The 72,089-nt window shown below is 45.0% G+C and overlaps 1 protein-coding gene across 3 annotated transcripts; it reads left to right on the top strand.

Moving 5' to 3' along the window:
- The first annotated feature begins 18,017 nt into the window (after positions 1-18,017).
- LOC144097417 (uncharacterized) lies at positions 18,018-67,493 on the top strand. 3 transcript variants are annotated; one of them, XM_077630144.1, is made up of 5 exons: positions 18,018-18,424; positions 18,497-18,586; positions 55,789-55,877; positions 63,023-63,106; positions 64,291-64,527. In XM_077630144.1, the coding sequence occupies exons 1-5, from the start codon at positions 18,409-18,411 to the stop codon at positions 64,303-64,305; spliced, it is 294 nt and encodes a 97-aa protein (XP_077486270.1). In that variant the 5' UTR covers positions 18,018-18,408; the 3' UTR covers positions 64,306-64,527. The 3 variants fall into 3 exon arrangements, 2 of the variants coding, with proteins under 2 accessions (XP_077486270.1, XP_077486269.1); XM_077630143.1 differs by lacking the exon at positions 64,291-64,527 and adding an exon at positions 67,351-67,493 and having other exon boundaries at positions 18,021-18,424; XR_013307010.1 differs by lacking the exons at positions 18,018-18,424; positions 18,497-18,586; positions 64,291-64,527 and adding exons at positions 53,869-53,952; positions 67,351-67,493.
- The last annotated feature ends 4,596 nt before the right edge of the window (positions 67,494-72,089 follow it).

The raw sequence follows: 72,089 nt of genomic DNA, 5'->3' as shown, positions 1-72,089 counted from the left end.
GCTCGTGTAAGAATTGATTCCGTAGTAGGCACTGCTGTGTTGTCTGCACCGCTTCTTTACCTCAACAAGATGCAGACTGAGAGGGTTACGTGTTTATTTCATTGTCCTCGTCAACCCCAAAAACGTCGAAAACTTCTTTGCGGACCGATTTACAAAGGCATCTTCTTGCTTAAGCTGACCAATATTTTAAAAACACGGAGTTTCGTAGGTCAGTGTATCCAAATCACTGCTGTTGAGAGTCATATGGCCTTGTCTAAAATATTGTTTTCCGTTCTCTGAACTCCGTTGTTTATTTAATAGAAGCTATGTAGAATCTGTTTTAAACAATGTATTTGGGAAAGCAGTATTAATTCAAAAGTTGTGGATCATCTTGACAACCAACAGACCGAAATGTTTACATCAGGAGCAATTTAGTTTGTTTTTCTGTGCCGACGTAGAAGCAAAACCACCAACGGACTAGCAGTTAATGACGCATACATTATTGCCACTACGAGCGGTAAGCTGCGTCGCGTACAGCGCTCCAGGTAACGGCGGAGTGTGTAGAGCGCTGAAGGAGCGCCGTCATAAAAGGCGCTCTTCTAAAAAGAGGGTCGTTTTAAGCCCACTCAGAACATCTACGTGAACGGTACCTTGACAACATTTTAGTCTGCTGGGTCGATACACGACCGAAAGTTTGCAAATTGAAGCTTTTTTGAAAACAAACTATTAATTAGCCTTCATTAAAAAGCTAACGATACAGAAAGGAGAAGCAGTTGTTAATTGAGGCTTAGGCTCGGTAAATGAATCGGCGACAGCCGTGATGGCTGCACATCCCCTACTCCTTTATTTCTTCTTTCTCTCTTCGATTTCTTCCTCTGCTTCACTCTTTTTGGCTTAACTTGCTTGTGTCTTCTTCGCTTCTTGGTCTACACTGTTATTATTTTTTAATGCGACAGTGCTAAAGGGGCTCTGAAAGGGCTCTCAATAATGCTGCGGTAAGCCCAGCATGTTCAAGGAAGCCGCTTCACAAATATTCACCAGCTATAATTTTTTAATCCGTTTTTTGGGAGCCGAGATGTATGTGCCCAAAATTTGAATTTCCGCGTTTTTCTGTCTTTTCCTCTCCTCTCGTCACTCTGCACGCTGAAATGCTGGCACTCCTCCGCCGGCCCCACTCACTCGGCCCCTCCGTCGGCTATGGAAGTGCGCTGGAATCCCCCGTGGGGCAGAGTTGGCGCAGTAAACCAATGAGGAGCAGTCCGCTGCTGACGTGTTGTAGATTTATCAGTAAAGAGCTGCGGGACAATTACGCACCGCCTTCAAGGACGTCAATGGGTCCCGTCACAGGCTCCCCTTGGCCACGCAGACACTGACACTGTTTCTTTATTATACGAAATAGCATACTACATATATGTACAGTCCGCTTTATCCAAGGCGTACGAGAGTAACTGCATTGCCTAGAAGCAGAGTGCGTGATTGCAGCCGAAAGGTATGGGATTCGATTCCCGACTGATTAACGCCGCTGCTGTTTCTTCCCCTGCAATTTATTTGCTTTAAACACCTACATGCAATCACGTTTGAGTCATACTGTAAACATTTATACGCTAATTTTCTAATCCTCAATCACAATTTAAATTCGCCGCTTCGCATGTGACCTAACTACATTTTTGATCACGCCCCATTTTTTGCTCGCAATAACCACAACGAACACCGTCGAATTTTCTGAGAAACTTGACCCTTAGTGCTCTGGCTTACAGCGCATGATGGGCTAAAGGTACCACTGTTACTTCATATTTTAATATCCGTTCTACAGGCAGGGATAAACGAGTACAGAGCACCCGACCTTGTGGCGAAGCGGACCGGTTGCGCGCCGGTGGCAATTCTGAACACTAGAGCATGCCCCACCTCAAGCACGACGGTGCATGCGCTAAAATGTTCGCAAACTCAGACTTCAGAATAGTGCCTCTAATTCGAAACGCGGAATAGGCACCAATTAGCAGTTTGGCGCCCATAGCTGCCACATCGCTTCGAAAGCGGAGCACACGAAATGTTTACAACAGCCACAAATGTGCGATGGGGTTCCATTGCCGCGGACTTGCGTGTTCCCTTACAAACAACATTTACCTCTACATTCTACATATCACACACGAGGTTGTTCGATTTGACGGTCGCATTTAAGCAGCGCAAATATTTTTCCTCCGAAATGTCACTGAGCAACGAGTTAGAGAACTTAACGTCTTTCGCACGACAACTATGGCAGCGCTCTTTTTACGCAACTGGTAATGGTCAGTGTTGTAAAAGAATTACAACCGACTGGTATTTTCGCTGATCTGAAACTCTAATACGATGCTTCGTAGTAGTTTATGTCATGTTGTTCAATTCAGACGCTAACAGATGTGCTGCTTTTGTACCTGCTGTTAAGCTGCTAATACCCCATATTGAAAAACCATCAGGGATGACGAATTTTATTGCACGGAAAGCTGGAAATGTAGCCCCTGCTTCATCAACCATCAGTATTTCTCCTTCATGAAGTTTCGGCCAAGAAGCAATCTGGTGCTGTCTACACCAAGTCAAATGTCATTCCTTTAACCGCATCAGGCGTGTTTTGCAGCTCTGAGCAACAAAGCAGTGAAAGCTTATACTTGAAAATGAAATGAATCACTGTTGACTTTCTTCTGCACACCGAGCTTTGATAACCATCGAGACAACATTGAGATTCAGCAATTAAACGCCGACAGAGCGTTTTAGAACACCAACCACAAATCAGCAATTCCTGGTCTGCTGTGCGATATACAATGCAGATGACTGCGGTACTCCGTGGATGGCCTGAGCTCCGACACAGGTGCGCCTTTCAGCCTGCGGCAATAACTTTCCTCTCTGGAGCATCCAGCATCTCTAAGTCGTTACAGAGCAGTGCAATGCGGCGCAGAAGCCTATGGACGCTGTGCAGGCACGTTTACGCTCTATGTGCTGCGTGTTCCCCGTCTGAAATGCCATCGATTTGCTCTTCATTTGCAGTGCATAAGCCTCTTTGGACGACTCTATGCTGCGTCGATATCGGTGCCCTGACAATTAACGGTAGTGTATTTTGGGGTAAAGGCATCGCCTCACCTTAATGCGAGGAGGGAAGGAATTTGAGGGGCGCACGTAGCAGCAGCACATACGCAGCAATTACATTCTCGTGCTACAGTATACAGCGTTATATGGGCTTGCAACAAAGCTGAGAGCCGTCCTTTAAACAGACAAACTGCCCTAAACACCGGATAGCACAGCCATTTCGCAATGAGTTCATCACTGCGTGTCATCATACCAGATGTTTCAGGAAAGACGTTCAGAAATTTTCAAATGATTTTTGGGACAAAAATTAGTCTTTTGCGGCATGGCACTGTCAATGTTGCCGGACACCAGAAAACCGGTTGATCGTCTTATGTAGTAGGCTGATTAACTAATTTTTCATAATTACCTTTTTCACAACTAGAGTTAGGTGCCTTGATGTAATTATACATTTGTATCCGGTCCTTAGTAATAGGCATATGGGTTTCCTGAATTTCGGAAACGCGATTACTCTTGGCGCTATGGCTCGACAAAATTTGGATTTTTTGTCTAGTTACATGCGTTGGAAAGGCTACTTTGCCTGCGTGCTTTTATAGAGCGCGTGTATTATGGCACCACGTAGCCAAATTTTGTTCAGCTGCAGCGCTCAGGATAATCGCGTTTTCGAAATTCTTAAATCTGATATGACTATTAGTAACGGCCGGCTACAAATCTCTAATTACAGCTAGGCGCCTAGCTCTACTAGTTAAAAAGTTAACAAGCTTACTACTTAATGCAGTCCACTGGCTTTCCGATGTCCTCAAAGCTCATAATAGGTTGCCGCAAAAGCATTATTTTTACCGTAAGAAGTATTTTTTAAATTTGCAATGCTTACCTGAAACACCTATTACAATATGGGGCGCCACATGCTCGCTGTTTGTGATAAACTTGCAGAAAGAGGTCGGTGCTGTAGCAGGGCGATTGCATTAATTACGAGCTAGTCAACCCTTGCAATGAACTGAGTTGTTTCTATTATTAATGGCACTGGGCGTACTGAGACCTCCTAAAACTTTACGCAACTTACAAGCAATGTCAGAACTATATCTCCGCCACTGGTGCTGATCACGACCCGCCCTACATCACAGGAGCGTACTCTTTCAGCGGCTGCGGTCATCACAACAGCTCCAGAAAGCAGTGAAAGTCGCTGCCCGTCACATCTTCCGTTCTTCGCGAATGAACATTTCTGCCAGTTTGTGGCATGACCTGATTGCTATGCGGGGCGAGGGAGCACTCTGCAGTGTGGATCACGCTTCTCGCGGTCCGTCCATGGCGGCGCGGAAAGTCCATAGACCTTTGGTTCGAGGAAGAGTGAGGCGTGGCACGTCGCGCTACCAAAGCACTAAAGGTGTACACACACTCGCGCGCGGATTCCTTGGTAGACAATTCCATAATATCCATTGCTTATGCGCACCTCCCCATCTGCGTTCATCACACATCCTGGCAAGCATCGCACCGCGCCTCAACCGTAACGTACAATCATTTTGCTTGTACAGCACTTATGTCTCTTCTTGCCATACCTTGTCCTCTTCCCCATGTACTGTATATATGCCCTCTTCCCCATGTACTGTCTATGCATTGCATACTAACTATATATAATGTATGCATACTATATTTGCATACTGTATGCATTGCAGCGGTCAAATTTCGATGGAGGCGAAATTCTAGAGGCCCGTATGCTCTGCGATATCAGTGCGCGTAAAAGAACCCCAGGTGGTCGAAATTTCCGGAGCCCTTCACTACGGCGTCCCTCATAGCCTGAGTCACTTTGGGACGTTAAACCCCCATAAACTATAAACCATCTCAACTCGAGTAACTCGTATCTGCTTTAATTCCCAATTCGTTTATTTCGCAGGCTGCAAAGAATTTCCGAAACCCTGTGGCCATTTTTGCTTCAAGCGACGACGCGGATTTGGAGTGCCTCAGCGCAAGGCTCACACATATCAACGAAGAGACCCAAACCATGACTTATGTGTGGATAGTGAAGGGTCACCGCGGAGGCAAGAAGTTAGTGTCTCCACACGGAAATCCCTGCTTTTAGGTCAATGGCCTTTGAAAGAACAATGTGCATAATGCAACAACTGGAGGGGAAATAATTATGCTGGGGTAGCCAGCGTTCTCTTTTATCCAATTTCTCACAATCAGGTTTTCACTGCGCAGCATCCTCTATACTTTGAATTTGAGAGTGAATTTCAGAATTGGCTACATTTAATTTTATCGAGGATGGAATAGTACTTTGTTCCTCTGCTTGGGTGCATGTCAGCTTGGAGTACCTTCCAAAATATACCGAAAAGCTATCTGCATCTTCTTCCTCTGTAATGCCTTTTAGTTGTACTTTTACACTTTTGGGCTTTTGTACTATGGGGCGCGCAGCTGTAATGCGCATGCACAGAGTAACGTCGCTTATCAGACGTCGCTTATTATTTTATTTTGATGTTTTAGGAGACATGTACGCTTCGACATCAAGGCGGGAAAACAACCCAACGAAATGGTGTTCAGGATGAAAGGTACTGAAATTATTCAGTTCCACCTGCGTGGGTAGAACTGCTTCCTGAACACTTTTATTCTAGACAAGTGCTCTCAGATGCAATTAGCACGCTCATCATAACGTATTTTGGCGGTTGTACAGCGTTGTTTGTTTCCAGTGTGTTAGAAATTGCTCGTACGAGTGGTATGTCGTTCTCCGAAACAGAAGTGCAATAAAACGGCTCCAGTATTTCGTACTCTGCTGTGCCATACGTAAACGCAGTACATTTAGCTTCACAGGATACTTGCTCTACATTGCGCTATATTGTAAATAACGATAACACGCTGTACATTGATAACAAGGTGCAGGGTTGTAGTCGTCGTCAAAATCAGCTTATTTTAAATGCGCGTCATATACTATATACTAATGAAGAATTCGGCAAATTGGTATTGAAACTTTAGTGCGTAATTTTGTCATAACCCTTTAAGAAGACATAATCGTCTACTATTGCGAAAAATTGTAAAACATTTTCCTTATTAAGAACCTCCTTTTTTTTTTACACAACACGAGTGGCAAAACACTTCACGTATTGACGCACGCACGCTTCCACAGGAGAACACCAGCCTCAATCGAGTATCGAACACATTCATGGCACAATTACTTGTGTTATTGTCTGAAGCTATTCGTACCGGAAACTCGGCACACAATGTTCTTTAGCAAAACATTTCATCCCGTCAGTGAAAAAAAGAATAGAACTCGAATTCCGCGACCAGGTCAGAAATATATACGGCGTCAGTCTGTGTAGTTTTATGACAGTAGCTATTTTCAAGAGGCCCAGTGGCCCTGCCATTCTGTCGAGGAGGAATCTGAAATATAGCCATCGTAATTGAACTGATAATGCTGTGCTAAACGCTCTGAAAAAAAATATTTGTGAAGTCAGGTGTCCAATCATTGAAAATCATGATAAGAAATACCCGTTCCAGAGATTTTATTTCAAGTCCTTTTAACATGGCCGGATTTTTAAACACAATTATCCGCAAGATTAGAAAACATTCCCTCAGATTATCTAGGTTCAGCTATATGCGTCTTTGCTGCGCTAGCAGCTTTGGCTGTTTTTTCCCCTTTATTTTCTTTTATCTCGCTAAAACCTTGGAAATTCGAGTTGCATCTCAATAGGATAGAACGTTGAGCCAATTGGTGTAGCGACATGTTCAAAAACTTCACACAGAATAACACAGAAACAATACTCCGCCTTAAGATGCAGAAAGGGCGCAAGCGTACAAATTCCAGAGCATCACGTGTGGGGAAAAAAAAGAGCGCACACATAGGTATAGCAAAAATTGCATCAAGGATAGGCGCAAGCAGAATCATATGAGAACTTTGCGGAATAGAATAACAACAGCGGGCTATCTATTGCGGAGAAAAGGAAGTTCTTTTTGAGAAGGGCCAACGATGCCTTACTCACGCAGACTTTCGTGGTACTATTTTTAGGGCCTCTACAATTTCCCTCTACAATTCTACAATTGCCAGCCTATCGGAAGCTCGCCCGATAACGACTCTAGAACGAAGGAGAGGACGGCACTGCTGTTTCTTCTTATTCCTGTCAGTATAGTGTTCGCATTTGAGGCAATGCAAAAACTGGTTCGCGCCACCACTTGCGCCCAGGAAATTGGCATACTCTCTGAGCCTGTCATTGAGACAGCGCCCTGTGTGGCCTTTGTACACATACCCGCAGCTGAGCGGAATCTTATACACCACACCAACAGTGAAAGGCACGAACTTAGTAAGGTGTGTGGTAACACATTTGTTTTTTGCCCGTTTGCCTTGGCATCTGCTGGTCATGGCGCACAGGAGGGACAATTTCAAGGGGGCTGTATAAAACGACATCAACTCCGATCTTATTAGCCGCCCTCTTGACATTGGCAGAATTCTTTAATTCATAGCAGCTTTTTCGCTTGTGAGATACGTAGGGCTTCTGCGCTAAAAAGTATCATAATGCCGCGAATATTTGCAGTTTGTTCGTTTTTCAAATCTGCCGCCACATCACTTTATCGCTTTGTTTGCTACGCAAGACGCGACTAGATTTATCTCGATTGATCGCAGCCAGGCAGAGCTGATTCTACGTTGTTCCGGAATGTTCTAGTAACATTGCGCTCTTTATCTCGAAAGTTCGCTATCAGCTTTAAATTGAGCACGGCCGACAGCGGCCGGCATTCTGTTCGACGACCGCCGAGCACGCTTGTCGCTTCGCCTCCGCCGAGTGATTCAGTCCATTTTGGGTGCAAGTCAGCCCAATAAACAGTTCTTTTAGAACACCCTTTCGTCCGTCTTCATCGCTGCTTCGACTGCCGTCACCACTACGTGACATCTGGTGGAGGTGCTGGGTTGCCTTCCATGTTCCGGACGCCCCCTTCAAGTCGTGAAGCCAGCCCTGAGTGCTTCGCACCCGAGGACGAGCCAGCAGGTCAGCGAGCCAGCCGACGTCTCCAGGGAGAGGAGCCTGAGTTCGGGAAACTGCCGGACCGCACAAGACAGCGAAAAGACGCGGCTACGAGCACCGCAACTTCGCCGAAGATGTCGACACCGATCATACTGCAGCAGCCGCGGGTGCCGCCAACTTTCAATGGATCCCTAGGCGGAGACCCTGAAGAATGGTTGGATCAATTTGAGCGCGTGGCGTCATTCAACAAGTGGGATGATGCGGCAAAAATTGGACACGAGTTCTTCTCATTGCATGGCTCCGCACGCACGTGGTACGAAAACTACGAGTCAAGAGAGAACTATATAAGGTATTCACCAGTGTCGTGAGGAAAGAAAGAGCCGAACGACTCCTCGAGTCCAGGATCCAGCTTCCGAATGAGCCCGTCCGCGGTTACGTCGAGGAGATGAAGCGCCTATTTCGCCGCGCCGACCCCGGGATGACCGAGGAAAAGAAAGTTCAGTTTTTAATGCACGGCGTAAAAGAACAACTCTTTGCAAGCCTCGTCCTCCAGCCGCCAAAAACAGTCGAGGAATTCATGCAAGAAGCCTGCACGATTGAGCTCGGCAGTACAATCGTCCTTCCTCTGCCTGTGCAATCCATTCAGACACGCCGGCTTCAACCAGCGACAGCTTGCAGGAAGTTATCCGCGAAATCGTCCGAAAGGAGCTACGCCGATTACTGCCATCCTCCCCACAGCCACAAGCAGCGACTCTGATGGACGTGGTACGGGAAGAAGTGCGACACACACTTGGCACCCCGACGGCCACAGAACCCCAGGCCATGACCTACGCCGCTGCAGTAAGGACTGCCCAGCCCCAACGACAAGCCCCACGTCCTCCCCGAGATGAGCCACTTATTCCACAACGCCGCCTCCCAGCCCCCGCCCTCCCAGCCTATGTCCGCCACTCAAGCCCCAGGAAATGCGACGCCTGGAGGACTTCCGACAACCGGCCATTTGGCTTCCATTGTGGCGAGGCCGGCCATATTTTTCGTCACTGCCCGTACCGACGTATCGGTCTTCGAGGATTTGCCATTAACGCCCCACGACCACGCTTCGGGCAACGTCCGCAGGAAATCGACGAGTACCTGCGTCGAGAAGAGTACACGCCGAACAGCTTTTCGCGCTCACCATCACCATCGACCTCGCGCTTTGCGTCGCCACGCCCCAGCTACGCAGCCGCGGTACGAGGAAGGTCTCCCAGCCCCCGTAGGGGAAACTGAAGGAAGCAACCTCTGGAGGTGAGGTTGCTCAAGAGCGAAACGCCGAAGATCCTCCACCGACCACGCCCCATGAAGACGCGGCACCTGCGACGCCGCATGAAGAACCGGCACTCGCTGCACCGACGCCGCACACAATGAGAACCCCGACCACGACACAGGCCGCCTTGAAAACGACGCCGCCACCCAAAAGAGCTTCGACCAGACGCTCCACCCGCGACTCGCTTGCGCGACGAACCCGTGACCCGATGCCAAGAGTGGCGTGCAATGCAAGAGCCAGGACCTCTGACTTAGAAGTGACTATCGACGGCCGGAAAGTTACCGCTCTAGTCGACACAAGAGCCGATTACTCGGTGATGAATGGAACATTCGCTGCGCAGTTGAGAAAAGTCACAACGGCTTGAAACGGCCCACAAATTCGCACCGCAGGGGGCTACCTCATTACGCCATCAGGACGATGCACAGCGCGAGTGACTGTCAAAGGACATACCTATCCTGCGACCTTTGTTGTGCTACCGCAATGCTCCCGCGAAGTGATCTTGGGTATGGATTTCCTTAATGAGCATCAGGCGATCATCGACCTGCGATTCAAGCTGATCACGCCTTCGACGGACGAAGCCATCGCTTCGATGAAAACTCGGGAAAATCACGTTGCCATAAGTGTCCTGGAGGAAGAAGTGAGCGTCCCACCCCGATCAAGCGTTATCCTGACCGTAGGCGCCACGAAAGCCATTAACGCTGAAGCCATCATCGGGGGCAACATGCAGCTCCTCCTAGACCGAGGAATCAGCATCGCAGGAGGCATCGCACATTTGCGCAATGGCCAGGCCGAAGTACTGCTGACTAACTTCAGCGAAGAATACCGCCACATTAACAGAGGAACGACGATTGCTTTCTTCGACAAAATATCTGACGTACGAGACACCTTCGCCCTCTCCGACCCCTGCGCAGAAGTTTCGCCTGACCAAGAGAACTAGCCCACTTTCGACATCAACCCAGCCCTGCACCCGAACAGACAAGACCAGATCCGCAATCTGCTTCAAAGCTACAGTGAGTGTTTTTCGACATCTCCGAAGGTGCGACAGACGCCAACTGCCCAGCATCGCATTATAACGGATCAACACGTCCGACCTCTCCGTGAAAGCCCCTACTGTGTGTCACCGCGAGAACGACAAGCCATCCGGGACCAAGTCGAAGAAATGCTTCGCGACGACGTCATCCAGCTTTCAAACAGCCCATCGGCGGCACCGGTTGTTCTAGTGAGAAAGAAAGACGGCGCACTTCGATTCTATGTGGATTACCGCCGCTTGAACAACATAACAAAGAAGGACATCTACCCCCTCCCCCGCATCGACGACACACTGGACCGCCTCTGCAACGCCAAATATTTCTCATCGATGGACCTCAAGAGCGGCTACTGGCAAATTGAGGTCGACGAATAAGATCGCGAGAAGACAACATTCATCACTCCGGATGGGCTGTTTGAGTTCAAGGTGATGCCATTTGGTCTCTGTTCCGCACCAGCGACGTTTCAGCGAGTAATGGATACAGTGCTGGCAGGCCTGAAGTGGCAAATTTGTCTGGTATATTTAGATGACGTCGTTGTCTTCGCCTCGAACTTTGAAGAGCACCTCAAAAGACTTCGAACAGTACTAGACGCAATCAAGTCGTATTGCCTAACCTTTAAAGCAGAGAAATGCCACTTTGCCTAGGAAGAGCTGCTGTTTCTAGGCCACATCGTTAGCAAGGAAGGAGTACGCCCAGACCCGCAGGAAACAGCTGCTATTGTACAGTTTCAACCGCCGGCCGATAGGAAAGCAGTGCGCAGATTTCTCGGACTATGCGCATATTACCGACGATTTGTGAAAACTTTTCGCGCATCGCCGAGCCCCTGACCCAACTGACGAAGGCAGACGTGCTGTTTAAATGGGAAGCGCCGCAAGCAGAAGCCTTCAAGGAACTTCAGCGTCGTTTACAGTCTCCACCGATCCTTGCGCATTTTGATGAAAACGCCGATACTGAAGTTCATACCGACGCAAGCAGCGTGGGACTACGCGCCGTCCTCGTTCAAAAAAGTGACAGGCTGGAGAAAGTCATCGCATACGCTAGCCGTTCCTTCTCCACGGCCGAGGCTAACTATTCGACAACTGAGAAGAAGTGCCTTGCCATCATCTGGGCTACGTCGAAATTCCGCCCCTACCTTTACGGACGACCGTTCAAAGTGGTCAGCGACCACCACGCGCTCTGCTGGCTTGCCAATTTGAAGGACCCCTCTGGCCGACTCGCTCGATGGAGTCTGCGTCTCCGGGAGTTTGACGTCACCGTCGTTTACAAGTCCGGACGCAAGCACTCTGACGCCGATTGCCTCTCACGAGCCCCTGTAGATGCACCGCCGCCGGACGACGATAAGGACGCGTTCCTGGGACCCATCAGCCCCAGCTCTTTTGCTCAGCAGCAGCGCTCGGACCCCAACCTAAAAGGCCTCATCGAGTACCTGGAAGGCAAGGTTTCTTCACCCCCCGCTTCATTCAAGCGAGGACTGTCTTCCTTCTGTGTGCAGAATGAGGTCGTTGTGAAGAAGAACTTTACAGCGAACAAAACAGCCTACCGCCTTGTTGTACCTACTTGTCTCCGCGAAGAAGTTCTACAGGCTTCACACGACGAGCCGACAGCTGGACATCTTGGGTTTACTCGCACCCTCCGCCGCATTCAAGGCAAGTATTACTGGCCCCGACTGTCTGCCGATGTCGCACACTATGTGAAAACATTCCGAGATTGTCATCGACGAAAGACTCCTCCCACACGACCAGCAGGATTTCTGAGCCCCATTGAACCTCCCTTAAGGCCCTTTCAGCAGGTTGGCATGGACTTGCTTGGCCCTTTTCCAACGTCAACATCTGGAAATAAGTGGATCATAGCGACCGACTACCTGACCCGCTACGCCGAGGCGAAAGCCCTACCGAACGGAACAGCAGCAGAAGTCGCCAAATTTTTCGTGGAGTGCATTGTTCGTCGACACGGCACCCCCGATGTGCTCATCACGGACAGAGGAACAGCATAACAGCATTCACGGCGGAACTAACGCAAGCCATCCTGCGCTACAGCCAAACCAGCCACCGGAGGACAACTGCATACCATCCGCAGACCAACGGACTGACCGAGCGCCTGAACAAAACCATCGCCGATATGCTCGCTATGTCGATGCTTCTTTGAGAGGGGAGTAATGCCGCGAATATTTGCAGTGTGTTCGTTTTTCAAATCTTTCGCCACATCACTTTATCGCTTTGTTTGTTACGCAAGACGCGACTAGATTTATCTCGATTGATCGCAGCCAGGCAGAGCTGATTCTACGTTGTTCCGGAATGTTCTAGTAACTTTGCGCTCTTTATCTCGAAAGTTCACTATCAGCTTTAAATTGAGCATGGCCGACAGCGGCCGGCATTCTGTTCGACAACCGCCGAGCACGCTTGTCGCTTCGCCACCGCCGAGTGATTCAGTCCATTTTGGGTGCAAGTCAACCCAATAAACAGTTCTTTTAGAAGACCCTTTCGTCCGTCTTCATCGCTGCTTCGACTGCCGTCACCACTATCTGACAATATTATTAACCGCCGCCGGTAGCTATCAGCAAAGCTACTTTCATTTTCTAGAACAATAATACTGGCGAATAAACGCTACCACGGTAGACTGCAAGAAACTGCACGCAGTACGGAGGGAAACGATGTTGCAGCACTACTCAGCATTTTATCAATGCCAAATTCCCGACCTTCTTTCTGAACTCACGCTCTCAGGAGGAGCTGGTTTATTAGTATGAATGAATTGTATTGACCTGAACTCAGAAAATCCGGCGTTCCGTGCACAGATACAGACCACAAACCCACGGAACTTCATGACGTCATCGGCAGTGCGTATATCATCAGGAAAAAATAAAAGTAAATGTCTTGAATAAATTTTTTTTGAAGTGGCTTTAGAACCAAGGCCAGCGCGAACAGATAGCTTCGCTGCCGACTTCATTAAGGCACCGCGCCATCAGACATTTCTTTTATTGTATGGAAATTGTAACTAAAAGAACGCGCCACCACCAGCAGCAGCTGATCCGCACCACGTGGCTGGTCACGTGACCAACCACGTTACGAACCACGTGATCAGCCACGGCTCCGCGCCCCCGGCAGCTGCTGCGTACCACGTGACCAACCGCGTGAGAGGGTGGCGGCGCAGCCATGGGGTGGCGGCGCCGCCACGCTGAAGGCTCGAAATGCTACCGTAATGTAGCTATCGCTACAAAGCCAATACCGCAGGGTGTGATGTCTCTCGCGCTTTGTTTCGGTAGCGTCGTCTTCACCTTCCATTCTGGCGGCGCGAACAGATCAGCTTCGCTGGCCAGTGCATTGGAGTACTACACCATCGCACCAGCCGAATACTCCGCGTGCATGCTTTCGCATTCAGAGCACGTAAGCAGTCCTGACTGCCCTCCGTAATTTTACGTATTGCGGGTTTACGTAAGTAGGTTTGTTCTATCGGAGCGCGCTTCAGAAGGCTAACACCACCTAGGCTGTGGAATAGTCAGGTGTCCATTTTTAAACTTCTCTTGCTTTGCTTCAAATTCCAAACTGGAAGCACGGTAAGCTACTTTACAAATAAAAAATAAAACTCAAATAGACTCCTGTCAACATGCTCAGCCAATTCTTACCGAACATTTTGCGCTACACTTATTCAGAACAGTGAGATTATTCGTATTTGTAGGCTAGCAAATCAGGAGCCGTTAACTGCACGGTGTTCCTTTCTAAACTTTCGCGTTCGTCTGGTCCACATCATTGGTCATTCAGATATACCCGCGGTTTTCCAGCGTCTGTGGAAAGCGAGTCGGCCATTGGGTGGTTGGCGACCGCCACTCACGATTGGTTGGCATTGACTGCGCTATGCAGTGACTGGTGAGGTGCATCGCAGTGGTCTGTCAACAGCAGGCGACCGGACTTCCCCACTGGCTGCAATTGGCTGCGATATGCATCCAACAGTGAGGAGTGCTCGCCTTCTACCCAATAGCCGGTTCGGTCTCCATAAACGCTTCAAAGCCGCGGGTATACCTGAGTGACCAATGACAGGGAACCAGACGGACGTGAAATGGCAATGTTAAAATGAACCGCTTATGGAATACGGCCCCTGGTGTCCGGTTCGAGACCGGCGCGCTGTCGCACAGCCAGCGTCTCTACCCTGCTGCTAGCTGGCCGGCCAGACAGCTGACTCCGTTGACCGCTTCTGTCTTGGGACACGCCGCGACCGCACCACGCGCTTCGCCTGCACACACAAAGATTGCCACGGAGCTCGTTATGCTGGCTCTCGGAAGCGATGCAGGCCCGCGCAGGACGGATACCTTATTATGCGAAGCATATTAAAGTATGTTTCGGGCCTTCGCGCGATGCCCAGCGGTGGCCACCATTGACCCTGAAGTGGGGTCACGTGACATGACGTCACGTGATGACGTCACACAGGCTGCAGATGGGGCCTCATATCGCGCCGTCGGTCGCCTCCCGGCGGTGGCCACCATTGACCGTCAAGTAGGTCACGTGACATGACGTCACGTGATGACGTCACATCGGCTGCAGATGGGGCCTCATATCGCGCCGTCGGTCGCCTCCCGGCGGTGGCCACCATTGACCCTGAAGTGAGATCACATGATGTGACGTCACGTGATGACGTCACACCGGCTGCAGATGGGGCCTCATATCGCGCCGTCGGACGTCGCCCGGCGGAGGCCTCCACGCTTCGGTCGCGGCGGCGGCGCCACCATCGCTGCATCACGTGATATGTGACGTCACGCCAAGGATGAAGCGGCGCGCGCCCGCCGTCGCGTCAGTCTCTGTGCCCGCAACCGCGCCAGCGTCTTTGCGCCGGGCGTGTATGCGGCAGCTGCTTAACATGCTTCGCATCCACTGGGCTTAACCTTGATAAGCCTCCAATTTTTATTTTCTTTGACCGCGTGTAACGCCCACTCAATAGAGTGCAGACGATGCGGGCAGGCCACTTTTATTCATATTTATTTATTGCCAACTATAACGTCTGAAAAGTGAGCAAGGTGAGGTTCGCATGTTAATTATACAGACATTTTTTGCTTGAAAGAAAATTACGAAACTTTTTATTCGGCACACTTTTATCGGTTTTATTTGGTTTAAACCAAACGTCGGGTTATAAAACAGCTACAGCTCTATAAATTTGTGGTACGAATGTCAGCACGTCTGAGCTGGTATTGCGAGAGGTAACTTGCGACATAAATGATCATTTGCCCCTGTTTTGAGTTACCACTCCGTGTGCACGTAGAAAACCCCTGAAGTAACCAGTACCAAACAGTAGATGACAAATCGTTCAAGACTTTCATCTTTGGCGAATGCTCTAACCTGGACCAATGTCCACGATCCCCAGTATTACCACGACCTAATGGCGCCTACGAAAGCTTTTTCAACAAGTTGGAAGTGTGCGAGGATGATCCGTTTTCTTCATAACGTGCTCTAACTTATAGAAAAATAAATTTTCACAAGCGCGGAATAAAGCCCTGTTCCAGAGAATAACAGGAAAGAACAATAAGATTTATCTTACTCTCATTTCTACAAGTCATGTAAACCAGTTCAAGGGTCCTTAAACCGTGCGAAATAAGCCTCATTCAGACATAATGAAAACAGCACCCTGCATTCAACACCTGTGCTACGACCGTCATGCCAACACAAAAAGCACGGTGGGCAGTAAATCGAATAATGAACAAAAAATGTAGGCCTAGTAAATTTTGATATATCTAAATATCAAATCCAAAGCGGGACAGTGGTCGGCCAACACAACAACAAAAAAAAATTTATACAGTCAGTGAAGGCACCTAAACTTAGCAATGGAATCAATAAATGACAAAAAACATTGCTTCCTTTCCGAGTGTCTTCATTTTATGTTATGCATCACCGCAACAGATAGAGAATGTAACTAGTACAATGAAGGATGATGTTGACAAAGGTTATTTGAAATTCCTGAGTAAAGTATCCAATTTATTTGTAGAGGCTCTTGAGCATATTAGTAATCTATTTTGCATAGCGATCACACCGGCCATCTAAATATACCACGTTTATTTACGACTTCAAAATCAGGAGACAAACTCTTAAAAACGGTTGAAAATATTAAAATATATTTCATCCAAACATTCCGGGTGGTGTATTAATATTTTTTTATAAAGTTCTCCGAGAAATATAACGCTATAACTGGCTCACACTTAGAATTTTAAAACGTGAACTTACAGGAAAAGCACTGCTTTATGTAAATTAGAAAGCATTCTAAGCGATTGAAAAGAACGATTATAAATATGGCGGAAGGGGGGGGGGGGCTGCCTTTTGGACTGCAAAAAGCATTTGCCTGGGTTAGGCATAGTTTTCTAGTTGCTAACTTGCAATGCTATGAAATATAAGCCATAATTTGAGAATTAATAAAAGGCTATCTTATATTCGCGGTTTTATACATAAACGATTCCGTACAGGAGTTCATAATAGAAGAGGTTCTTCGACGGCTTAAGTTGTCGCAGGGTCTCAGATGAAGTAGCAGCGGGAGCTCAACAGCGCGCTGAGACTATTAACTCTGATAATATCAAACAAATCAAATTCTGCAAACTTTACCGTGCGAGCCAGCAGGTGGTTCAAAACACATGCGCTCACATACAGGCGAAAATCTATTTCAATATAGGTTCTCACAGTTTTAATAACTGTTTAAATCGTGAGGTGGTAATTCCAGAAGACACAAGCATAAGCTGCTGAAATCATTTATAAGCAGTGGTAAAATATCTGGAGCATCTTCATGCGTCGTGGGCGCAGCTTTCACGAATGTGTAAATGCTAGATTCTCCTTGCGGGACACGTCAGATCACTTCGTGACATGGCTGCTGTACGCATGCAGACTCAGTGGCGGCCGGCTCTGCAGTCCGGCAGTGAGAGATTGAGTATTTTTCAATAAAATAGTACTTTTCGGCAATCTGTGCGAGTTTATTTTCGGTGATCTTTATACCACAAGCTATTTAAGAACTCGAGCAGGAGATTCTGCCTAATTTGTGCATATAATTGGGCTGAAAAGTTTGTCTGCCAATTTAACATCGTGGTCACACTCGTAGTAGAAGGGGTACGCCACACTGAATACCACTTATCTGCGAAGGGCGCCAATATTGTTTTATTATTCCTTCAGTCCTCTCTGCAGTAGAGATCACTCTTATGTTGTAAATAATAAATTGTGAGGCTGAACATCCCGAAACGGCACAAGGGCTAAGACGAAACGAAATAGCATAGGACTCCCGATTAATTGAGACAACCTGATGCTCTTGAACGTGCATTGTCACCAAAGAAAACATGGCCTTTTTTTTATCTCACCTTGGTACGATATTCCAGACGCTAAAGTCCCTGGCCACAATGGAGGCGGGTTCGCCAACATTTCAGTTCAAGTTGCCTACAAGCCGGCTAGTCAATTCGCCTAAGCGAAAGGAACAAAACAGATACACCTTAATAACACATGTTCCTTTGATTCGTGGCGGCTGTTTGGTGATGTGCTAGACGCATGTGCTCCTTTTGTACAGCAGAAACTAAAATGCTTGGCTAAAAGAGGCCTTGTGCACAAAACCTGCCCATACATTTGTATGCGGATAACGTCTTTGTATAGGTCCTGTAAAAACAAAGAAAAAGGGCGTTATTATGTCATCGCTAACCTGCCAGAATAGGCTAATGTGTTCCATAACATGCCACCTTGCCTCTTTACAAGCGTACAATAGTCCCATTTAGTTATTCGCAAATCAATTGTCGAGCTGTTCCGTAGGATCTACCCTAAATCATGCTACTTCAGAAGCGCACAAGGAGGAAAATTGAGACATCAGCTTAACCTTTGCGTTGTGCGTTGATATTTTTACTCAAGGTCTTCCGCAATTTACACCACCTTCTTCAGTCCTGTACGCTTCATTTAGAGATTCTGAATACATGCGGGCGGCACCAACCTGGCATAAATTCACGTCCCACAGAGTACTGCAGCCCCTCTTGGGATAAATAATAGACCGCAGTGTTAGCTACAGGAAAGTTGAGGCTGCAGGCAATGCTTTTAGACGACGTCATAAAGCTGCTTACAAACTGATGTGGGGCAAACGACTGCTCTGCTACACCTGGTAGCGAAATTCGATGTCACCGTCTTTGGGTAAGCTTGCATATTTTCACTGGTTCTAGATTTGCCTAGTGAATGGCATGTAATTGTATTCTTTCCTAGCAGGCTCCGAGGAATGGTACACTGGCTCCCTTGAATACACAGACAACAAGGACTGCTTCATTACAGTTTTCTCTAGTCGTTTCTACGGAGGACGTAAAATACGTTTCTATCATTTCCTGGAGGCATTTGCGACCTGTGCTGAGAGCCATTGCAGTGCGGTTAAGTTAGAAAGCTATCAATTTATGGGCTGCAGATCCACCCTTCAGTGTGTTTTTTTAAAACAGGATTTCGGTCACATCTTAATGTCAAGAGTTTGCTAGTAGCTACTGAAGCTTGCCCAACTCTAATCCACGCACGCACCGATGTGCTTCGTACTCCAGGACAATCACACTGCATCTTCTTTAGAACGGCGTCTTCTTTAGAACGTGTTTGTGAAGTGCTTCCACTCTGCTCCACGTTCCTATCTGTCAGAGACACCGCCTAATAATGGCTCATCCTTCCGCTTGTGACTGGCAATTGGTAATGACGAGGTTTCAAACAAGTTCATAAAATTTCTGAAGGTTGGATCAATTGTTCTTCGCGAGACGACGCTGTTTGCTGTGCTTCATCGTCTGCCATTGCTCTTATTATTATATTTTTATTTGATTATTAATTTACTTGTTTATTTATTTGATCTACATTTATTTCTGTTATTTTAGGTGATTTGACTCAAATATAGCGCACCAATTTGAGGTCTGTCCACATAGCACCTAGGGCTACAAATTCACAATTCCGGTAGCGCCAAGAAAGCTATGCACAAAGCAACTGCTCTAAAATTTCTGCCTTTGAACTGACCGCAAAACGAAACCACTGCATTCATTTGCATGTTCTGTTCGTGGAAGGAGTCGAGTTATGGCCAACTGTGCGACTAATATGAATTATTGTAGCGTTTATTATAGCCTGCAATTTGCCTCATAAACCTGACGTGGTAAACTGAAGGAAATACTAAGCCTTCTCAGCAAGTAGTAATTTGTAGAGATAAAAAAAATACATCATTTTGAAAAGTTGGACTACCTAAGTTCATGGCTCCATAAGTCATTCTGCTGTTGAGGGGCTGAGGTTTTTAGGTTTACTTTAGCATATCGTCAACTGCTCTCGCTGAGTGCATATTTCCCACACACCTGCTATTACGGCCCAAAAACGCCAGTACTTTCTTATAATCTCGAAATTATTATTATAAGTAACGACTGCCTTTTAGTTCGTGGGCCTTAAATGAGTAAAGACACTAACTTTTTGGTGCGTGTTTTTTTGTTTTTAATTATGGGAAAGGCATTATTATACATGGATTACCACGTGTTTTTCTCCTACAACCGCCAAATAATTTATAATCGAATTCCTTTCTCGTGCTGTTTCGGTTTCCGTTTCAACAGCCAAATGAGGACTGTGACATGAATGTGTGGCTATAGGTCACGTGAGGCATGAAAAAACTGCAATACAATCACTGGTTCTACATTCGTTGGCATGCCGACTTTTGCGGAAGGCTGGCTTCAGCACTGTAGGGAATTACAACGATCGAACATTGGTTATATCGACGTTTTTTCATGTCTCATGTGACATATAACCACACTTTCACGTCACAGCCAACGTTCGGCTGCTGAAACTAAAACCGAAGTAGCACGACAGAGAAATTCGACATAAAATATTTAGCGTTCGCAGTCGGATACCACATGGTGACTCATGCATAGTAGTGCTTTTGGAATTTTTGTAGAGAAAAATAAATGCTGCCAAAAAAGGTGTTTATACTGCTTTAAACTCCACATGATTTATGAGGCTGCTCTGTCCTATATGGTGCTGCTCAGTCGGCACTATAATTTCAAAAAACGGTCATTTCATGCTACTCGTCGTACAATATCACCGCTGGGTTGCCTGTCCATTATGATGGCTGCCATTTTTTTCTCATTTCTCGGCTGAGAGATAAAACACCAATAAACCATTTAGGGAAAGCTGTAACACTGCTAAGTCTCACATTGTGAGTTTGTGATTAGGATCCTGTAAATTTTGAATAAATGTAAATACCTGTAAACGCTTTTATATATATGCCCAATAAGAGCAATGAAAAATTTCAAGAAAAACACACATGCAAAAAGCATGACATGAGAGTGACCACCACTGAAAAATTTTTATATCGATAGTTTCTACAGTACTCATGGTAGCAGTAGTGCATATGGGTTTGTGTACTTACGCTATATAATGTTAAGAGGCTGAACAGTCAGCATTTTCTTGGCTTAATAACGTGCACTGACCACCAGCATTAGGTGTCAGCATAGTAAAAAGAGTTGAAAAACATGCCCAGCTCAAATTCTTTTAATAGTCTCTCAGGTTGCACCTAACGACTCTTTACAGAGTGCATTCTCTGGGTGACAAAGGAAGTCGCAGACAACGTTCCGCAGAACTGCATCGATCAATTTGAATACATATGCGACGTAGAGGTGTCACAGTATGACCATGATCTCTGCAACAACGACAGCGACGAATACGAGGAGCCCGACGAGGGGCGCCTTGACGCTATTGTTTATACGACGGCGTCTGAAGCTGCACGCCTGAAAAGCGCTGTCGAGTTAAAGTCGCTCTAGCATATTGTACGTTGTGACGCTTAAGCTATGGGGCTTACTTATCGCCTGGAAAAGTGCGACATGCATCCAGCGGCTGCCAACAATGAAGAGTCCCTTTGTCGTGCGTACGCTTGGTCTGTTTTTTCTATCTTACGTATTCTACTTGCGTTCAGTAAAATGTTTTGCTTACTTTCTCTCAATGGCAGTTACAATATAGAAAGTGGCGTGGTTCCCGTGTGCCCAAAATAAAACAGCTGCTCTGGAGGCTGTCCAGCAGAAAACCGCGCGTTTTATCTGTGATAGATAACAGGCGCACCGACTCGCCTACACAGATGCTGTCCAAGATTAACGTTCATACATTAACCAGCCGTGCGAAGCTTCACCGGCTCAAATTTATGTATCTCATCCTACATAATAAGGTTGAAGTGGATTCTAACACATAAATTTTCTATTCCACAGCCAAAGAAACCCGTCATAAGCATCACCTAACACTCCAAAAAATAGTTTTGCACTAATAACACATTCCGTTCTTCGTTTTTCCCGCGAGCTGTTCCCGAATGGGATGATTTAGCCATGACGGTGGTCGCACAGCCTACTGTTAACAAATTTGTCGAAATTGCTGGTCAAACTGTAGTGTCCGCATCGAGAAAGTGATGCTATATTTACGGTACCTATGATTGTTTTGTTTGCCATGCATGATGAAAACCGTGACTTGAAATTGTGAACGATGTTATTGTTTTTATATTCCACGTGCTCGTCTCTTCTGTTTTCTATTGCTGCGCAATAATATGTAACCGAAACCACTTGATTGTGTGTTACCTTTTTCTCCCTTTCAATGCTGTTTGCATGGGTCAATTACCTTTATGTTTAACATTTCTCGTTGTCCTTTTTGTACATTTATGCGAATGTCTCTACCAAATACCTGCAGTTTCCTACCCACTCCTCTAAATATCCTCGCAAAAGAGATCGACAGTATTCTGAAATAAAAATAAATATAAATACACATAATATAATAAAACGTTCGCCAAAGTCTGGTTTAGTCGTTTGCAGTTGGCACTATCTACTTTAATTCGACATCATCAAACTTGTGCCTTCAAAGGTAGATCAATATAGTTTATCTTCAAGATGAGCGCACTGTTTTGCTGTGTTGCTGAAGCTCTCGGGATCAATTAACAATTCTTAAAATTGACCCTGTAAATATTGTTGATCGTATATAGCATTCAGTTTTTACATCTCACTTAGAGCTCATACATATGAGCTTAGTTGTCGGCAAATCAATACATGTGTATTACAATAACTGTTTCGCACGCTCAATCGTGAATGGCTGTCTTTCATAATCTGCGCCCTTTCTGACCTCTGTAAGACAAGGTTTGCCGTTATGGTCGTTCCTGTTTACCCTGTACTTACAACACGTGCGTATAAGTTAAATGAATATTGGCGTTCTTCACGGATTTTGCAGATTTTGCGGATTTTGCGACTTACGGTATTAACTTATGCCGATCTCGAGTTGCTCGTCCGTGAGAAGCCAAGCATCGATGACGATATTTATTTAACGGAGATGGAAGACACCGAGGCACAAACGCCAAGTCCATACAGCTGCTGTAAGGCAGCCCGAGAATGTGCGTTGGAGAAAAGTCGTTAAGGGATTGTAGCCATTGTTGACTGTTCGAAGGACTTCGAGCGCCTCAATCACCAAACCGTCTTTAAAAAACTGGAGTTCTACGGAGTTCGTGGGACAGTTTATCATCTCGTCCAGTTTTATCTGCAGCACTGTGTTCGATGAGTGAGGGCTGAAAACACTGCATTCTCATTTCAAGACTTTTATGCTGGTGTTCCTCAGGGAGACGTTTTCGGGCAACTGATTTTGTATTGTATAATAATGATATCGCTTCTATTAGCAATAAACCTAACGTCGTTATCTACGCTGATGATACCACCCTATTTCTGAGGCAGGGACATGCAGTGGCTCTTACTCACAGTTAATGACACCGTGGGAGAATAAAATAAGCGGAGAGAATTGAACTCGCAACTCATTAATCCCCCCAAAACAAAAGCCGTTCTTTTCTATCAACGAGTTATATGTTGTTAATTGCCGAACCGAATTTGTTAACGCAATAAAAACTCTGCATGCTTTTTTAACGTAGAAATGTCATGGGATTCCCATTTTGAGTATGTTCTCAAATGGCGCTCTCTGTAGGCAGGGTAATAACCGCCAAATTTCGATCTGTTCGTCCTGTTTCCATGAAGCATAAAGTCCATAACGTCCTATTTCTGTCTCACCTCAGTTACTCCTGTTTTGATTTTGTAGTTTGGGGGAATTCTACACAGTAAAAATGCGAACATAGTGTACGTTCTGCTAAAAAGGGCGATTCGCTGTTTTTTTAAATGTGATCTTTTGCGCCCATAGTCAAAAACTGTTGAAACGTTTTAACATGGTCACAGCGTATAGCTTACGTGACTTCTTTTAAATGTTAAGTGTTATTTAAAAGAAGTCCGTTAACAATAATCAGAAAGCCACCGCGGTGGCTCTGAGGTTATGGCACTCACTGCTGACCTGAAAGACGCGGGTTCGACCACGGTGGCGACAGTCGAATTTCGATGGAGGCGAAATTCTAGAGGCCCGTGCTTTGTTCGATGTCAGTGCAGGTTAAAGAAACCACATTTGGTCGAAATTTCTGGAGCCCTGCACTACGGCATCCCTCAAAGGCTTAGTTGCTTTGCGACGTTAAGCCCTCAAAAACCATAACAATAATCAATGTGCTTTTGCAGTTAGGAGATTTTAATGCCACACTTCTGGACAACTTGCCTCGACAGCAAAAATATTGCTTTGTTCCAAGATGTAAAGCTCAACTCGTGTGCCAGATGTTGTTTTACGCAATGCCACAACTTTTATTTGCCTTATGTAGCAGAAGCGTACAGGTTGAAGAAAGTAACCTACGTTCCATCAAAGCCAGGTCCCTATAGTGACTCTATAAATATGAAAGATGGAAAAATATTGTAGTTTACATGGTGTCCCAGCTGACTTGACCCAAGGGTTCAGAAATAAATTATTAAAGAGAGAGCGGAGTGAATCCAGTTGCGTAATGGTGACAGGGATCTTACGTGCCACGGGCAATTTCTGTTTTGCAATTAATTAATATTTTAATTACGTTAAGTATCTATAATAAAATTATTTACTTCAGACAACAAACTGCATATGAAGATTTGTCGAGCGCATTCAGAAACCCTCATTTCATCATTTACCAGAAGAAAACCCTCACGTGCGTCTTTTTTCCCCAGCTCCAAAGAAAACCCACGAAATACAAAAAATAAAACCACGTGCTTAACGCATTTGCAAGCCCCGATCGTGCTGCTCTCAAACGTAGTTTGAGCAAACGAAATTACCTGCAGCCTTGACTCGAAGGCCCGGCAGCAGCGGCAGGCCGATATGTTGTCGGCGGCAACTCGCACCATCATATGTGCCAACTGGCTGACAGAGACGAGAAACCACCGCCAACATATCGGCCTGCCGCTACTGCGGGGCCGTCAAGTCGAGGCTCCAGGTTATTTTGTTTGCTCAAACCACGTTTGAGAGCAGCACGATGGCGGCGCGCAAACGCGTTAAGCACGTGGTTTTATTTTTTGTATTTCGCAGGTTTACTTCGGAGCTGGGAAATAGACACACGTGAATGATTCCTTATCGTAAATGATGGAATAAGGGTTTATAAAGGTGCTCGACAACTCTTCAAATGCAATTTTTTGTCTAAAGCGAATATTTCTTAACATAGATAATTAAACTTAAGCTACTAATTAATTGCAAAACAAGAATTGCCTGTGGTGTGAAAGATGGCTCTCACCAATATGCAACTGGTGTCACCCGCCTGCCTCTAATTTATTTTTTAACCCTTGGTTCAAGTCAGCTGGGACACCCGGTATATATTGTTACGGGGATGTTACGGCGGTAAGTCTATATTGGCGGCTGCTCTGAGATGGCCAGCACTCAGCTCAGAACCGAGCGACCAGCTACCAACTGTCAACGTCGTCGTCGTTCAGCGCACGGCGCGCCACTTCTTCGTTCATGATTCGTCCACTTGTAACACTATCCCCCTCGGCTGAAGGCAACGTCCCGGTTCGTGTTAGGCGTGCGATGTCGATGGTGGGTGATAGTGCTTGAGGCGAGCTACATGAACGACTTCGGACTTCAGTGGAGCGGACGTCGACTTTGGGTGCAGCGGCGTGATTTCATACGTTACGTCGGTCACTGCCCGTAATACACGATAAGAACCTGTGTAGCGCGGCAGAAGTTTTCACATAACCCCACACGACGGGATGGGAGCCACAGCAAGACGAGAGATCCGGCAGGGGATATTACGGCGGTAAGTCTATATTGGCGGCTGCTCTGAGATGGCCAGCACTCAGCTCAGAACCGAGCGCCCAGCTACCAACTGTCAACGTCGTCGTCGTTCAGCGCACCGCCACTTCTTCGTTCATGATTCGTCCACTTGTAACAATATTTATTGTTTTTTTCTCTTATGGCTTGTTTACAATTCTCTGAACATTATTTGATGTGTATGTTTGTATACTGTATGTTCGGTATATGCCATGTGAGGTCGGCTCGGGTTTCATTCAAGGGAAAATAGTTCGCTTTTTTCATTAGCGTGCCCACAAATATCTGACATCGATAAAATTGAATTGATATAAAAACCAAAATAAAAATGGCTTTAAGACACCCTGAAGTTCATGCTCAATCGGCGAGGGAACATTCCAACGAAAGTGCGGCTTATAAAAAAGAATTTTAAAACGCTCAGAACGAGCAGCCTAACCGGATCCCAGTGTTGACTGCTCAAGAGGAATTAAATCATCTTTGGATCTCAGTGGATCCTCAACTGCGGCTGCCATTTTGAATGTTATTGTATTCTTCTGTTTTTTTGCCCTTTGATTTTTTACCTTGAACAGGAAGTAAGCAGGAAAAAAAGTGCGTGGCCTAGTCGCTAGCGTGCCTGCTGGTTAATGAAGGGTCCAGGATTCTAATTTCTGCTATTTCTTCACAGAGAAATGTCTTACCATAAAATCTAATCTTATTTAAGGTTCAGTCGTTTCAAACATGCATCATCACCATCAGCCTGACTGCACGACTACATCCACTGCATGACAGAGGCCTCTGACAAACTTCTCCAATTAACGCTTCCCTTGTGCCAGCTGTAGCCACCTTATACCCCCATCCATGGCTTTCCCGCCTGCCTGTCCTGTATCGTTAGTGGTGTCGGCAGAGTGACAGTCGGGACTAGTTCCGCACAAGAGCACCGACGTGGCGTTTATTCTTGCTCATTCTATACCCGCGAGGGGAAAGGGCACACAAGCTCCGAGTATGCGCGCCGCAGACATACAACGCGAGCACGCGTCGCACTCGGCTGACATACATGATACATCTCCGTTTATTTGAAATGACAAACAGAAATCACTCATATCACAACACTGTGCCCATGAAAAGAAATGTTCACAGAGTTCAGATGGTTTCGAGTTCCATCATGGAACCTGCACATAGTTGTTGCCATATCCCAAACGCTGCGGCGCTCTTTCGCGCTTGGATCTTCTCGGCACTGCTGTCGGTGTCGAGGCTATAGTTGTGGTTGCGCTTTGAGCACATGGTTGGACCTGGCAGTGTACCTCGTTCTCGCAGCCGTCATCCGACATGTCGTCATCACTAGGTGTATGATGCTAAAAGGCTCAGCTGTCGCCCTGAAGTGTGGTCGGTTGCGTCGCAAAACACGACCATCTTCGGTGGCAACCTGGTATGACCTCGGTGGAGGAGCTCTTTAAGAACCCTGGCTTTTGGTGACCAATAGTCTCCTTGTACTCCAACAGCCTGTCCTTCTTGGAGCCGAGGAAGAACGTCTTGGGTATCGGTACGCTTTGTGCTTTATTAACGACTTGCTTGCAACTTCATTGTAGTCTGGCAGCGGCGTTCGAAGTCGCCGCCCCTGAAGCAACCTTCCAGGAGACTCGCCGTCTTCTAGCGGACTGCTCCTATAACTGAGCAATCCAAGCCAGAAACCATCATTCATTTGGGATGTCTTTTTCAAAATTCTCTTGACTATCTGGACGCCGTTCTCTGCAAGGAATTTTGAGCGAGGATACCGCGGGCTGGACGTGGTGTGTTTGATATTATATTTCTTCCCGAACACGGCAAACTCATGACTCCCATACTGTAATCGATTATCTGTGCAGACTCCGATCGGCAATCCATACCTTGCAAACACTGCGCTGAGCGTCTCACAACTGTGGCTGTCGTTGTGTCCCTTTAAAATTTCTACTTCTGGAAAGTTTGGTAACGCATCAAAGACACAAAGGTACGATTTTCTATCCCACTGAAAGACGTCTACACTGATTCAGTACCATGCATGTTCCGGCACTACACGATCCATGAGCGGCTCAGTTTGTTGTCGATATGCGTACTTCTGACAACCTGAGGATCTTTTAATGAAGGCTACAATGTCCGCGCTAAGCCCAGGCCAGAATAGCAATTTACGCGCTCGAGATTTACGTTTATTTATTTCAATGTGGCCTTCATGAATTCTTCGATGTAGCTCTAGGCCACGGAGGAAAACTCAGTACAAATTGCAATCATTAAAACACAATATGCCGGTCTTATTAAATCAACACAAACCGCTAGCCTTCAAATCCCCAAAAGAGCTACGAGTACACTTTTCTCAATTGTAATTGATAAGAATCTATTGTTGTGATAAATCATGCAGCATGTCTATTTCCTGATGCCTTCTGCTACTCAGTGTTTGTAATTAATGTTAGCGTACTCTGCCACCAATGTCTGCTGCCGCTATGTAAACGGCTCCAGTACCCCAGTCAAGTTGTAGGCAGCAACTTTTAGCCCTAGAGACCGTCCAGTTTTCTGGTAAATAAATAATTGAATTGAATTGAATATAGGAGCGGAAACTCCCCAGTCTGCGGCGACCAGAAAAGGTCACAAGCCCGCGGCGCCACTATCCTGCTGGCGGCGCCTGGCGGCCTGGAAAGAAACCGCTGAAATTTAACGTCACTGAGTTACCGCTGAAGCAAACACTCGTGTCGTCTGCTTGTCTTCTGCTTTGAGCGCGCGCCGGAGCCGCCTTTCCGGGCGCTGCATTTTTTTTTCGATGCTGCTTCTACGACGCGCCGCATGGCGCCGCCACTGCATGCGACCCCGACGGCGCATACAATTGTGACTTTATCTGATCGCCTGCACTCGCTCGCGCTGACGGCAGTTTCACCTCCTATATAGTCTAGCCCCGTGCTCCTGGCGCACGCTTGACGATATTATGGCCTTCTTTCCCTTATGCAACACACCTTTGACGACAACTAGTTCACTTTCAAATGGCTTTAGCGTTACAAGGAGTGGACGATTGCTTTGCAAGCAGTGGACGACTTGGCTCAAGTAGCCATCCTTATCAGTTTATTCTGCCAAACGTTTCAAAGTTGCTTCGCTGACAAGTGATGAAAGAACACTGACAGCGTGAACTTCTACGTCATCGTAGGTGTTGTCGTCATCTGGGTTTTCGACGGGCGCTCGAGACAGCATGTCAGCGACAACCAAGCATTTTGCCGGAACAAATTGCAGCTTGCAATGACATCTGACCAAACGAAGAAAAAATGGATGCAATCTGGGCGGCATCTGGGCGGCAGTACCGCTCGCAGCCTCTCATCGTGCTTTTGTCTTGTGCCCCCCCCCCCCCCCCCCACATGATGACATCATCAACGTACACTGTTACTCCTGGCAGTGTCTCGAAGATTTCGCTTAGAGTCTTCTGAAACATTTCCGAGGCGGATGCTACACCGACGGGCAGCCTCAGGATTCGGTAGCGACCAAGTGGAGTCGCGAACTTGCATATTTTTGATGTTTCATCATTCAACGGAATCTGGTGAAATGCCGAACTCGCATCTTGGCGCGTGTAGAAACGCGCTCGCGCTAGTTCTGATTCAATGTCTGCTCGCCGCGGCATCTCGTAATGCTCGCGCTTTAGACTGTCGTTAATTTTCCTCGGATCCCTGCACAGTCGTAGATTACCGTCCTTTTTTCTAGCAATCACCAGAGCACTCACCCAGTCCGTCGGCTGGTCCTGCTTGGCTATAATGCTGGCTGTGACCATGCGGTCAAGTTCTTCGCGCAAAGGCTCCCGCAATGAAAGGGGCACATGGCGGGCGGTATGGACTACTGTCACAGCGAAATCGAGAATAACCATATGGTATGGTCGCTGAATAAATCCAGGCTCAGAAAAAAGTCGAAATTGATGAGCCACTTCCTCGCTGCTGCTCATTCCTACATCGTTTACGGTGCGTGAGAACAGTTCAAGCATTTCGCTCGCTTGCAGTCCGAATATGGCATGTCGGCCTTTCTTCACAACGAAGAAATTGATCTCTGCTTCCTTGCTTTCGACAGTCACCTTGGTAGTCATGACTTGGAGGTGTTTGTAAGCCCGTAGGATACACTTGCTCGTAGTCAAGGGTATCCGCGGCTGTAGCTTCCTGTAGACGGAAAATGGCAGCAGGTTGGCTTGCAATCCTGTGCCCACTTTAAGGATAGCGTCGTGTCCGCTACTTTCGCTCGGCGTACCCATTCACGGTCACACACTCTTCACACATACATCACGAATTTCAAATTCCTCTTCACAGTCTTCGCTGCTCCTGACTTCCTTTACTTGCTTATCCCTGTTGCAACGTGCAGCAAAATGATTTTGTCCTTGGCATTTGCTGCAAATCTTCCAAATTCAGGTCAACATCGCGGACCATGCGTGCGATCCCACCTGCGGCACTTGAGCGTCTCATGTTGCTCGTCACACTGCTGCTGCTGCTTTCTGACGGCGTTGATCTTTTTGTGCTCTCGAGACCAGATTTCGTTTTGCGCGGCTGTCATTTCCGCAGCTCTGCAGCTTTCTTCCGTTTCAACCAAGGTCAACTTGTTATCCTGCAGCAACTGTTGTCTTACTTCACAATTATTTGTTACAAATACTGTTTGGTCGCGTATGAACGACTCTGACAAAGTGCCAAAGTTGCAGGATCGAGACATCTTCCTGAATTCTTGACAAAATGTTCTACTGGCTCACCTTGATCTCGAAAGCGTTGCCGAATTAGGTAACGTTCATGCTCTTCATTCAGGTGTTCTGCGCAGTAGCTGTCGAACTTGGCAATGACACTTGCATAACTTTCCCGTCTCTCGTCGTCACCAAAGGTGAAGTTGTAAATTTCCGATGCGTCGTTGCCTGCTACAGTTTGCAGAAAAGTTATCTAGGTAGGTAGGCGCGTTAATGTGACGGTCACCTAATATTCATGTAACGGTCAATCAAGGATGCACAAGCCTACGGCCGGCTCTGTTTGGAATAGCCACCTGCTAGCCCAGGTGCGCATGACTTGACCACTTCACCAGTGCGCCAAGGATATACCCCCAAACCTAAACGCCTCAGCAGCTTTCGCTGAACATCCCGCTACACAGTCGTAACCGTCCTGTGAGTTTTTAGACCTACTGTTCTGCCCTGCCTGTCAAAGTTATTCATCGTTTTGTGTAGTTCATCTCTTCCGTGACTGAACAAGGCAATGTCGTCAGCGAGTCAGAGATTACTTAGGTATGCTTCATTAACTCTTATCCCAGACTTTTCACGAAACAGGCCTCATAATACCTCCTGTAAACAGGCGGTCAATAGCATTGTCAAGACTGTGTCTCCCTGCCTGACATCCTTATCAGTATTTTATTGCTGACTTTATAGAGGACTACGGTAGCTGTGGAGTCGTTATAGATATCTTCCAGTTTTCTCACATGAATCTTCTGCACCCTTATTATTCCGTAAAGCCTGCATGACTGCTGGGTTTCCACTTCGTAAAATACTTTTTCGTAATCAGTGCAGGCTATATATAGGAGCTGGTAATATTCTGCGCACTTTTTTGTCACCTGATAGATAGCGTGAATATGGTGTGCTGTCGAGTATTCTTGTTGCCATAATCTTATTTGTGATAACTTTAGTAGATACCTTATAGGCAACGGAAAGTAAGCTGATCGGTCTGTAATTTTTCAAGTCATTTACGCCAGAGAGGTTCGCGAACCACAGTATCGCCCTACGAGTGACCCACCACGAGCACAGACAACGCCTTTTATTGCGGTCTAACGGAACAACACAGGAATTACCAAGAAAATGAATGCACTCACACCGGGCTCCATGCGAACAGGCAGCGCTTACACTGGCGAAACAACCCAGTAACGTCCGAGCTCCGCAACAGAGGCACAGTTCTAAAACATACTCCTGAATAAACAACATGTGACTAACAAACAAAGCGACCATAGTCGAGCCTCCACGGTATACGAATGACACGGTCGCCTCTGTCGCAGCCACTCACGCCAGCTACTGCTGTGACGCTGCCGGCGGTGAAGGAGTCTGGAAGGACGTTACTCCCGCAGAACACGCCACAATGAACGTCTCGCCCTCGGCTCGTATGCGTTTCTCTCCAGTGCGCTGCTCACTGGGACTTTATGTAGCCGCTGTTCAAATCGCATGCATGCTCACCGCACTGGCGGCGAAGAACTCGTCGGACATGCGTGATGGTGTTCCACTCAGATGCAGTCCTTCTCACCCGAAAAGCTCACGGTCGGCCTATGCAGCTTGTTGCGTCGAGCCATAGGGGAGGCGTGAGCCCCACAACACCTTTCCACCAATCCAATTTTTCGCTCACAATACAAAACAGTACAGAGAATGCCTGCTGGGCGGACTGCGAACAGATGTGAGGGCGCAATGCGCGTTTTCAGTAGCGCAGACGGCGCAATTTTCGACGCACAAGTTCCTAGTTTCGTAGGTTTAAGTCCTACACGTTATCTTTTCCCGTGCCGTCTTCAAAAGTGCATGCACGTACTGTCACATAACACTTGCCTTGAACACGTTTGCGCATTCTTTCAAGTACCACCTTTTGCCGCACCGTCATCAAATGAATTGACGCATACTATGCGGTGTCATGGAAAAGAAGCGCTCCCCATAAGAGTCAAAGCAAAACTACCCGCGTCGAAACAACAGGAGAGCCGCCATTTCGCAACTTCGCTAACTGCGCTGTTCCTGACAGAGTGGCAGGGCTGGCGTGCTTGACTAAATGGCTTGCAGTGCTCCGTATAGTCCGAGAAAATATTTTTTTTACCTTACCACTCTCAAAACAATAAAAAATGCCGCGCCCCCGTTTACAAGTCAATGCGAAACCACTTCATCGCAGCAGCCGGCGGGCACCAGCTAACTGCGCAGTTCGCGGCACCGGCTGGCTAGGTCGCCGTGCCCAGCTTAACTGATTGGAATTCTGCGCATTTGGGCAGAAAGAAAGCACTCCTCACCTTGCCATTGTGCGACCAAGACATGTGGAGTCATGGCACATCCGGGTCAGAAAGGAGGCGATGAACGGGATTCCAGGAACGCTCCCCTCCGCGTACGTTAGTGCATGGACTGCGCAACATGCTAAGAAAGGGAGAATGAAGGCAGCCCCCCGCTGCTGCAACTGGCACACTTTAGTCACCCCTGCAGAAGGGACCGAGTTGTCCCGAAGCGTCAGGTAAAGTAAAAAATATTGGTTGGCGTCAGTTTTCTCTCAACAACAAACAGCAGGAGCGCCACGTACCGCACCAGACCAGCCCGCAGGCCGGAAAGTGTCCGCGTCTCTTCACGAAATGCAAAATTCCAGACAGCGGCCGGCGTGGTCGGCACAAATTGCTTCAAATGAAGCGTAGTTAGACAAAAAAACATTCCCATCTTGCCTTTGTCAGGAACCCCAGGATTCCCGCTTCTAAGACCAAGAGAGACGCAAAAACACGCAGTCTGCGCGCTCTCTAACGAAGGACGTCGCACGCTGACACGCGCAGGCGGCCGCCACGCGCGCGTGCGTCTGCTGCTTAACCGCGCAGATGACGGCGCCGGCAGCGCTTTTTGCTATCCGTCGCAGGCATTCCTCGTTCGTTAGCTCGATCTGCAAGAGGTGAGGGACTTTCGAGTGCACTGAGTTGCTACAGATTTGTCTCACTGGACAGAGCGTCAGTGCAATCATCTGATGAGGCGTAGGGTATGCGACTGCGCAAGGATGCATTGCGGCCAGAGGCACTAACGAGCTATCAAATCGCAGGGCGCGATCGCCAGCGGTGAACACCCCTGAATTGATAAAATTTTCTTTCGTGTGTGATGATTCGATCACACTACGGGTGTTCGCGCGGCCGAGCAAACAAATTCCAGGAATGTATCGGGCTTCTTCTACGAAGTATCGGTGTGCACCAGCAAACTATCTTATGACAGCGGTGTCAACTAGACGTACAACGCGACTACACCTGGAGCATCAGTGAGGTAAGGAAAACAAAAGTAGCAGCGGTGACAGTTTCTGTAGCGTGATTCTCGTTTTCTTTGCAAGCAGACCGGAAATGAAGAAAAAGTGAAGAAAGAAGTATGTGTGGGACGCGTGCTGTATTTCTATTCTGTAGTTCGTGTTCCATTTTGTTGCCGTGTTCTACTGCGCATCATACTTTATTTCAGTTTTTGCACACGGCGAGGAATTGAGAAAACAAAGCTTAGTGCGCTGGTATGATGAGTGATTTATTGATTTTCTTCCGGCGAATGTGAAAGGAAGCGTAAACGTGTTGAGCTGGAATGACCCGTTTCCTCAAGTGAGTGAACAAAATTGTGTGAAAGTATAAAACAATAGTAAAACCTGTCTTGAGCATTGTTATTAGAGCACATAAAAGTTATTTTGTTACGGAAGCGCAAAATTTAATAGCAGTGCTACAGCATCAGTAAAACAGCAGGGAATTGGAAACTATCATAGGAAAAAGAAAAAAATATTTATTTCTATCAGAGAGAGCGGCGAACCAAATATATGCGTGTTTTGTACCTTTTTTTGCAGGTGTGCAGTGCCTGCCAGAGAGGAGTACGCCATGCAAGAAGCCTTTTTGGCATCCGTCTATGACCTATTTGTGTGGAATATCTCTTCATTCTACCGTCGTAACCACACGGAAATTGTCGGACTGGTGAGCACCTTTTTTGGTGTCATGTAGCAGGATAAAGAGACAACTCTGTAGATGTTAGGAGACTGCATATGGCTAGTAATGTCTGATTCTATTCATTTTTTCTTTTTTTCAGCGAGGAAGTACAGTGTAAAGGGAACCCGCGAACCAAAATTGCCTAAACGAAACATTTCTGCGCTTTTCAGGTAACAGCAGGGGTAGGTGTGGGTAACACGAAATGTTCTCCAGTGGCTATGGTTTTCACTTAGGGATCACTATAACATGATGCCGTCATCCTGATCGGTCTGATATGCATACACTAATAAATCCAGTGAAGTTATACCTAAAAATCTTGTGCCCTCCACTGCAATGACATGTGTAGTGGTTTTCTTTACTTCCGTACAAAAATAGTTCAATAATTATATATGCTTAAGAGCGTACGTTGTTGGGCTAGTCGGTCAATCATGGTAAATACAAGGGGGGGGGGGGGGTACTGCGCACAAAAAGACAAGGACAAGAAGATAACACAACAGCCTGTTGTGTTATCTTCTTGTCCTTGTCTTTTTGTGCGCAGTACCCCCCCCCCCCCCCCCCCCCCCCTTTGTATTTACCAATTATATATGCCGATAAGTGTGGAAAATGTGCCACAAAGTACCTGTAGTTTTTAGGGAAACAAATCGTTAGGGTTCTATTGAGTAACTTTACAGTGAGCACGTTTTACATTCATGAGGAAAAATTGGCTTTAGATGAACTTGCAGCTTCAACAATTTAATGTAATTGGAAGCCTTATGTCGAACTTGTTATAAGATTTCAGTTACTTATGCTTAGGCACTAAATACAGTGGTCATTAAGGTGTAGGTAGCGGTGCCCCTCTCGAGATGCTTGGGTGTACCCCTCCCACCTTGGGATGGTATGCGCTGCAAGCCCAGCTTTATTTCAGCCTCACAGCGAGACTGGTTGTCGAGGTTTCTGAAAGGTGAAATCAGGTGTCTTTAAAGATGATGAGTGCTCTACCATGTGGAAAAGAGTTCTTTTTAAATATTACTACTGTACTTCTTTCAGTGTGTGAGAACGCATGCATTAACACTGAATGGCAGGACAACGACACCCCATGCGAGTGGTTATCGTGGCAGGAACACCGACATGTATTACAAGGAAAAGGACACAGCATCTCTTGAATTATGCCCGGGAGATATGAACTACATGATCACCTGCTAGTAGGGTTTGCCATCACTCTCGTGGTTTTCCCGCGTGGCTATGCCACCGGCAATCAATATGCAAGTTTTTGTGAGGTCATTCGTGGATGCTAGTTGGTACATATTTGGCGAATTTCTAGGACAGAAAGACGAGGACACAAGAAACAAAATGTAAAGTACAGAGCTGCACTAACGCGTTTTTATTTAAAAAGCAATGCTTTCATACAGTATTCATCCTTAACAACAAACTAAATCAATATGGAAGCATGTGAACATGATTATCTCGTCTTCCTTAGGCGGAACGGATGAATTGGGACACTTATCTCGAATATATCTGATTTTTCCGTGAGCTATATTCATTGTTTCCTGACACATGTGTTTTCAGAACATTCAATTCCGATTAAATCAATTATTTCGTGTCAAAGCTGCGTCGCCATCTGCGCAGAACGGTTCTGTTTTCAGGCGCTGGTGTTTCTGCTGGTGTGAGCAAGGATCTTTCGAAGTGTTCAAAGTGACATTAGCCATTACAAGTGACGCATGAATAACCAGAAAATGATTTCGTAAGGTTGTTAGTTATTATGTAAACAATGAATAACTGCGCGAAAAGGACGGGACAAGAGAAAAGAATCACACGAGACAAGCGCAGACTAACAACTGGTTTATTGCACCAACGTCTTCTTCCTTCGGCAACAAAGCGCATGCGCACCAACCGCAAAGACAAAAGCCATAATCACCACATCAAACCAAGAAACTCAAACTACTTGCGGTACAGGCTTATGGAAGCCTCGCTAACACATTTGTCAGGCCATAATCTCGCGATTTTCAAGGCTTCAATAACTTCATGTTCTTTTTAGTCCCTCGCGGGTCCGATAATCTTAGTCCTGCCGAAAAGTTGAATGCATTTTTTATCGTTATTCTTGCAGGCCTTGCAATGCCTAGGCAGATGCTGCCCCCTAAAATCAGCTAAGGAATTGGCATGCTCTAATTATCTAATGTTGACGCAGCGGCCAGTTTGCCCTACGTACACCTTTCCTGATAGATTACATTCGATCTGCATTGCACAAACTTGTTCCTGTGGTTGGTGCTACACTCAATCTTTTGCCAATATATCTGGCATAACTAAATTGAACAAACACGACAGCTTGCAAGGTGTCGGAAAAAGGACCTCTACGCCGAATTTACCGGCGACCTTTTTCAGGGCGCGTGAGACCCTGTGAACATAGGGGATAACTTCTTACTTCCGCCTCTCCTGGACATCCGCCCCACGAGGCTTTGAGTTGGGCGGAAGGACTTCAACAGGGACTCGGAAATACCCCGAAGGAGTGCCAGCGGAAAACAGGCAGACAAAAGGCGATCCACCTGATAATCAAAGCTAGCCTTAACCTTATGAGGGCCGGACTTTGTTAACGAAGCCCTGAGGCAAGTTGACGAAATACCCCCCTTGACCAGGTTCGAATGAGACGAGTTGAAGGGCAGGGGTGCCTTTTTTGGCCTAGGCATGTGCGCCCAGCTTAGGTGGTCAGGATTGTTAAAGAATAATTCTAAGTCTAAGAATTGCAAACAAGAATTTTCAGGAAGTTCAATGGTAAAATTAAAACTGGCCAAAGCAGACTTAAATGTTGCTAAAACCTCCTTCCCCACCTGTGTCCAGTCATCGTTGCGGTCAATATTTAAAAAGATTAAAAAGTCATCGACGTATCGGAACACTCAAACGATATGGTCGTCAAAAAGTTCCCGCGATAGCGAGCGGGCAAAATCACCTAAAAGGATCCGAGATAGAACGGGAGCTACACACGAGCCAATACAAATGCCACATTTCTGCAGGCAAAATTTATCCTGAAAACTCACAATCGTTGAAGAAATATATATCTTAAGCAATTCAAAAAAACTTTCCACAGAAATACCACACGCATTCTGGAAAGACACAGCACGAGATCGTTCGATACAGTTCCGGACTGCGTGGAAAAGGTCATCGTGGGGAAGGGAGTAGAGAGCTCTTCGATGTCATCCGAGAAGCCCGAGTTAACAGCAGAAAGGCTATCCCCTAACACTTGCGCCACTCGGCCCGAGCTGCTGACCTTGTACGGATCGTCCGGCGCCAGACTTTCCAAATGGCGCAAAAGTTACTGACTGACCACAGCTTGCCAGGATCCAGTCTCCGTAACGAAGGCTCTAAAAGGGCACTCCACCTTGTGACTCTTGGCACTGAAGAACACAGTGAGCACAAGACCCTTGTTCTTCCCCACTTTACTTTTTAGCCGGTCGAGTTTCAGATCCCTTAACAGGGCAACCGCCTTTGCCTTCGCTTTGGATGGCTCGATATCTGTGCTCCTTAAGTTCTTTAGTACAGCTCACATGGCCTTATCACTAAAAATCTTGTGAGGCAAGACCACAAAGCCTCCTTCTGTATCGGCTATAATCAAAGCAAGGTCAGAGTTTCTAAAATAGGTTGCCACAGATCTCACCATGGAATTTCCTCTCTTCTTGCTTTTGAGAGTGTTGCGGATCGTATCAACACATTCTAAATGGCAAAGTTCTTTCTCTTCGCCTTGAACTTTGTCAGCATTTCTATGCTCCGTCGCCAATACCTCGTTCTTGCTCAGGGGGACTTCCAGGCTGAACTTCGGGCCCCTGTTGAGGACACTCCCGACGTTGTGTGGAACGACCGCCCCTCCAAGGTAGGAAACCAGAACAGCGCCAACCTGTTTCTTGGGAACCTTGGGCAGGCTCAGTCGCCGCAAGTTCCAAAAGAACTCGGCCCTTGCCTCAGCCAGGACCGGGTAATCGCTGAGTGTCCGGAAGCCTGCAGGGCCCGTTCCCTTCCAGTTGAAGCACAGAAACCGTAGCCATTCTTGCAACAGGCGGACGTGTCTCCAGCATTCACTTCTCAGAATCTTTGCAATTCTTTCCAGTGTCCCCCGGAGCAGCCAAGAATTCCGAAGAAGCCCACCACCTCCAGCGGGCACAGTCTCTTTCGCAGGCAGTAGCCCAACCACCTCGCCTCGCAAGTTTTCGCAGCGATGAGGCTAGTGCACGCAGAGCTCTGATCCTCGAAGGAAAGGGTGCACAGAAAAGAACCCCATGTAGAATAAATGAAATCTAAAAAAGTGCGGTGAGGGGCCAGTTTGTACGACATTATGGCAACAATGAATAACTGCGCAAAAAGGACGGGACAAGATAGAAGAATCACACGAGACAAGCGCAGACTAACAACTGGTTTATTGCACCAACGCCTCCTTCCTTCGACAACAAAGCGCATGCGCACTAACCGCAAAGAGAAAAGCCATAATCATCACATCTAACCAAGAGACTCCAACTCCTTGCGGTACAGGTGTATGGAAGCCTCGCTACCACATTTGTCAGGCCCTTCAGGCTCCGAACGTCAGCCGCCGGCCGAGCACTCCTAAAGAGGTTAGGTTACGACATGGAAGGGCATTTTTGATCGATACGCCGATATCCCAGAAAACATCCGTAAAACAGTCCAAGTCTGTCCTATACCAAAGAACATGGACACGAATCTCCACGCGAATAGAAGACAGGCGCGGGAAAATTATGTGGAACGCCATTTGGCTAAACTAGAAAACACAGTGTACACGGACGCAGCGCTTTATCCGTGGGATAAACGCAGAAGAATAATCAATGCCGCCGCCGCAGTCGTGGGTTACGCCGGCAAACCGATCACTTACGCAACCCTACGGGGTCATACGGTAGCAGGGGGGTAGGAAGTCACCGTAGCACTAGCGGCGGCCGAAGGCTATTGGAGAAACAAATCACTGATCATATCACCAGACTCGAAATCCACATGCAGGAACTACGCGCACGGTAGAGTCTGCAACGCGGCCCTAAGAATCCTCCTCGAAACAGGGCCCCCTATCCAAAATGTAACCCACAAGATACTCTGGATATAGGCACACATGAGGATAGGTGGAAACTCAAGGGTTTACAGATTAGTTTGCGAGATCACGTTCCGAGCTGAGCTGTTAGAGACCCTAGAGAACCCTACCATATTGAAGCCAGTATATGCGGAGCTGCTAAATTGCTACAGAGGACAGAGGCTGAAGTACCCTCCGCCACACAACTCATTAACACAACAATAAGCAGTGAACTGGCGGAGACTGCAAACAGGAACATTCTTCAACCTATACACTCTACACAAAATGTACCCTACACAATTCAGGGGCACATGCCCGTGGTGCGGGGCAACCCCCACGCTATATCACATTACATGGGAGTGCAAACGCAATTATGCATTCCACAAACTCAAAACCCCGAGTGCGGAGCAATGGGAGGGTCTGCTCACCAGCAGCGACCTCACAGCCCAAAGGGCCCTTGTGCAGCACGCATGCGAAGCAGCAATACACAGCGGAGCCCTGGAACAGGGGCCCGACCTTGCGAAGAGGCCAGGCGTCAACAATGAAGACGACAGCCCACCGCTAATCTCATTGAGATTTAAATAAATGTTTCTCTCTCCGTCTCTCAGGCCCTTTCAGGTCACCGGTAAATTCGGCGTAGAGGTCCTTTTTCCGGCACCTTGCAAGCTGTCGCGTTTGTGCAATTTAGTTATGCCAGATAGGCAAAAGAAGATTGTAGCACCAACCACAAAAACAAGAACAAGTTTGTGTAATGCAGATAGAATGTAATCTATCAGATTCAGCTGAGCTGTGGTAAGGTGCACTTAGGGCAAACTGGTCGGTGCGTCAACATTAGATTATTAGAGTATGCCAATTCCTTAGCTGATTCTAGAAGGCAGCATCTCCCTGGGCAATGCAAGACCTGCAAGCATGACGATAAAAATTGCATTTCACTTTTCGGCGTGACTAAGATTATCCAACGCGCGAGGGAGAAAAAAGAACGTGAAGTTATCGAACCCTTGAAAATCGCGAGATTAGGGCCTGACAAATATGTTAGAGAGGCTTCCATACACCTGTACCGCAAGGAGTTGGAGTTTCTTGGTTTGATGTGATGATTATGGCTTTTGTCGTTGCGGTTGGCGCGCATGCGCTTTGTTGTCGAAGGAAGGAGGCGTTGGTGCAATAAACCAGTTGTTAGTCTGCGCTTGTCTCGAGTGATTCTTCTCTCTTGTCCCGTCCTTTTTGTGCAGTTATTCATTGTTTCCATAATGTCGTATCAACTAGCCCCTCACCACACTCTTTTAGATTTCATATCTTCTAGATGGGGCTCTTTTCTGTGTACCTTTTCCTTCGAGGATGAGAGCGCTCCGTGCACTAGCCTCATCGCTGCGAAAATTTACGAGGCGAGGTGGTTGGGCCACTACCAGCGAATGAGTCTGTGCCCGCTTTAGGTGGCGGGCTTCTTCGGGATTCTTGGTTGCTCCGAGGGACATTGGAAAAGAATTGCTAAGATTCTGAGAAGCGAATGCTGGAGACACGTCCACCTATTGCAAGACTGGCTACGGTTTCTGTGCTTCAGCTGGAAAGGAACGGGCCCTGCAGGCTTCCCGACACTCAGGAATTTCCAGGCCCTGGCTGAGGCAAGTGCCGAGTTCGCTTGGAACTTGCGGCGACTGAGCCTGCCTAAGGTCCCCAAGAAATAGGTTGGTGTTGTTCCGGTTTCCTATCATGGATTGGCGGTCGTTCCACACAACGTTGAGAGTGTCCTCAACAGGGGCCCGAAGTTCAGCCTGGAAGTCCCCCTGAAAAAGCACGAGGTATTGGCGACGGATCATAGAATTGCTGACAAAGTTCAAGGCGAAGAGAAAGAACGTTGCCATGTAGAATGTGTTGATACGATTCGCAACACTTTCAATAGCAAAAAGAGTGGAAATTCTATGGTGAAATCTGTGGCAAGCTATTTTAGAAACTCTGACCTCGCTTTGATGATGGCCGATAAAGAAGGAGGCTTTGTAGTCTTGCCTCAGAAGCTTTTTAGTGATAAGATCATGTCAGCTGTCTTAGAGAACTTTAGGAGCACAGATCTGAAGCCGTCTAAAGCGAAGGCAAAGGCGGTTGCCCTGTTAAGGGGTCTGAAATTCGACCGGCTAAAAAGTAAAGTGGTGAAGAACAAGGGTCTTGTGCTCACTGTGTTCTTGGGTGTCAAGAGCCACAAGGTGGAGTGCCCTTTTAGAGCAATTATTATGGAGACTGGATCCTGGCAAGCTGTGGTCAGTCAGTACCTTCTGCGCCATCTGGGAAGTCTGGCGCCCGACGATCCGTACAAGGTCAGCAGCTCGGACCGAGTGGCGCAAGTGTTAGGGGATTGCCTTTCCGCTGTTAACTCGGGCTTCTCGGATGATATTGAAGAGGTGTTGTACTCCCCCACGATGGCCTTTTCTGCGCAGTCCGCAACTGTGTCGAACGATCTGGTGCTGTGTCTTTCTAAAATGTGTGTGGTATTTCTGTGGAAGGTTTTTGGAATTGCTTAAGGTATATCTTTCTTCAACTATTGTGAAGCAAAAGATTACAGTCACTGACCAAGTCAGTGTAAAACAAACTGACGTTTCGGAACCCGTACAGGTTCCTTGTTCACATTGAGGCTAAAATGGCAGTGGTCGAAACATAAATACGTAGAATATGACGTAATGACTGTATGTACACGGTCGGCGTCGTCCCTTCCTTCCGGTTCATAATATCAGGTGTCGTCTGTGAATGATGACTCAAGCAAAAACCTTGTCGTCAGGTTCCGGTCTTTGGAAAGAATTGCGGCGTTGTCCCAGGCGATATCATGCGTTTTGTCGTGCGCGTGCTCGGCAATCGCATTGGAAGCCACTTTATGGTTATCAACATCGCGCTGATGCTCTTTCAATCTTGTGGGGAATTTTCCCGTTTCGCCTATGTACACCTGGTTACAATCACCGCATTGGTTTCGGTAGACAATGCCGGGAAAGCAGTTATCTGGCAGGGGGTCCTTGACATTCACCAGCATACTTCGAAGTTTGCTGGAAGGCACGTGTCAGATGCGTAGGTTATATCTGGCAAAAATACGAAATAAAGCTTCGCTTATACCCCGTACATACGGAATTCTAGCAGTGGCGGTGAAAACCTTACAACTGGAAGAGCTCGGTTGCAAAATATATTTTTCGATCCTTTTCACAAAATGTTTGGGATAGCCGTTGGACGAAAGTTCTTGGCGTATCATTTGAAGTTCGGCTTGCAAATCGTCCTTTTTTTTTTGCAGATTTCTGTCGAACGCGTCATCAAAGATGACACAACGGGTCTTTTGTGGACAATCGGGTGATTCGAATTAAAGTCTAAGTACTTTATTTGTGCGTAGGTTTCCGGTATACTTTGAAGGAGAGTCCATCGCCCTTGCGTTGTACTAATACGTCGAGGAACGGGAGAATGCCTTGCTGCTCATATTAGACCGTGAACTGTAGTCTCTTCTCGAATGAATTCAATTGTTGCAGTAACTGGAGACGTCCTCTTTGTGTAGGATGCAAAAAAAAAAAACAACCATCCACGTAGCGGTGAAAAAGCTTGGGTTGCGGTGTGAATTTACTGAGGACTTCCGTTTCTAATGCTTCCATTACAATATTTGCGGTCGTTACGGAAATTGAGGCGCCCATGGCTGTGCCGTGTGTCCGCGAGTAAAACTTCCAGCAATATGTAAAATACGTATTGCAGAGGCAGAACCGTAGTAACTTAGAAAGGTCTGGGACGTCAAACGGAGTGCGTTCAGCGAGAGCGGTGTCCCTCTGCAAAAGCTCTTCGCACTTAGAGACGGCCAGGCTGACCGGCACGCTGGTGAAAAGTGACGTGACGTCGAAGGACACCATTATATCTTCTTCGTCCAGTTGTACGTTGCGCACCTTTTGAACAAAGTCGCCTTCTTCATTCCTTTTTCTACCGCCCTATTAACAGGCATCCTTTGCTGCAGCCGCCATCAAGAATATCCCCTCGCCTAAACCACACTCATCCCATAGCTCCCATTAAAGGCCGCACATCAGCTATGAATGTTTCATTCTTCCCAGATGCAATAGCCCGATGGAATGCCCTGCCTGATAATATTGCTTCTTGCACAGATCGAGCAATTTTCCGCACTGAATTAGCGAATCACCTGTGTCTTACGTGATGTGTTCGGCTTCATCAAATAATCTGATCCTGTGTTACTATCTCCTTTAATGTTTTTAATTTTTAATGTTTTAATTTTAATGTTTTGCTTTGTTTCATTTCATTGCTTTTTATTTTTGTTTTTGTTGAGCTGGTACCATATGTTGTACACACTGTTCTTGCCCCCGCCTTATGTACTGTTCTTGCCCCCGCCTTATGTAATGCCCACGGGCCCTTAAGGCTTCAATAAATGAAATGAAATGAAATGAATTGGCCACATGTGTTGCGGTTCTACCGGCCAAGGGGCATATTACACTGGGCAGGTAATTGGAAAGGCTGTAAAGTGGTGACCTGCTGAAATCTACGATGGGTCGCAAAGGAACGCCTGGTTTGTCTATCTTGGATAGCCCATAAATAGCAGGCGCGGAGCCGTTTGTGCACAGTAGTTGGTAGTATAACCTCTTCCTGTCCGGGGCACGAACTTGAAGATATCTGCCAGTAGCTCAAGTAGCTTCCTTTGAAGCACTCCAGTAGGGTCGCGCGCCAGGGCGGTATATGTTCGGTCCTCAAGCAGGCCACACATTTTTTCCTCGTAGTCTGTCTTGTTTAGCAGCACAGTGGCGTTGCCTTTGTCGGCAGGTAGAACAATACTACGGTTGCAGCTCAGATTCCTGATGGCTTGTTTCTTGGGAACTGAAAGCCTTGTCGTGTCTTTCCGCCATCTTGAAAGTATGCCAATGGCGCGGGTGCGTGCTTCATTCCGGACTGCCGACAGCAACCGGTTCACTGCTTGTTCCTCAGAGCAGATTACCTTCCTTTTATCCGGTGCGCGACCGGTATTGAAGCTCAGACCGCGGGAGAGGATGGATGTCTCGGCAGAACGCTCTGCTAAATGCTCTGCTTTCAGTGAAGGTAGTAAGTCTTCCCATGCATAGCAAAGCTTGTTCTTCGCGTTCCAACTCGCACTTTTGATGCTGATGTGCAACGTTAGTGGCGTCGTGTCTTCTGATCCAGTTGAATCTTTTTTTTTTGTTGGAATACGCACTCGAATTATGCAAGTACTCTTTCATGCGCTTTGAGTCTTGTGAACTGCCGTGCTAGCATCGAAAATACACAGAACAAATAGTGAAAACGTTTTATTCAGAAGCTCCTTCAAACCAGAGAGAATTTTTTCAACTACGAAGTTTCTGTGGAAGCTGTATAGCTTTCCTTTTTAAGCCGCAAGACTGCGCTTGTGTGCATGATAATGCGTAATTGCTCCCTTATTACTACGGTCTTCTATGAAAGAAAATTTTTCGAAAAAGAGCCTAATGAATAAACCTGCCTGCAAAAAGCGACCGTCTATCATTGGATGGCATAATGGTCAGGTAGCTTAACAGCAAACCGAAAGAAATTGAGAATACGGAGATCAACGCTACAAAACACACCGCGCTCCACTCGGTTTAGGGCATCAGTGGAACGTTGGGTCAGTCGTTTCAAAAGCAGGGGATCTAGTTTTTGGCCAAAACTTATGAACACTTGATCACTCCATTCCAGGGTCGATAGCCCGAAAGACAAAGGAACGAGCGCGAGGCGTAGTTTATAAACCTCGCTTTACTGACTGTCCGGCCAGCTGCAGTGCGGAAACGAAGAACGCTTCACCCAGACTTCGCCAGCAGTCCGACGCTGTGTGTGGCTTACGCCGCGTGCGAATTGCGATCAATAACATTCGAAGGACTTTGATGACGGGATTTTGAGAGCCAGTAGGAAGTTTTACAACAAGGCCATTTCATATAAAAGAGTACAAACACCTAAACTTTGTGTTGTGTTTTTCTCTTAGTAACAATGTTTTATATATTGCAATACATGAATAACACGATTGAATTTGAGATTGAATTCATGTGCGTCATCAAAACTTATCGAATTTGTGCTCTTCATAGAAGAAAACTATATTCCAATATTTCGGTGCTTCTATTACTTTAGGCGAGAGCTTCCGGGTCCTGCCACATACAAGGGTGCACCTAGAGCTATGTACAGGTGTCACCTTTTTATGCCGTTGGCCCATCTTCACGATCTACGCGACGTATCAGGATTCCTTCCCCATCATCCCATGAACAGGGATTGTGCGCGCGTGACTGCCAACCTTTCCCTCAAACGACTAAAAAGGTGACGACTCCTTTCCTTGAAATCTGGCAGTAGGCCATACAAAGGCCTAAAGCGTCTCTCTCTCTTGTTTAAGTGGTATCACCTGGCAGGAGCCAAGCCGACCGCTAAAGGTTAAGTTCTTCTCATGAGACTTTGGACGGAGTGTCATTCCTTTCTGTCCTGTTCGCCTGCCGACCAGTGGGATTTCTGTTAAAATGCTCACATTAAAATGATGGCAATAAGCTCGAAAAGCTGACCACTTATACTTTGCCTCCTGTATTATTGCGGGGGAAATAACGGAATGAATTGTTTGCTGAATTCATAGATTTATAGAGCTCAAACACAAAAGATGAACAAAAGCAACAATGACACGTAATGTCTTGTTTGCTTTGGTTGTACTAAGCTGGAATCAATAAAAACGCACCCGAACTCTAGTTCTATTTGTTCTTCCGCGCACGATGTCAGATGGCAAAAGCAAAAGTCCCGGTATGCAATGCAATCTCACGTCTTCCATTGTGTATGATATGAAAAGCCTGTGTTTTTACCGGCCTGAAGTGATTATGACAATTTCGTCTCTTTCAAAACTGTAATTTCATATACGTGCACTAATGATTATGCGCGAAAAAGGGCTAATGTCTGGCTGGAATTCACATCTGCAGGCCTCGTAATAGAGTATTAGTGCTTATCCAACTCTGAGCAACACACGCATGGGCCTGAGTCTTTGAGACGTTATTGGCCACTACACAGCGGCGTTCTATGAACTGTCCTGTCTTCTACACGGCACCGATTTTCCTTTCATTTTCGTACCCTACATACGCTGGCTCGACCGCGAAACACCGACATCGATATTCATTTTGAAACGAAAGCAAAACAGCAATGCGAAATCTAACCACCCACATTTTTTTCCGCTGGAGGTAGGCGGTACATACAGGCAATGAAATCATGTCCTTCCAGTTATTATTTTTAAGCTCCAGTGGGTATAACTAATAGCTCATATGGCCTTCAGATTCTTTTGCAGATTTCTGTCCTAACATCTACCGCGTAGAACGTTCAGTTGGGCTAGTTCATAAAGATATATTTTGTAAAACAGCGCGAACGACGTCGGACAAGAACAAGAAGGACACGGGACGAGCGCTGACTCTCAACTAAAGTTTTAATAGCAACTCCTGGTGCTTATAAAGGGAAACATAAAGGACATAAATTGCTACACTAAAAGCGATAATACAGTAGACAGACATGCACGCGACGCTCAAAGGCCACCAAGCAAATCTATCGCTTTCATTGCGAGGGACTGACGATTTGCTGACGCATTTTGGCTCTTGACTATGGAAGGCTTCCATTACTTCTAGCGTGGTCTGATCACTTTGCGTGTAAAGCACATTTGTGCTGCGCCATATGGCTGTGCATTTTTTCTTCTTGTTTTTTCATTACTTCACACTTTTTGCAGTGGTCTACCAAGAATTAAAGTTTTCTTTTATTGTCTAGATTGTTTTTGTGCCCCCTAGAACCTTTTATTTAAGCAACGTTCCTTCTGCCCAATGTACCGGGCTCCGTGGGAGAGTGGAACTTGGTACACAACCTTTTTGCGACAAGCGACGAACTTGTCTTTGTGCGCGTTGCCATAACCTTTTCTTTTTTCCCGACGGTCCCCTATCCCTTTCGATTACCGGCCGTAACTGCTTTAGTATGATGCGAGCTGATATAGCTGCATTTCCTTCACATCGCCTTGCCACATTATTCAGCCCATGCAGGTAACGAAGAACAGCATCTTTTTTTCTTTTATCCACTTGGTTGTCTATAGTTTGCTCATTGTTCGGTGTTTTCACCCACTTGAACAAACGAGATCAGGCCTCTGTTGTTGTAAAAATTGGGTACCCGGCAAGCCTAATCCTAGAAAGTTGAGACTGGAAACTGTCACATAGAGCATGGTGGCAGGATTTTGTCACAACAGAATTCCGAAAAAAAGAACTGATTATGCCGTATTTAACAATTTTTGAATGATTTGAGTGAGAACTAAGGAGCGGTTTTGTTGATCTAGGGTTGCATTTCCAGCAAATATTACCGGGACCAAACCGAAGGTTTATATCTAAAAACTGCAACTTATCATCGGATGATGCCTCGGACTTGAATTCCAGCCCTGAATCACATTTTCTGAACACCTTCAAAATGTCAGCTATAGGTGCTGCCAAGCGATCACGGTCTGCAAATACCAGGTAGTCGTCGATAAACTTCACAGTCTTATGGTGTTGTTGCGATAGTTCCCTCTCGATGTCCTTAACCACGTGCATTAGAAAAACTTGACTAAGGACCGGGGCGACTCTTGACCCGATACGTACTCTTGCCTTCTGTAAATAAAGTTTACCATGCAAACCAACGACAGTCGAACACTGGTAAAACCGGAGTAGTTCGAGGAAAATTTCAGCTTTCAGACCACACCTCGTTACGAAGTCGACATTATCTTTGGTACTGCAGATTTTTACATGTTACGAGAATCTGTCGTGTGGTAGGCTGTAATAGAAGTCTTTAAAGTCAATACTGAAGACGACACGGCTTCCTAGGTTGCGACCCTTCAGGAAAAAAGCAAGCGCAGCGGAATTTGCAATCCTTAATCGGTCATTGAAGTATTGGGATGAAAGGTATCGTTGCCAAAAGAGTGACAAAGTTCTACTGTCCTACACAGTTCGAGTGTTGGACTGTCGTGGGTTGGAATGCCAAATTTTATACCGAGAAGGCCCAAGTGTGTATCGGGTCAAGCGTCGTCCCGGTCCTTATTGAATTTTTTTTATATACGTAGCTAGGGACATCAAGAGGGAACTATCGGGACTGCACTAAGACCGCGAGGTTTGTGGACGACTACCTGATGTTTACAGACAGCGATCGCTTGGCAGTGCGCAAGGCTGACATTTTTAAGGCGTTCAAGAAATGTTGTTCAGAACTTGAATTCATCTTCGAGGCATCATCCGACGATGAGTTGCAGTTCTTGGATTTTCGCTTGCAGTCTGGTCCCGGTCATGTTCGCTGGAAATAAAAGCCTAGAGAAAAACCGCTGCTTAGTTCTTTACCTGCATCGCATCAAACAGTTCCTGAAAAATGTGGCAAGTCGATGTGAAGTAAACGCAGCTATCTCAGCTCCCAACAAAATAAAGCAATTAAAGCCGGTTATCCAAAGGGAGAGGGAACCGCCGAAAAAAATGGTGTGGCACCGCGCACAGACAAGTCGCTTTTCGCAAAGGGGTTGTGTAACGAATTCCACTGTCCTCCAGAACCCGGTACATCGGGCACACGGAACGTTGCTTACATAAAAGGTTGGAGGAGCACAAAAGCAATCTGGACAAGAAAAGAAAACTTTCATACTTGATAAGCCGCTGTAAAAAGTGTGAAGTAATGAAAAGAAGCAAAGAAATTGCACAATCATGTGGTGTAGCACAAAGGTGCTGTACACGCACCGTGGTCAGAGCACGCGAGATGTAATGGAAGCCTTCCTTAACAGTCAAGAGCAAAGTGCGTCAGCAAACCGTCAGTTACACTAAATGACAAAGAGATAGCTTTTCTTGGAGGCCTTTGAGCGTCGCGTGCTTCTCTACCTCATGTTTTATCGATTTTATTGTAACACGCGATGTACTTCGTGTGCTTTTTCTTTTATAAGCACCATATGTTGATATTAAAATCTTAGGTGAGAATCAGCGCTCGTCCCGTATCCTTGTTCTTGTCCGACGTTGTTCGCTCTGTTTTACAAAAAAGGCATCTTCGGCGTACTCTGCTTCCTTGACAAGGGCTTCTTGGTTCTCGAAGCTTTTATTCGCATTAGGCGCGAAGTTTTCTCGAGCGCCGATCTATGACTCAATGCTGGTTTGCAGGTTTTCACGTGCTAGCAATGTATGAGCTGTAGGTTAGTTCTTCCTGTTCTGTTCTAGACAACTAGATCCTGCAGATATGGCGGCCTTGGCTGCTAAAACTTACAAATGTCTATCTGAAATATTTTAGATGAAATAAAGGCCGCTCGAGGCGGATAAATATTGACATTTATAAAGCTATTAAATAAATTCAATAAATCCTAATGGGACTTTAAAGCTCTAAAAAGAACCTGAATAAGACTATTCAAGAAAGATAATAAAAAGGGAAGCGCGCAGGTAAAATGCTCTTCTAGGAGGGCGCACTGGAAACTGGTAACCATTACATGGTGTCAATCAGGAAAACATATTCCTTATTGGGTGTTCTAGACGTGAAATAGAAAGCTGGCCGCACTTCGAGTCGACAAGTATTAAAATGCGGAGAGCAAAATTCATTAAAAATAGAAAACAAACAATGACACTTGTCTGACTTTTCTCCTTTCTGATTACATTTTTCAATCCTGGCCACATGCCTGTGGAAAGCTTTGAAGCTGATGAGGTGCTATCGAAGCAATTCACATCGTTATCTGTTAATTTTGCTCTATTTTGACGGCGTGTTCTGTTGAAGATAATCAGAACTTTTTTGGAATCTACAATATTCATTTTTTGCTACATTGGTCATAAACGCTAAAAATTGACCGTATACAATGAAGCCCACTTATAACACCACAGTCAGTTCCATCCATGGGAAATTAGGAGAAAGAGTAGGGGAGAGCGTTGCCCGAACTAGGACGTCGACACTTGGGCAGCCAATTGCTGTCAGTATGCACTAGTGACGCGGCACCAGTCGGACAAATAGAGCACGTGAGTTATGCCGATGTCAGCTGGCAGGTCTGGCTCGGGGTGTTCGGTGGCAAAAATGCCTGGTCGCAGCATTCAGTGGAGTGCTGCTGCGCACGGTCACCGAGCGCGAACAGGACCTCCCTATTTGTTTTAAGCCATTCCGCGAACAAGTCGCCGCTCATACCGATGCCCCCGCTAAACTTACGCCTAGTGGCACAATTGTGTAATAATAAAACAAAAACGTCATGCATTGTGCAGGCCTTTGTGTCATGTCTGTAGCGCACCAGAATATAGCTTCCAAAGAACTGAGCCTTGCAAGTCTTCCAGATGACACACGGCGGCCACCGGTCGCTACCGTCCATGGTCGGGCCCACGACGGTCGCGCGAAGTTTGCTATTGCACTTTTTCCAGCGCTAGGGGCCGCCTATAAAGGCATGCGTTCTTGAGGGCCGCATTTGGAAAATATTTTTTCACCGTTCGATACATCCCGTATTACTTTTTCGCCTTTGGGTGCGAGCATCGTTTCTTTAGAAAGCTTGGAAGGGGTCATCACGGAGGCTTCGTGGCGCTTCTCACACTCCGCACTTGCAAGAAACGGTCATTTTTGGTACCGGGTCTCAATTTACAGCGCTTCTTAGTTCGCTGTAACCGAGTTGTAAGGACGAACTTGCTTGATCTATCTATCTATCTATCTATCTATCTATCTATCTATCTATCTATCTATCTATCTATCTATCTATCTATCTATCTATCTATCTATCTATCTATCTATCTATCTATCTATCTATCTATCTATCTATCTATCTATCTATCTATCTATCTATCTATCTATCTATCTATCTATCTATCTATCTATCTATCTATCTATCTATCTATCTATCTATCTATCTATCTATCTATCTATCTATCTATCTATCTATCTATCTATCTATCTATCTATCTATCTATCTATCTATCTATCTATCTATCTATCTATCTATCTATCTATCTATCTATCTATCTATCTATCTATCTATCTATCTATCTATCTATCTATCTATCTATCTATCTATCTATCTATCTATCTATTTATCTATCTATCTATCTATCTATCTATCTATCTATCTATCTATCTATCTATCTATCTATCTATCTATCTATCTATCTATCTATCTATCTATCTATCTATCTATCTATCTATCTATCTATCTATCTATCTATCTATCTATCTATCTATCTATCTATCTATCTATCTATCTATCTATCTATCTATCTATCTATCTATCTATCTATCTATCTATCTATCTATCTATCTATCTATCTATCTATCTATCTATCTATCTATCTATCTATCTATCTATCTATCTATCTATCTATCTATCTATCTATCTATCTATCTATCTATCTATCTATCTATCTATCTATCTATCTATCTATCTATCTATCTATCTATCTATCTATCTATCTATCTGTCTGTCTGTCTGTCTGTCTGTCTGTCTGTCTGTCTGTCTGTCTGTCTGTCTGTCTGTCTGTCTGTCTGTCTGTCTATCTATCTATCTATCTATCTATCTATCTATCTATCTATCTATCTATCTATCTATCTATCTATCTATCTATCTATCTATCTATCTATCTATCTATCTATCTATCTGTCTGTCTGTCTGTCTGTCTGTCTGTCTGTCTGTCTGTCTGTCTGTCTGTCTGTCTGTCTGTCTATCTATCTATCTATCTATCTATCTATCTATCTATCTATCTATCTATCTATCTATCTATCTATCTATCTATCTATCTATCTATCTATCTATCTATCGATCTATCTATCTATCTATCGATCAATCGATCTATCGATCTATCTATCTATCATCTATCTATCTATCTATCATCGATCTATCTATCATCTATCTATCTATCAATCATCTATCTATCAATCATCTATCTATCTATCTATCTATCTATCATCTATCTATCTATCATCTATCTATCTATCATCTATCTATCAATCATCTATCTATCAATCATCTATCTATCTATCAATCATCTATCTATCTATCAATCTATCTATCTATCTATCATCTATCATCTATCATCTATCATCTATCTATCATCTATCTATCATCTATGATCTATCATCTATCTATCATCTATCTATCTATCATCTATCTATCATCTATCTATCTATCATCTATCATCTGTCTATCTATCATCTATCTATCATCTATTATCTGTCTGTCTGTCTCTATCTATTATCTGTCTGTCTGTCTCGATCTATTATCTGTCTGTCTGTCTCTATCTATTATCTGTGTGTCTGTCTCTATCTATATCTATATATCTCTCTAAAAATTCAAAGTTGAAAACGCTTCATTTAGCCATAGATTTATTTTGAGTCGACGTTTCGGACAGATCCTGTCCTTTCTCAAGACTCTGTCCGAAACGTCGACTCAAAATAAATCTATGGCTAAATGAAGCGTTTTCAACTTTGAATTTTTGCCTCTAGCAACCAAATACGTTTTTCTCTCCATATATATCTCTTTATATCTCTATATCTATATATATCTCTATATCTATCTCTATATATCTCTATATCTATCTCTATATATCTCTATATCTATATCTCTATCTATATCTCTATATATCTATCTATCTATATCTACACACACACACACACACACACACACACACACACACACACACACACACACACACACACACACATATATATATATATATATATATATATATATATATCTGTGTCTGTCTGTCTATCTATTGTCTGTCTATCAGATATCAGATAGCAATTTCATTGCCCTAATACATATTTTGACGGTAGCACCACCCTCGTTCATATTAAGCGCACGTTCCTTATGACTGCGGGCGTTTTAAGTCGGCTCGACTGTATCGGCTTTGCTTAAGTTATGAAATCAACACAAATTATAAGCAGTAGAATAGAACCACTGCCGATGGTTTTGCCCGTGGCAGCCCGGATTCCCACGCAAAACGCGGTTTAACCAATTAGATTGGCATCGTTCAGCCTTCCGTGCAGCGCAAGACCCGGCGTCTTCCCGGCGGCGCCATTGTGTCTAGAAGCCCAGGCCACGCGTGTATGTCTGCAATGAAAATAATTTAGAAGAGGACCTGTAATATACAATCACTGTCCGTAAAGTTTCGAGACTGATTTATTTTCTTCTATAGAAATGATTAACCAAAGCAAATGTTGGTGTGTATGTAAAGCACCATAATTTCTGCCTAATCTGAGAAATTTATGTCAAATGCTGTTGGGATAACTGTGATAAATGTGTGAGCGTTATCAAAGAACAGCGACTGTGTGTGGCGAAAAAACACTAAAGGGAAACATAACCCCGCTGTGTCAAGCCCGTAAAAGCAGAGTATCTACGTAATTTTTTTTCAGTCAGTGCTTCCCGAAAGCTACAAAAGAAATCTCAAGATGGATAGAATTAGCCAAGGGCACCGAATATGCAAACAATCCACACCTCGTCTCATTCCCCCATCCTCCTCCTTTTTGCCCTTCCTCAGCAAACTAAAACATGTGTTCTAAAGTTCTGCCTTCCGCTGCACCAAGTAACGCTGAGCGTTAGCTTACAGGAATCGGAATCTCCCTTAATTTTTTGTAATTTATTTAAGGGCGAAATGAGCTTTGGTCCCGAGCATAATTTTGAAAAGAATTGCTAGTTGCGGCGCCAGCGGAACGTATTCTTTACGGCCCTTCATGTACTTAAATTCTAAAATTTGCTTAGTCTAAGAGAAACAAAACATCGCGAAAGAAATGATTTATTTCGCTTTATCTAAATATAGCATGAATTGTTTGGACTCAGTCGGACAAGATCGGCAGATGTTTCCTTTCAAAACTGCAGCTGTTTTCTTGAAAAAAAGAACAACGCTGTTGATCATGTGTTCAGTGCCTTTGGGGGGACTGTCTGCTACCAACACGTGAAGTACAGCTTTGTGCATTAAGAAAGGTACGGTTACTCTGCACAGGTACCTTTTGCGTTGAACGAAAGTTAAAGCGCCAGAACCGCACTGTTCAGACCAGTACTCTAGCTGCAATTTCAAAAATGTAATACGACTGCAATCTAGCAGAAATCATTTAAATTTATGCAACTCGCACCTCCCTTCAACTGGACACGGTCTCGTTTCTAAGCATCTAGTTTTATCCGCAGAGAGTTAGCTCGTGGAGTCACTTTTTCGATTAAAGTATTGCTAAACCTCCTGTTTTAGATCGAAATAACATTAGGCCATCATTTACTTAACGAACACCTAAGCAAAGTTCACTCTTCGTGTGGTGCCCTTTCGCAAAAAGCAGTTGCTTGTTTCACTGACAAATTATTAATGTGCTTTAAGAAGAATTCAGGTCTATTTAGTGGCCAATCTTCACGATTATGATAAATTTGACTCGGGCTATAAATTTTTCTCCGAGTGTTTTAAATCGTGCAATTTTCGGTTTGCTTGCTTAGCCCTATTTTTCATACTACAATAATATCATGTGGACAGGCAGTTTTTAGCACGCTAGAGAAATTAATTTCCTCATTTGGAGATATTTTACAAACATTTATTATCTTCTGGGAGGAAACTCTTCTCCAGTTGGTTACCAGTGGAAATTTTTTTAAACAGTTCCGAGGTGATGCAGGCCGAGTTGCGCGTTACAATGGTGCACAACCTGGTCAATAGTGGTTGTAAAATGGAGCATTAGAGGCTATAAATATGCCCAAGCCCAGTTAACCTGGACAAACGCTCCTAGTTTTCGCGGCTACCACAACGTATTGCGTGGCGCTGAACATCAAAAAATACTGGAAGAATTTTGAGTATTTCGTAAATCCCAAAGCTTTCTTACGGCCGGTTGAATTGGTCGGTGAGAGCACAGAGAGCATTTTCTAAATCGCATTTTACAGCCCGTAGAACAAAACAGCAGGTCAGTATATACATCTTCGTTTATCATCTCAACGAACTCCTGAATGTTTTGGTCATTCACAAGTGATAATATTACAATGTGTTACACGGCGTTCTGCACCAGCAGCGGTGAGATGGCGCTTTTTGCTGAAGGTTGACGCGTTGATTGGTGCAGGTTGAAGGTTGATTGGTGTAGGGAAGGTTGACAAGTAGATAACTTGGCTAATTTAGTGAAGCTTTCCTGCTAAACACACCACCGAGGGTACAGCAAGGCGTAACAAGAGAGGTTGCCCTACTCCAAAGTCAAAACCTCTGTATCCTGTACAGCAAGGGTAAACTGGACAAAGTTTAGCCGAAATGGCTGTGTTTTGTCTGTGGTTAAAAAAATAGATTTGCCTTTTTAAGTCATCATTTCATATTCCGTTACACATTTTAGTGATTATTTTACCTACTTGTCAATGGCCAAATCCAACTAAATAATTCTGAACTCAAGTTATATCACTTGCCTTCTGAGGCCCCGTAGCAGGAGAGCCGGTGGAAGTAAATCAGATTGATCAGAAAATTGTCTCTCCAGCTTGTTCGGAGAATAGTGCGGCGTGCATAAAATAGCCATTACGCTTAACACGCGAGCAGTAGCAAAAAAACAGTTATTTTTAATGAGATGGCTGCGAATCGCTTGTACCGCACAGCTACAACACTAGAGCACTAAGCACACCGAATACCATTACCTTTAAACTTCAAACCCCAATCATGTCAGGTGAAAGGAAGAAGCATTCGCTATGATTCCTTGCGCATGCGAGTCGTGGAATTTTCATATTTGATGAACATGTCCATCGCATTGACTCTTTCGAAGGTGGTTTAGTGAGCAAGTGTCATAAAGAATATATTTACCGCTTTCTTACTTCCAGGTTTGCTGTCCTCAGATATGATGAAAGCTAAGTCGATGATTTGCACCTGTGTCCTCGTTATTGGGATAGTAATAGGACAAGCTCAAAAGGTTTGTGGACCGGCAGTGTTTCGCTGTGATGCCACGCTCTGACCACTTCTTTCCTAGGTACCAATACACACTGGAATACATTATTGCGCTGCAATAGACACTGTACATATTGGGTTCCTAATGTACCAGCAATTTCTGAGCATATATACATCAAGTAGATAAAAAACAACTTTTCCTCAATGTTTCCAGCCCGTTAGCGATTAAAAGTTGTGCTTTAAGATTTCAGCTAAGCTTTTTATGGGGTGAAATATGGTAAGTTAGAGAAACACTTCAAAGGCAACGCGTTGTGCCATGTGAAATGTATTCCTTTAAGGTGCCAAGATTCATCTAATAAACGATCCTCATACTAAGCACCGTATATCAATAACGGCCCACTGTAGAATTACTTTCATACCGAGTATGCACAGCCATTTGAAGTGATGCAAGTTGGCATGAGAGTAAAGCGTTCCATGCCTTATCAGCTGAAGCCTGGGTACAAAGCTGGTGGTAAGCGTGTAAATCACGGCAGAAAACGCTACGTCTCTGCTCGGTGATCAGACGTAATTTTTTCAGGTTCTTAGTGTGGCTCTCTAGCTCCGAGCGCATAGAAGCTCGAACATACACTCTTTGCAAAAGAACGCTGTAATAATTATTGTTGTGCAAAGCCCACTGGGGCATATCGGCACTCGTTTGATTCATTGCTCGGAACGCCTCGGGCTTTGGTATGAGCAAAACGAAACGCCTGAAGTTTCTATCCTTTTTAGTTTCAAGAAAGTGTGCCACTGAACTGAACAACTGAAATTGAAACCAACTTAGGCCGCCGGGAAAAGGATTTACTGTGCGAATAATTTGTGCGCATTTACCACAGCGAGCCCTTTAGTCGGCTAATTTGCATTTCAAGCTAACCATGCGCTAAGGTGATGCTTTATTGTAATCCGATAGGAAAAGAAAAATTTCCGGCTTTTGATGTGTTATTTTAAGCGTTACATTATAGTTCGATGGTTCTGATAGCGTTTTCTTCCGTAAAGACAGCGTCACCGGTGTGGTAGTGTGGAGGTATTTGAAACTCAAGCCTTTCCCCACCATTCAGATATGTTATGCGCTTAGAACTCGGCGCGCACCATTCGTGTGCCGCGAGCCGGCTGCCACGAGTGTAAATGACATTCCATCATTGGTTTACCTAAAAGTGGGCTTACTCATGAAAAGTGCGCACTCTTCTATTTCTCCTTTGTCACTCACTGTAAGAGTACCCGACGTCTGAAACCTTCCTCCGATGCTCAGAGAAAGGCTTTACATTTATTATGGACGCCTGTTCTTGTTTTATTTATGCTAATCGAAATTCTCGTTTCCCGACTGCGCCCGTGGTAATGCAATTAAACCGGTTGAGTGAAGGGAGAGAAAGGATCGTCTAAGTCGCCAGCCACGTGTCTATGTTGGCGCCAAGGAAGACGAATCGGCGGTGGAACACGTCGCTACGGCGTCCATTGCTCCGCTGCCTGACTGCTTCGCCAACCTATTCATGCGTGGCTCTGAGTTTTTCTGCACAAATATTTATTGAGAGAGCTGTCCCATGGACGTCTTCAATCTAACAAGATAGACGAGCCGCTAAATTCCAGTGCGTGATTTTCTTGGTGTCCGCAATGCCGAATGACGTTGCCAAGCTGCAGAGGAACCCTGCGATAGCTTATATTAAAAAAAAAGATTTGCCTGGACTAGCAGACTTGTGTAAGCACGAGGGGCTACGTGTTAAAAATAACCGAGAACACATGTGTAACGGGCTCATTTCAAGCCCGAAGAATTCTGTGCGACAGGTTCTGTAACAGGCGTTATTACGCTTGCGTAAATGGTTGTATCTTGCTCTCAGATGCACTGCTGGGGATGATTTAATGATGGTCTAATTCCATCTCATTTTGATCAATTTGGCGGTGAGATAGCTCAGTGCATCTGCTGTCGCTAGAGTCAGTCAGAGAGCCAGGTGGTAGAGAATAAGTTAATACGCAACCTCTTCGGTCTGACTTTCACACCTGTAGACGTAGTTGGAAACGTCGACTGATTTCATGTAACACATGTTTAGTCAAATTTACGAGCACGAAAAACGCTAAAGGGTGAGTTTTACGGGTAAAATCTAAGCGTCAATGAACATTGCTTTTCTAGCTGCTTTTATACGAATCAGCATCAAAATTTGTAAAACGCTTGATCCTGCTTAACTGATATTCTGTTTTTGTCAGCCCTCCGCTGTACGACATTCTTCATCGCCGATGTCACTGATCTGATATTGTCTCCGCATAGCGCGTCTCCCCTCTATCGCTCCATCTTCGCGTCATTCAAAATCGCCAGACAGCAATTTCTTCGCTCTTTCTCGTTTTTTCCGTTACACCCTCAAGAGCAGAAACCGCTTTCATTCGTTCAAAGTTGCTTCCATGAGCAAGCAAGCGCCAGTTATGCTTGAATTTTTTTAAACAAGCGCGATTCCATTAGGCTGACCGCGGAAGCAGTCCCACGTAGCGCCACCTTAAAGCATCAATTGAGGATTTCCTTTAGGTTGTGAAAATCGCCAGCGCGACTGTAGGTGCGCAGGCGTGACCAGCGCCTAATGCTTTATAAAGGGAAGAATATGCAGCTTCTGTCTTTACGTATGCACTTACACATCATCGCCCGATTTTATGGTTCTTTACAAACTCTGGTTTAGAAAGCAATATTGACATGCCATTCATTCAATTAGTGTCACTCGGAGTGCCCTGCGGTAGCACTTTCTGGAAATATTTGCTCAACATCCACTTAAACGATACTGCGGAATTAGACCTGCGTGGAACTATTTATCTACGCCATTGACATAAATATGCATATTTCTCATGAAAACTTCCATCAATTGGTTAGTCGCGGAGACTAACTGTTACTTAAAATTCCTGTCAAGGAATATTTATAGATATGACAATATGTAGGGCTCCTATCTTTGAAACTTAGTGTCAAAATAAAATGCAAAGGCCTGCTCTTTTCCTAAATGACACGCATATAGATATATATTAAAAAGTCTAGAGTTTTAAAACTCTCGAAACATGAATTCTGATTTTCATATATATATCCTAAGTTATAATAAAGCACGTGTATTAGGACACCTATATCTTGATCGATATTCTCTATTGCAAGCGTTATCCGTAGACTACGTTTAAATGTGGCATTCACGCGCAAATACTTGCACTTAATAGGACAAGCGTACTCCCCGGAATGTACCACATGTGGCGTGCTAGAGACTATAGAACATGTTTTAGTGGCGTGTCCAGCGTATGCACGTGAAAGACTCATACTCACATCTGCTCTGAAGCCTATGGACACATCGCTCCTCTCTGAGGATTTGATCCTCGGCGCTTGGCCAGATAGTTTTAGAACTGTAAAGGCAACGCGAGCGCTCTCACGCTTTTTGAGCGACACGGACCTTGTCTCACGTTTGTGATGTCAGAAAGTGTGCCTTTTTTTTAAATAGTTTTTCATCTGACTCCTCCCATGATCATCGTCCCCCATCGTAACCTTCTTTTATCTCCTCTTCCCGTCCCCCAGAGCAGAGTAGCAGGCCAGATATTTATTTTTCAGGCCAACCTCTCTGCCTTTTCCTATCAATAAACCCTCTCTCTCTCTCTCTCTGCCAACAAAGACAATGCTTCTGAGTTACCGGTCATTGATTTGGTCCTACTTGCAGTATTGGCTCCTAATATGGGGGAACAACCGCCTTTTAAGCATTACCAAAATCAGAGATCGAAAGAACACAACAGTAAATTTATTTCTAGCATCCCTTCAGACAATCCTGTGAATCCTTTGTCGCAGAGATTTGGTTTAATTATAACTTATTTTTTATTTTAGACTGCCAACAGCTTTAATGGAGGAACTGAGGAGTAACATAACACACTCAGAAACTTAGGATAATTAAACTGCTCATATACACGCTTATGACACAAAACGCACTGAATTGTGGGCTGTACCTTTTCGAAGAACTTAAGCAAAACAGAGACTACGCTCTCTATTTAATCACTTGTTGAAAATATTTGATCAATCGAACGCAGTATAAAACGTTTTACGTCAATGGAAATAAGAAAGCTTTTAGTATTTTTTTATCTTTGTGTCATGGTTACATAGTGCTGTAACGAAGATTGATATAGCCTACTGTAAGTATGCATAAAGTCTTCAATGTTTACACATGTTATTTGGCACTTAATTTCCCACACTTGGTGTTTATACTCTGTAATATTTCTTCTAATTCATGTTTCCTGTTCAAATGGTTGCCGTAGTTTTATAGTGTGCTCAGAATAACGCTCCTTTTTGCAGACATTTATGTGCAATTGATTTTCTTTTCGCTGTTTTTGTACTGATTACTATGCTGCGAAACCTATTTTTTGCTGGGAGTGTCACATGCCTGAAATGACTTGCAAGAAGGATTTTTCTTTCTGCTATTTTTTCCTTTTATTTCACTTTTAACGTCGCGGTGACCGCATATATTCTGCAATGTCTGCCAGTGTTGCTTTTTTCTAAGGGGGTAGATGTGTATAGCTACTGAAATACAGCTTTTTTCTTCATTCCTCATGTCTTCATGAGTGCGGGCATTACATGAACAAAGCTTTTAATCGTGTAAAGAACAAAGTTTTCTGAAATGTGTCTACAGGTCGTCTAGTCAGTTTTGTCAGAGAAAAACCTTAATTTGAACAGGGGCTCATTTTTGACGGCCGCTTTGGCGCAGAACTCGTCACGGTATTCGTTATATTCAGAAATCTGAAATGATTTTAGTGGCCGTGACCAGTTTGCTTCTTCCTCCTTGTGAAAATGAAAAGGCGCTGTGCAAGTAAATGCATTAATTTTGCGAATAAATTGTAACGATATTACTTTTCCATAGTAAATTTTCCATATATGATTGAAGACTTGCCTCGACTAGGTTGCTGTTCGTATTATGAACTTGATCATGCTAACATACTAACCAGTGACTCGCCCTTTGCAAAATGTGGAGCTTGAGTGGAAGAGCTTGCTAATGATCTTGGCTTGTGAGATCACGCAGCTCTGACGTGATGAAGTACGCTGATAAATTGGTTGACAACATTGCGCTGCCACGGCTGTAAAGCCAACCCTTCATGCCTTGCGTCGGATTTACGGTAACATTGCACAGACCTTTGAAAATATCATAATCAATGTAATTCGTAATTTGGTTTTTCATTTACTCTTTAAATGTACCACCTTGGGAAACCTGAGGAGGGGGGGGATGGGGGGTACGCAAATAGAACTTCTTCCAAACCGCATCGAACATAAATACACTGGGTTCGGGACCGAATTTTATTTAAATACTCTTGCTCCTCTATTGAATCTTATACGAAAAGTTTAGATGGAAACCGAATCGAATAAGAATGAAATAAAGAATGAACTGAATGAAATGAAATGGAACACTTGCAACATTATTAACTAATCTAATAATACTATATTAATATTAATATTGTTCTCTAACTAATCTCTGATCATGTTTTCATCCGTCCGGAAAAAATGATTTGCTACTGACACTGTCGGAAGCAAACAAGTGCTAGATGTGAGGTGATGAGATGGATATCTTTTATAAGCCAATGCCTCCATTATCAGGCATGAAGACAGGGTTTGCTGACTGAACTCTACTACATTGCCGAGTATGGAGGGCCAACAATGGGCTCAAAATAATGTTTTAAAGAATAAAAATACCGGTAGCTGAACCCAAAAGTTATTACTTTATATGAAGTATGAGGCCAGCAGGTCACAAACAGTTAGAAAAATTGTAATCTTAGCCTGCATAAATATGAAATTTATTAATCAATTTTCTATTCACTGCAGTTAGAGTCCATGATTATATTGGAAACCTGGAGGCAGTGGCATTCAAAGACAATTCTATTTTGAGAATTTTGTTTACGTGCCTGTGTCCTGAGATAAGCATGTCTAAAATTTGAGCCCTAAGAGTGTGATTACACATACATTGTCGCCGCTCTCGGCTAGAAGCTCCTCTATGATATGACTCTGCAGTTTCACATGGCGCTCCGCCTGACAAGAATGAGTATAAATTTTCGCGCTTGGCCAGCAGTGATGTATCGCTGCACTGGATCGCATACGAAGTCAAAGTGCCACCATGTCTTATCGTCCACTTGCGAACGATTCGCATTAAATAAACAGCACTCGCACCGCGCCACCCGCACATTGATTCTTCCCTCTCGCTGGCCAAGGAAATTTTATCACCATCGCCAGCAATTTCACATTCATGTCAGGCGAAGTGCCACACGCAGCGGCTGCGTCAAACCAGGTTGGAGCCTCATGTTGAGTGGCGAGGTACCGCATGTGTAAGTACAAGTTTTGGGCTGAACTTTTTGACGTGCATATGTCAGGACGGAGGCGCGTTTCAAAATTGCACAAAATACAATAGATTTCGCATGGCACTGCCTCTAAGTTTTCGCAATCAATATGTGCGCCAACTGCAATTTACAAGTTAATTGCCTTATTGTAATTAACTACTAAGGTTACGATGCGAATTGTTTACACATTTTGTGTCCGCCTAGCCGCTTAACACAATTCAAATAATCACATTTGTGTACGGCTCTCGCCATTTTTTTTTTCCTTTTGTAAAGCTCGATTTTGATTTCCCTGTAGATTTGATCATCATAAACACCACCATATGAATGGACCGCATCAAGGCCCTAAACGCGCACATGAATTTCGGCATCAGGTCGTGTAATCTTGCAGTGGAACTGTTGATAAAACAGTCATCAAAAAATTTACAGCGTGTACGATTTCATCTACATGTACTTTATTTGAAAGCTATTCGAACATTTCAAATGGTATTCTATTCGTTTCGAATATTTCTGAATGTGCATTATTTATTCGTTCGGCGATTCCAGTATAGAATATTCGTTTCGACATACAAGAAATTCAAATAATCACACTCGCCTAAAAGCCTGTCATGTAAATAGCTTTGAAAAGACTATAGTTCGCGTCCTAGTGTTCCTACAGATGGCGCTGCTGAACGCAGACCACGGATCGATCGTGGCTGCCGTTTGACGTTGCAAGCTGTTCAGGACCGTAGTCTTTGCTGTCTTAAACCTCGGTTGGACGAGGCGCAAGATGTGTAACCTTGGTGAGTCCCTTGGGTGCGCTGCAATGATGCGTTCCTTTCTTTGAAGCCTGTTCCCGCTCGACAAGCGGAGTTTCGTGCGGCTACCGAAGCATTCGACCACCCGAAGCCCTGCCAACTTACCGGGCAGTCTGTAAGTGATGTATCTTGTTCAGTGGAAATGAGGGGGCTGAACACTTGCAAGAAGATAGCTAATGACTTGATACCAAAAGAGGTTAAATCAAGCTTACTGAAACCAAGAGCTATTGAACCTAAATTAGGTTCCATTAGATATGAACGCTCGCTCATGAAGTAGACAAGGACGCTAGCAGCGCTACTGAGTGTTGTTCACGATGTAGACTTGGACACATGATTTCTTCGTCGCAAGTGAGCCTAGGTGCCCCGTACCCTGCGTTGACCAAAATTACAAAAAAAGGATTATTGTACGCGTGCAGCTGTTGCTTCTGCTATTCTCTTCAACTGAGGTGTTCAGTAGGGCGATGCCTTTTCGGTGCTTCCGAAAGAAATAAGGAATGTCTCATCATTAAGGTACGTTGTTGGGCGAGATGGTGGAGGAGCATTAAGGAGGAACACAACGCCAAACGTACTCTCGTGTGCGTCTGTTTTATTCCCTTCCTGGAGGGGTGTGTCCCTTCATATTGTGTTACAAGATCTTATGGAGATGTCGTGGGACAACTGCCTTGCAGCCAATGAACGCATGATGTGCTGTGGCATTGCGGCATTGTGCACTGTTTACTTATCCCACAGCTAACCGAAATGCCCGAATTGTTACTTATATTTTTATAACTTGCCATAACTTGGTACTTTCATGTTCACATGTGAAGGCGGTGTCTGCATATGTGCTCGTATCATTTAGTGATATCTATTGCATTTTTGGCTGTCATTTTACTGGGAATAAGAAAACGAGTTTCAGAGCAGAGTGGGCAAGTGCTGCGTGGATGCCCCAAGCATATTGACATAGTTTTTTTATTTTTAAGGAGGAGCAACGAGCTTTTAATAAATTATTACACAGAAAATTGAATTTTACTCTTCCTGAAAATTGTAGTCAACTGCTGTTCATTTTTCTAGCAAAAGAATTGTGCAAAATCTTACGCGGCTGCTAATAAAAAATCGCTTACGTTCCGCCAAGAAATCATTATGCGCTAAACGTTCCTTAAATTTGCAACAAAAACTGAAAGAAGTATTTATTATTTGCGGATAATAGTGGCGTAGGCGGCGCTCCAAATGACAATACCAATTCTTGCGCTCTATACTGGATTAGGATGCAGCCTAAATGATATTTATTCTTTGTCATTGTTTGACCTTTGCTGTTCACAGGTTCTCAGTGGCTAATCCTTACGGAGCACTAAAGAGGTTATAGAATTCGGCAGGATTTAAGGGATCATATGTGCCACTCGCTGTTACTGCACGTGAGGTTTTTGAAAGTAGAATTTGAACTGACGACGTAATCGGCAAGTGAAGCTCTGTCGGCAACCAGCCATCTCCGCAGCGCATATCACCAGGCGGAAAGCGCAATGATGACGTAATTAATAAATAATAAATCTAACAAATCAATGTACGCTGGAGCTTTATTTCCGAAGAAATGAACTTTGCTTATAGAAAGAGAACCAACCCCACATTCGATGAAAGCCTATACAAAGCGTTGTTTAGCGCCATCGGGAGACACACGGCAGGATTGGGCAAACAAAGGAAAAAAACAAATGTTTCAATAAAATGACGTCATTAGAGACAATTTGTGTACTTCCTTCTGTGACGCAGATAGGAGAAGCCTGAAAATTATACCTTCTTTAATCGGCAATTATTGGAAAATTTTAAATGCTAGTGGAAAATTCTTTGTCTTGCTGAATTGCTCTGTATATTTCAATAGTTGAATCTCGTCCAATTCTAAACAAAATCTGTCATCTTGAACTTGAAAAATTGGTTTTTGAGGAAAGGAAATGGCCCAGTAACTTTCTCACATCTCCCACCTTATGGACAGACAAACCGCGCCGTAAGAAAAGAGATAAAGGAGGGAGTGAAAGAAGAAAGTAAGAAAGACATGGTGTAGTGGGGGCCTCCGGGGTAATTCCGACGGGCTGGAGATCTTTAGCGTGCACTGAATCGTGCAGCACATGGACGCCTTTTGCATTATGCCTCTATCGAACGCGGCCACCGCGGCCGGGTTCGAACCCAGGAACTCCGTCTTAGTAGCCTAGCGCCCTGACCGCTGGGCCACAGCGGCGGGTCCTTTCAGCTTCCTTTTATTTTACTCAAACTGTGGAGATCATTCAAATGAAGTTTACCCGGCAAAACTTTCGTCGCCGAGCAGGAAGCGGAGTTATGGCCGATCATAAAAAAGCTGTGAAATATTGCGTCCACTGGGCTGTGCGCCTTTCTCACTGCGATATCACAGAAATATGTACAATGGCATAATGCATTCTCATGGCTGTTCAGCCATGATAATTATACTACGTGTAGAAGCCTGCAGGTAGCTATGGAATGTTTAGAACATTCTAGTGCGGGGTGTCACCGGATCTGAAAATCGAGAAACCCCCATGGAAAAAAAAGACGTGTTTTAAGCTTGTTTTTGTACAACAGACAAGCAAAAATGAAGAGCATGAATGGTGGAAATAAGTTATAAAAGAACTAAGCTAAACAAAAAGATTTTGTTGGCCATGTTAACGAGAAATCGAGCTTTATGCAACACTACTTTGATTTCTAAAGATTTTTTTTTCCTTACAAAGAAGAGTCTACTCATTCCGCGTCTAAGAACTAGGGATGTTAATGGGCATTTCATAAGGAAGTTAAAGGATCCGAATTTCCAAATGAGATGCAAGGAGCAAGCTTTACACCGTACTGAAAAGGCATGGGCTTTTACCAGCAGAACTAACAGGAATGTTTCTAGAGCCGTAGATCGAGCACTGTCAACCTTTCTAGCCATAAAATTAATGCAAACGCAATAATTTAAGTTGTAGTGCTTTATGACTTTCGTGATATAACCTTTTCGCTTTATACAGAATGAAATTCCTGCTGATATAGCGTTCTTTTATAGAGAACGAGCCCGCAAGTATGAGTACGGCCGTCGTGTCCTCATTTTCATGAGGGCGAAAGGAGGTTAACTACATGGACGAACATTTTCGCACCGAAAAATGAATCCAAGTTGGTCTAAAATAAATTAATATTTCTCACTGCGGCAAGATTCATAGCCACAAACGTTCTTAATCTGGTAAAACCCGTTAACGCATGTGTTAAATGTGCTCCGCCGGCCTAGATATTTATGCTATAAACCTGATCTTAAACATCCTATAAGCCAACCTCTGAGTTTGTCAGACGGCTTGGTGGAGCTCTCTAGCGGCGGCATACTCCTGCGCGTGACCAACGCGACGCTACGTTAAGCACCGAAATCCGAAGCCAGGCCAAGTAGGTAGCGCTTGTCGTTTTTTTTTTTAACAGGAGCAAGAGGGAATCATTAAAAATTATCTCACAATTTTTATTGCATCTGAATATACCCATTTGTCGAAAACGCGTACGAAAAGTTCTGAGATAATTGGGCTATGCTAGCAAAGAGAAGAGTGGGACGTGATGTAAAAAAGACAGTGATTGGCAGCACGACAAGAACTCGAACAACGCTCAAGTGGCAACAGGGGGACTGATCCCCCAGTAAGCGCTGCCTGTGCGTGCCCATGAAACACATGTATGGTATTCACCGCTGCAATAGTAGAAACAGATGCGCGTAGAAGTTTTAGGAGTACAAAAGCCTAAAAGAAACTGCATTTATTTGCGCCGTCTTTCGCCAAATAAATTTTAGAAAGCACTGCACCCGCCGCGTAATGAAGCACAGAGCCGAACTTTTACCTGGTAGCAGCAGGCATTAATTGCTAAGAATTCATTATGCATGGCTGTTTTCATGTTGTCGGAGTTCCCTCTGAGACCAGCAAATTGATCTCGAAAGGGTCCAAGAGTTTAATCTGAAAATTAAACAAGGAGCGTGGTTTCGGTACCCTGGTAGAAGAGGCCTATTGTCAGTAGTAATAAAGCATCGAATAATAAATAAAATCTTCAGCAAAAGTGTTAAACAGTGTAGACCGTGGATGCCGGAAGACGTAAGACGCTGCGTACCTCTCCAGCCGAGTTTTGTTGCGCGCGTTTTCCTGCCCGAAGTGCTTGGAGCAATGCTCTATACGACGGAAATGTAGTTGCATTGATAGTAATTTCTCAGATATAGATAGTAAGTGTATGTAGGAAGAAAATAGTTTCATCTATTGTGAGACGCGTAAACGAGTAACGAGCAACTTGTTTTTTTTTTTGGATAAAGGTCAAGGATGACAGTGATGTTCTTATCTCGCTATACCACTGCACTAAATCGCCCTCGCGGTGTCTTTCTTTTTCTGATGCCAGTGCCACGAAGCCATGGAATGCTGCAAAGGAAATCCCTGCCAAGAGGGAGTGTGCCTCTAGGCTGTCGGTCTGACGATCGAGATGCCAGATTGGAAACAATGCCAAATAAGGAGCTATGAGAAATAAAAGCCTATCACCTGAAAGCGCCAGAGCACTCCTGCATATCACGAATTTTCAAAAGGACACAAAAAAGAGTACAAAATCAAGCCACATTATTATCCTTGCGTCGTGTGATAGGTCATATGCAACTGGTACCGAAAACAACACTGATGACAAAGAACGTTTTCTAAAACAAATTAAAATTGAAATGCACGCTGCGCCACCACTATCGAATTCCTGGCCACAATTGGCTCGTCGCTTTTGCTTGGAGTGTTTGGATAGCAATGAGTAAGTATTGTCGGAGAACAGAGCATGACGTATCTGCAGACGAATTAATACTAAATATTAATAATAAATGATTAATAATTTAATGCCATTGATATGTTGTGGTGTGTACAGACTCGGCCCTGTCAGAGCAAACAAGAGGCTTCCAAGGACCGGTCCCGGCGGCATCGGCGAGCGAATGCAAAAGCAATATATCCCGATAAGTGCTGCACACTGTTCGAGATGAGGGCTCCTTGAGTGAGCTGATTCTTTCAGCGCCGCAGGTCCCTTCTCCGAATGACGTTGTCAGACTTGGTTATGAACGAAACTGTACAGTAGGTTTATTTTACATTATTTACAAGATTTAGGAACCAATTGGAGGGTGATGGGGGAAGGTCGGAGGATCTGAGAAGATCTGAGGATGATCGAGGATTCTTTCTCATGGCACTCGTCGTCCGGTTTTAAAAGGGTCCGGTCCCTAGGATTCACCAGGTTCGAGGAGGTCTTCGCCAGGTTGGGCGTGGCCTAACTTGCGCTGTCGTACACACACACCACTTCACATAGGGACACGCCCCCGTCACATGCCTCGCCGTAGAGAGAGGGTACCGCTGGACCATCTCCCCCACCAGAGAGAGCGTTGTCTTCGCGTCCGAAGGACAGTTCTCACGCTGTCAAGCCGAACACGTCTTCCGGGAAGTCCCAATGGGCGAAGCACCGGCGAGCTGGCAAAGTTGAAGGGGTGAGCCACCCCGGCTCGGTTTTGGCGGTCGCTAACTGCCTCCGCACCGCACGGTCGATCTTCCAGGAACAATGTTGTTTCCAAACGGCAGCAGAGCCCTCCGTCTCGAATCCAATAAGCCAAGCGGGGACCGGCCGTGGGAACAAAGATGCCTATCGCCGTGCAGTGACCCCGGTTGCAGGTGTCCCTGGCCGAATACGCAGCTGAACCAGACCGGCTGTCGCCGGAAACCTTACAACACGCACTGAAATACAAATAATAAGAAAATACATAGTATAGAAGAAAAACCACTGTAAAACGTGCTTCCAGCATCATTTTGCCTTAAAGCATCGATTCTGACATCCGTTTCGTGGTCGTTTTAGAAGAAGCGGACAATTAAATGGTCAGGAAGACTATTCAATATTTTAGGGACATATACACCTTGTCTTGCCTTGCCGTATTTGGTTGAGTATTTAGGAAGAATGTAGCGCTGACCTTTACGTAGGGTTCTGGTAGCCACTCATTTAGACTTGAAGGCAGGATTCCAAAAGTGTCGAAGGACAACTGTTTGTTTATATAAATTTTCAAAGGACCGAAAAGCAATATAATTAGGCATTTTTACTTGAGCGAGAAAGGAATGTTCATACGCGGTACTTTTCAACATTCTTTTTAGAAGAGCGCCTGCACGATCTTGCCACCTTTGTGAACAGTGCGCAGAAACTATGATGCTATACCTTACAACACTATAGGCATGTGCATGCATGACTGTATTTTTTACAGATACAGGAAGAAAAGATTTAATTGTAAACAATAGCCATGCAGTGCTACGTAGTCGGCTACAAATATTTGCGATGTGACTGTGCCAAGTTAGATAATTTATAAAATGAACATTTTCAACTGGAGCGCAATGGCAATCTTTATCGTTTTGGCAGTGTGCAAAAAAAAAATACAGATTCAGTCAGTACAGTTGTCTTCAATAGGTTTCTGAAGCAGGCCAATTTTGTTTTTTGCCGGTTTACCGAAAGACCATCAAACGAAAACCAGTTCATAGCATTGCAGGTATTTTATTGCAGTAAAGCAACCGCAGTTTTGTAGAAAATGTGCTTTGTTAGTAAAACTGTACCGTCTGCGCGCTGAAAACCAGCAAATTTGTTATAACTGACGCTAAGTCATTTATTAATAGATTTAAAAATAACTCCAGCAGACAGAATGGAGTCGTGAGGAACCCCAGCCTTCAACATCGGACGGCTTGTAACGGCTGTGGTATATTATCAAGGGCTGCGACTTGTGGGCGATCTTGCAAACAACGTTTCAAAAGGTCATGAATTGGAGCCCTAAATCGAAGCAGGTATAATTTTTGCAAAATATTTCGTGATTTACCGTATCAAAAGCTTTGGTGATAGAAACAGGCAGCAGGAAAACAGATTGTGAACGAAAGTAGTATACAATTCATCGGTAAATTCTTCTAGAAGGGAAAGCTATGGCTTATGAGGTTTAACATCCCAAAGCAACTCAGGCTATGAGGGATGCCGTAGTGAAGGGCTCCGGAAATTTCGACCACCTGGAGTTCTTTAACGGGCACTGGCATCGCACAGTACACGGGCCTCTAGAATATTGCCTCCATCGATATTTCACTGCCGCGGCAGGGATCGAGCCCGCGTCCTTCGGGTCAGCAGCCGAGTGCCATAACCACTGAGCCACCGCGTCGGGGCAGAAGTGAAAGCGTTCCACGGACATATATGAAATGTCGATCAGACAAAAAAGAAAACTTTTTCAAAATGATGTCATGCACTCTAACATATTTCTAAAATCATGGAAAGCATTGGTGAAACGGTTATGGGCCTATAATTATGATGACTCTCCCTCTTGCGACCCTTTTATATTGGTCTCACATTCGCCGTTTTTAACACACTCGCTATTGCAGCACTCTCTAAGAATCCGTTAAGGACCGACAGAAGGATGTTCTCCAGAGCTTCGAAACTTCTCTGTGGCAGGGACACTGCAATGCCATCAAGACCAGGTGGTTTTTTGCGTTTGAAGCTGAAGACTGTGAGCGCCAAGCCACCTGCCGACAGCGTCAGTAAAAGGGTGGATGCAGATATGGTACGTGTCAAGGAACATCTATCTTGTGTCCAGGATGAACAAGACTCAGATACGCGTGCGAAGTGCTTGTTGTACAAATCATGTGTTTGCTAAGGATTACACGAAAAAATTTCTTGATAAGATGACTCATTTCTGTTAACGTCTCTAAAATTATTAATCGATGACCAAGTTTTGGCGCGGCTTCTGGCAGCTTGTCTTAATTCCTCACTGTAGTACTGTTGTTTAGTAGAACGAATAAGCGCAAGAACTCTTGTTTCTTGCGGCTCTGTATTCGGTGGAAAATTCAAGATTTTTAGGAGAACGTTTGCAACCCTTCCACAGCCAATCGCTGTGCAATATTACTTGCAAAATAGCAGCATTAAACAATATGACTAATTCCTTGTTTTTTGCAAAAAACGCGCTTTAAATCTTGTTCAAATAACTCAAATTGTTGAGAGAACGAAGAATAAACCATATCTGGGGGCTAAGACCAAACTGATGCCTGCCAGTTAAATCTAGGAATTAAGGTAGGTAATCTGCTGTGATATAATATAGTGACGTGAAAGTTATTTTGAGTGGCGTTAGAAGCTGGCAGTCATTGATTCTTACCAGTATAGCGGTCAATGAATTGGCAGACTAAAGCGATTATCGGTCAAACCCTGCGTAATGACACCTGAGGAAAGATTGCAGTTTGGGGCACGGATGTCTATGTGATCTAAGCAAGACAGACCTCATATACCACCGAGCACTTCCTCGCGAGACGGTACGAAGGTAACATTTTCTTTACGGTCCGGTTCGACTGTGGCGGCTGCGTATTTATGGAGGAAAAGCGCTAAGGCGCCCATGTGCTGTGCGATGTCAGTGCACGTTAAAGATCCCCAGGTGGTCTAAATTATTCCGGAGCCCTCCACTACGGCACCTCCTTCTTCCCTTCATCTTTCACTCCCTCCCTTGTCCCTTCGCTTACGGCGCGGTTCAGGTGTCTAACGATATATGAGACAGATACTGCGTCATTTCCTTTCCCCCAAAACCAATTATTATTAAACTTTTCAACTGACGACTTTGTCGCACTATGTCGCCTTCCTGCCAAGAAAGACAGCATTCCTATCATCCTGGCATGCTTTTCTAACGTAGAAACCAGAGAAAGGTGGTTTAACGCTCGAAGCAAACTACGAGAACAGCATGAATCAGAATCACTGCCAAAGAAATGTCATGACTTCTTCTCAAAGGCCAGGAAGGCAGGAAAAGATAAGAAATGTAAATATCTTTGGTAAGAGGAGGCAAAATCTTTGCCAAGAAGGAGGAAAAGGCTCCTCTTGTCCAAGTGACACGTGGAGCAGACATAGCCTATGATAAAATAAAATGAACCGCATTCCATAAGCCACTCTAAATTTTCCGCATTTTTGAATCACTTAAAGTGAGCTTTGGCCCGAACTCAGAGATAGAATTTGCGCAGTTCAAGATTTTCCGCCACGTTTTCCGCTTGTCAATCAGGTTTTCATTTGGAATAACTGGCATATCATATATGTCAAGGTTAGCTTTTCGGATGTATTTCTCCGCATCGTATCGTTCTTTG

This window comes from Amblyomma americanum, chromosome 7 (genome assembly GCF_052857255.1).
Source record: "Amblyomma americanum isolate KBUSLIRL-KWMA chromosome 7, ASM5285725v1, whole genome shotgun sequence".
NCBI classification, from domain to species: Eukaryota; Metazoa; Arthropoda; class Arachnida; order Ixodida; family Ixodidae; genus Amblyomma; species Amblyomma americanum.
Note: the sequence above shows the minus strand (reverse complement) of the source record. Positions and strands in the feature narration are given on the sequence as shown.

What these genes read in the sequence shown, in the direction of transcription:
- LOC144097417 (XM_077630143.1), top strand. An exon ending in TAGTCGTTTCTACGGAGGAC is followed by an intron (nt 18,587 to 55,788) that starts GTAAAATACGTT and finishes TCTTACTTCCAG; the next exon opens with GTTTGCTGTCCTCAGATATG. An exon ending in GCCAACTTACCGGGCAGTCT is followed by an intron (nt 63,107 to 67,350) that starts GTAAGTGATGTA and finishes TTCTGATGCCAG; the next exon opens with TGCCACGAAGCCATGGAATG.